Source organism: Adiantum capillus-veneris, chromosome 28, assembly GCF_014529385.1.
Source record: "Adiantum capillus-veneris isolate H3 chromosome 28, ASM1452938v2, whole genome shotgun sequence".
Taxonomy (NCBI): Eukaryota; Viridiplantae; Streptophyta; class Polypodiopsida; order Polypodiales; family Pteridaceae; genus Adiantum; species Adiantum capillus-veneris.
Window position 1 is genome coordinate 86,674,006 of NC_140958.1, and position 72,089 is coordinate 86,746,094.

General features: G+C 40.2%; 2 protein-coding genes and 1 pseudogene across 2 annotated transcripts; 2 read left to right on the top strand and 1 right to left on the bottom strand.

The window, feature by feature from the left end:
- Positions 1-6,808: 6,808 nt before the first annotated feature.
- LOC147420824 (uncharacterized) lies at positions 6,809-8,509 on the top strand. The gene is made up of 3 exons (XM_086504405.1): positions 6,809-7,013; positions 7,124-7,192; positions 8,113-8,509. The coding sequence occupies exons 1-3, from the start codon at positions 6,884-6,886 to the stop codon at positions 8,277-8,279; spliced, it is 366 nt and encodes a 121-aa protein (XP_086360531.1). The 5' UTR covers positions 6,809-6,883; the 3' UTR covers positions 8,280-8,509.
- Positions 8,510-36,171: 27,662 nt separating this feature from the next.
- Positions 36,172-36,648, top strand: LOC147420825 (photosystem I reaction center subunit II-1, chloroplastic-like). The gene has a single exon (XM_086504710.1). It carries the CDS (start codon positions 36,178-36,180, stop codon positions 36,646-36,648), a length of 471 nt encoding a protein of 156 aa, XP_086360836.1. The 5' UTR covers positions 36,172-36,177.
- A 1,492-nt stretch (positions 36,649-38,140) lies between these two features.
- On the bottom strand, positions 38,141-38,755 carry LOC147420826 (small ribosomal subunit protein eS8 pseudogene; annotated as a pseudogene).
- Between the last annotated feature and the right edge of the window lie 33,334 nt (positions 38,756-72,089).

Here is a 72,089-nt window from a genome sequence, read left to right on the forward strand (position 1 = left end):
TTGATCTGTCTGCGATTAATAAAGCCAGCATGAGCCGTTAGAAAAGCTCTTCCACGTGGTTTAACCAGAGGCCACGGATTTGAAATAGGCTCCTACGCTAACGAAGTAAAGAAAGCTCTAAATTATTTTTTCCTAAGGGATGGATTGATACTACCAAAGAATTTCCCAAAAAATAAAATCGAGTTTATCGATTGAAGTAAATCATTAGACATCGGTGATAATTGGTGCCCTAATTTGGGCATTGCCCTTTTGTTTTGAATGTGGGTTTGGCTAATTTCAAAGTTCATTCTCTTGTTGCTTATTAGCTTACCTTATTGATAACATGACAGACCGCCTTGTGGCAGCAATGAGGTAAATCTTGGTTTGAGATCCTCATGGTAGCTGGATGGAGGTTGCTCTGCTTGGATCTTTGTTGGCTTTGATGTGAAGTGTGAATTTTTTCACGTGAATCCTCCTGGTTGTTTCTACATGGTACTGTGATGCAGTTGGGATGTGAGTTTAATTGTGTTAAGGCTATGGTACTGGGTGACTTGGACATAACTGGCTTTGTGTGAGGAGGCTTGGTATGGTGGCTCCTAGTTAGTTTGGGGTGCGATCGTTTCTTTGGGGGGTGTTTGATTTTATTTCTAACACCCTAACCATGTATGGTTAGGGCTTCCCTGTAAAAAGCCCGTATAGACTGATATGTGTGCTAGTATGCTTTTGTGTATCTCATGGTGTGATAGTAGTTCTTTTTGGAATCTCTTGCCCTTCATGGCTCCTTTTGAGCATGGTGTTTTTTTTTTGGGGCATTTGATATGTTTTGAGAGAATTTTTATTTGTTTGAGACTGGGGAGACCTAATCCTTCCTTTTGAGCATGCTGTTATTGTATATTTGGCACATATTTGGTTGTGATTAATATAATCCAACTCTCTCTCTTGAAGAGAGTATTGCTTTTTTAAAAAAAGATGGGACTTAAAAAACACTTAATTTATTTGCTAATTAAACTAGACAAAGAAAAATGGATACACTTGAGGAATAAGTTAAAGCTATCTCGAGTAACTTTATTTATTTTTGTTTATGGTTAATACAATCTATCAACTCGCATTTGTGAGTATTGCAAAAAAAATAAAATTAAAGTTATCTTGAGTAGCATCTCTCATACGTCTTAAAAGTTTGATATTTAGAACACGGAATAGCTATCTTTAATTGTAACTAGTCTTGCTTGGTCGGTGTTTCTATAGAACATAACATGATATAGGATTGACATCAAGCATCTAGCATTGAAGTAAACAAAGTACAAAGTGCATTCGCAAATTTAAAACAAAGAATTGCATATATGATTATTGATTACCTCTATGGCTGTCTGTAAACTGGTCCAATTTCATGGCATGGACGAACTTTAAAAAAATAATTGCATGTGTATTTATTACTTTAAATCAAACATAGTCAAATTTTATTTATTTCTCATAGAACCTGAGAGAGAGAGAGAGAGAGAGAGAGAGAGAGAGAGAGAGAGTTACGTGTTGTCACAGTCAGAGGGAGTAAGGAGTCTTGTAACTCGATTACAAAACCTAGTGCAAAACATATTTGAGGAGGAAAAAGATGTGATAAAGGGTTTCTCTCGTGCTACAAAACAATTTTGCACAGGATAAGGTTGGGTTGCAACATATAAGATGCATTGCCAAGCAAGGAAATGCCTAGATTCACATCAACCACCTAGGAATAAAGTAAACATGTAAGAGTGTATTGAGGACTGTAATAGTGGCTAAACTAAACTTAAGGAAGCATTGACAAACTCAAAAAATATATAAAATATCAACACAGTAAAAATTGAACTGCACTATCGACCTGGTAATCGTGTATTGTGCAAGCTGGAGGACAATGTTTGAATCAAGCTACATAAAAGCAATGTAAATAGTTAAACATTTTGTTTTGCAGTTAGACACACAAAGTGAAAAGCAATGTAAATAGTTAAACATTTTGTTTTGCAGTTAGACACACAAAGTGAAAATGCTAAATATACACTGCACGTCATGCAAAAGTGCCATACAACAGTGTGGTGGAGAGTACTGTGTTCTCTCCAAAAAGTATAAGAAACGAAAGGCCAACCATGTCCCGTAGCATTTATGTGTTGCGCCAAGAAAATGCATAGGCATGGGGAATATGATGCAGATAATGGACCTTGCAATGTTGTCAAACTAGAGTTGTGATTGTGGAATCAAAACATCCACTGTTGTGAATATATGTCCTCTCCGTCAGACACAAAACACGCGTTAAGACAAATACAAAAGATGCAAGATATAGCTTAAACTTAAAGAGAGATGAACAATTTTGCATTCTTTTTGTCTCCTCATCCAGTTTTTTGGGATAAGTGCAACTTGGTCGCTTTCGTGTGAATGCAATTTCTTGATATGTTGGCATTGTGTGTTTTTTTAAAATCCACCTTTTACTGTATGCTTTCTTTACTAAAAGAGATAGCATTTTAGATCCTGACGCTCTATGCTTCCTAGTGTTTGAGATCCAAGGTGATGATGGGATGCTCAATGTGGAAATCGAGCTCTGTTGAGGGAGGGGTGAGTGTTACAGGTCTCTACGCTCGAGGCTATCTTGAGACCCGTTCCGTCCGTCCAAGACCTTTAGTCAAATTTTCTTATCTGGGCCTCAAGAGCTTCGAGCTGGTGAGAGGCCTTTGATATGGACAAGTTCCCTTGTGGAAACATGTATTAAAGAACAATGTCCATAAAAAACCGACCTTTAGTGTAGTTTTAAAGGACATACAGTGAAAATTCATGCCAAGAAGGAGGGTCCTTTTGATGGAAACCCACTAAAGTTGGAGGATTTTAGTGGGAAAACCAATAAAAGCTCTAAAATTTTCACTAAAAACCGGAAGACTCTTGTCTTTTCCATTAGTTTTTCTTTTGTTTTTTGGTGAACGTTGTCGAGGGGGGCGTGAGAGATGTCTCATGGGCATGGTCCCTTTGGAGGATAATTAAGGTGTGCAAGTAAAGAGGCAATTGCTTCGCTTGAAATATTTTGGACACCACACTTGGTCAAATACCACTGGGCTCACCAAGTAAACATGTATTGTGTCACGTGGGCATGGCCCCTTTGGAGGGAGGGGTAGACGTGGGTGAGGTGCAGGCTCAGCAGGTAGCGAGGTGGATGACTGCAGGCAACTGAGCTTCAAGGAGGGTTGGGTGTTGCAACAAAGAAAGCTCTCTCTCTCTCTCTCTCTCTCTCTCACACACACACACACACACACACACACACACACACACACAATGAAGAGACAAAGAACTAAGCGGTAGCGTAACCATGAAAGGAAGGGATGTTTGTATTAGTGTGATACCTGATTCTAGGTTACGTTGACATTTATTTAGATATCAAAATAGACCATGATGCTTCGCAAAGAGCTTGACTGCAAAAGACTCAGGAAGAGCTACTCATTCTTGAGGCACAAAGGGGTTTGCTATATCTGAATTTGTTGTATTACATGCATTAGCATGTGCCTTGTGGTAATATTTTTAAAATCCTTTGCTATGACTTTATATTGCCCAAATCGAGACATAACCCAAGAAGGCATGGCAAAGTCAATGGACTTTTGTGAAGAAACATTTGTATAGCTAGAGCCTACAATAGTTTGAAACTCGTTGCAATTGGAAAACAGTCGGATCATACCCAGGCTTGCAAACTGCTGGTTTGCTTTGTTGACATACTTTATAGCCAAACACTTTGAATTTAAAATTGGAATAGGTTGTCTAGATCGCATTGGTAATTTACGGGCATCTATCTAATACTTTAGTATCATCTGTTGAAGTAGAAGGAAGATGATATACTCATTCTTGTTGGAAGAGCTTTCCCCTTTACATTTTTGTGAGGATTTGAAATCCACCGGTGAGTACACTTGTTATCAAGCAAGCTAGTTGTGACATGAGATTTTATGGTCGATCAAATTTACACACCATCAGCTCCTTCAAGCTACGGACATTGTTGACGGTATCAATCGACAAGGAAAAGTCCAGTAAATCTACTAGCTTATTGTCAGGAATCAACCCCCTCAACGAGATGGAAAGAACAATAATGAGTAATGTCCATGTAAGCATTCATAGTTCCTTGCTCATTCATCTTCTATAATTATTTATGAGACATACAACGGTTCTAATGTAGTTAGCAGCAACAGATAGAGGTTGGTGTAGAGACCATACCAGCTCTTAGACTAAAGATATTGATATGTTTTGTCCTTAAAGGATTAACTTATCAAGCATCATTTCCGCATCAAGAAGTGAATCATCACATGTAGACGCAATCAACTTGATTGTTGTTGCATCCGTTTCCATATTTTCTTTGTGGAAATTGATTGCAATTTTTTGACAATTTTATTTTCCTTGATCTTTGAGAAGAGGAACTTTTGACATTTGGATGCAACTTCATGGGGAATATGCTCCAGAATATTGGTCGATAGAATAAAGACAACATTCTTGGGTGCTTCATCGACAACTTTCAAATATGCATCCTAAGACCGACTTGTTAGAGTATGGCATTCATTGATGACATACATGCTGTAATGAGCAGATGAAGACCAAATGACATCATGCATCAGCCTCTTGACTCCTTGAGTACCATTCTTGATCCCTACATTGTATTCTTCAACTTTAGAATACTTTCCAGAATCACATTCTATGCAAGTACCACACGGTCTCTGCCCCTTTGCTGAAACGCAATTCAATGCTGCTACAAAAATCTGAGCATAGGAGGGATTTTTTATTCCATATGGACCATAGAAAACGTACATAGGTGCAATTTTACCTCTCGATAAGGCATTACAGAGAGCTTGTGTGACAAGATTCTGCCCCACAATGTCATGGCATGCTTTGGGCATGTATTTCTGATTCAAGCTTTGCGATGCCTGCTCGGAATTGCTGTAGGTTTTCCATCCACTCTCATTAGCACCGGGCTATGGGTTCCATATAGCTCACCCCATTTGACTTTTGGTGCTCCTTCCCATGCCGCTCCCAAGGTACACTTTCACTTTGACTCTTACAATAGTCGAATTGGGTTCGAGCAGTGGAAGACTCTCTGAGTTTGTATTGAAAGACGTCTTGGGGACATTTGTCATTGCGGAAAAAGACTCGCTTGTGCTTGAGCTATCTTGCCTTCAAGAATGGACTTCCCTTGCATTTGATTAGATTAGTGAGAACTACCTTGTCACACCCATGTTGGGCTATCTTGCAATCAACACGTTCCAAGAGACGACGTTTGAAAAAGGGTGCAATATTTTCTTGAGACTCTCTCTTTTTACAAATCATAACCCAGTACACCTTATCTCAGAAGTTAACATGTCTTGTTATACCCAAATGGCTCACTTCAGAGACCTACAATGATACCATATGCTTTAGGATTTGAATCATCATTGGGTAGATCCCATGCCAAAAATAGGAGAGCACGTATGCAAACATAACGGAGTGGAAAAATTATGGATTTGGCAAGGGACCCACATATGGCTAGAAGTCAAAGCTATCAATATAGGAGCAACGGGAAACTCTTCCCAATTACAAGATGAAAATTGATCTGGTTAGAGCAATCCATGAGAACCAGGTTTTAGTTGTTGTGATTTAAGAAACTAGTTTAAGGAGAATGAGATAGGCTACATAATATCTAGCAGAAACAAGGTAATGAAAGATTGGTTATACACAACCTCCAAGAGTGGCGAAATGCTCTTGCTATGTCTATATCCAAGAGGGTTGCTGAAGGATTTGGTTGCGGGCTTGGTGAAGAGGTTGGTTTGAGAATTGCATGGGGCATGAGACAGAAATCAAGTATATAAAATATGGAATGCTTTTGTGAGAAGTACTTGTGGAAGTAATTAAAGAGGGTTAGTTCACCTCAGAGATGGGAAGGCAAGCAGCTAATAGCATCAGTCACCTATTTGGACCTCTACGAGCTCCTTTTTGCCTTCTGCATGAGTAGCCACTCTCCATCATTCAAGCCCTTAATAGACTTTACTTGAACATTTTCTACACATGCAAGCTCACTCCCATATATATACATTTAAGTAAGGTAGAAGGTAATTTCCTTACTTTAGTGTTTTACATACACATCATCCAAGACGTGACTAGCATCGCCATCTTGAATGCCACATGCTTGGGCTATTGGCCAAGATGCCTTTGATGCAGTAGAGAGAGAGAGAGAGAGAGAGAGAGAGAGAGAGAGAGAGAGAGAGAGAGATATGTTTATAGGCATTTTGAGAGAGTGCTGCTATCTGGTTGCACAATGACCGCTGCCAAGGAGTTCTCATCACTGCTATCTGGTGTTTTTATCACGTTGGTGCTTTTCAATACGGAATGCAAGCAATCACACAAAAATTGGATCAAATTTATAAGTGACGGTTGGGATTGAGCCAAGTGGCTGAACTCTCTGGCCTCATTTAGCAAAAGCATCTTAGGCTCACCAAGTAACAAGGTGAAGGTTCAAGTTGGCACTCTGAAACAAAAAAGCCTAAAGAAAAATAATCGACATGGAAGCAACTCACTTCAAACAAAGGCTTACAAAAAAAAAGCGACTCACAAAATTCAAACAAGGGCATACCAAAAAATTCTGCATCATAAGACAAAGAAAGAACAAAAAAGTCATAAGATGCCTAAAAACAAAAAAAAAAGATGCCTTTTAAAAAACAATGAAAGGACAATGCATGTTGCACGCAATGCATGACTTGGAGAGGCATTGAAATTCAAGGGATTCAAATGAAAGAAAGGGAATGGAAACCGAGCATGAAGCGTCAAGAAAGGAAGGCTTTTTGAGTGGGAGAACTTTGTCGATAAAAGGCTTCAAAATTTTGAGAGGTTTTTGTTAATTTCCTGCGTGCCTTTGTTGCGTTGTTTGAGACTTTTGGCGTGCTGTTGAATGTGGCGGGTGGCGAGTCCCTCTCTCAACGCACAGCTCACATTAACGATGGTGTTGAGTCGCGAGGCGCGGCCTCTTCTTCTGTGTTTGCAGGCCTTCCTGCTCTTCCTCCTCCTCCTCCCCTTCTCAGGTAAACCCTAATCCACGCTCTCCATTTCCTGCCTTTCCTTACCATTTGGATGTTTTAGCTCCTGCGCGATGTGGAACAATCCTTGACTAGCTCTCCCTTCCTTTCTGCAGATCATTGCTCGTGGTGCAGCTCTGGACCTCTTCCTGTGCATGCGCTTGACAACATCGATGAAGCTCTCGGTATTCTCCTCTCAAACCAATTGCCCTATTCTTCATTTGGGTTAACTGGTTATTTGGAAGCAACTGTTCTTTATTTTCCTTGCAACATGGTTATGATACTAAGGCGCGACCTCGTCGAACCAAAGAGAACAGCTTGTTGAATGTTGCTCACTATTTTGTGAATTGGTCTCAAGAGAGTATTCTTCAAGCAATGCATCATTTGTTAGTCTCATGAATCTATTGAGTTTGCCGTTGTTTTGGGAGGAGAAAAAACCCACTGCAATGCTGACTGCAAATTTAGCAAGCATGTTGTTGTTCTTGTGAGACTATGCGAGAGACATCAATTTGACCTTATATGTACTTTTGTATTCCAATCTCCAAGATCTTCTTGATGGTTGTGACACACCCATTGATCAGTTTATATGGTTCACTCCGTCGCATTTAGCTTGCCCGTGTAAAATGCAGTGCAGGGTGTTTTCCTTTTACTGGAGACTCCATGGAAATGCGGACCTTTTTAAATTGCTTGCTGATAGTACAGTTCTAGAGCGTAGAAAAGGTTGATAACCCGAAGGTTATGATGAGAGTTAACATCCTATCATAGCTAGACTAAAGTCTTAACATGCCTAGGATCTATAGCATAAGAAATCGAATGAAGTGCACGTGTATATGTTGTTTAACATCCCCAACGTTTTCGAGCCTTCTCTTCTTCCGTTTTCATTATATCCATCATTGCGCTGTTTCGGTGTTAGAAGAATTTGTTGCTTAGCATTGGAATTTAGTGATGTATTGCTATGGGATCACTTACCTTGCTTGTGGCATCACCTTTATAAGCAATTTATTGTGTCTTGCACATAACCATGGAGGTAGTAAATCATTTTATTCAAGCTTTGATGAAATCATAAAGGTTGTAGTGAATTGCTCCTTTTCTGCGGTTCTTGTAGATGCTATGGATGCAGAAGCAGAGCTTCATGCTTGGAGATTAGATGCATCTACATGGGAAGTTGATAGGAGGAATGATGAAGAGCGAGAAGATCGCCATCCCGCAGATGAGATGTTGGCACTTCGACATGCTGATGGCAGCAAATCATACATCCTCAGTGGCTACTAATGTAAGCCGTCCATTGTCTTTCCTTTGGGCCTTTTCAAAAGTGAAGCATAGCCCCAAAAGCTTGTGGGTACAGATTTTCCTTCTCGATGATGTGGGGATCTGTCCAAGTGATTCAACCACAAAACTCACTTCTTAGTGTTATTATTTGTATGTATATATATATACCCTCATAAAATGAAGACAGGGCTTGAATGTTATAAAAATTATATAGATTTGTATATTGTATTAGATATGATGAGTTGGATTTAAAATGTTTTGGTCTCGTGAACAACTAGTGTGTTTTTCTTTATCACATCCACCAAAAAAAGCGCTCGTTTTTTGTGGTGTAAGATGCGCTTCGAACAAGAAGAGATTTTGAAATCTGGAAATTAGGGAGCAATATACACGGCAATACTTAAAGCCAGCTTTGCAACCTTTTGTGTCATATATTGGCATTGCCTTTCGAGAGAAAGGGAGTGTTGGTTTTTTGAGCCCATGTAACAAGAGCATGCTTTTCTCAGCCTTGCCATGTGGGTGGAAAGAAATAGTAAGAGACCTCTCTCTCTCTCTCTCTCACATTGAAAGGCAATGCCATAGTCTGTAGAGGTAGTGCCTTCTTTTTTCTTGCTTTTCAAAAGAAATGTCACCTTTGCTTTCACATCGAGTGGTCTTTTGCTATACAAAATGTTTTTTCCAGAGTCTCAAATCTCAAGAACCAGTCGATGGAAGTTGCATTCAAATTTTATCTCAATATAGAGCTTAAATTACAATATGCCTATGAATTTGGAACCTTGAAAAATGCTTAGTTGATGGGAGTTGGCATACAGATACATTATAGATCCTACGTATTGCTCCATAACCTCAACATGTTAATAACCTTTGAAAGACCAAAAATTTCCTTTTTTTAAAAGCGTTTTGACGATTTGGATTTTTTGAGGACAACAAAAATATAGTCTAAGAACTAAGTCACGAAGCTTGAGTTCTTGTTATAATAAGTTTTTTTTTTCCCTACTTGTAAACTTTGAAATTTGTGCAAAATCCTATTTAGATGAGAAGTTATATTCAATTGATGAAAATTTTGTTAAAAATACATTTTAAATTTTTTTTTCATCTTAAAACTTATCACCATAATTCAATATGGTATTAATTTTGGCAAAATTAAAAATTTAGCTATTTTCTTCACCTCATAATTGACCTAAGGCATGAACATGACCTATAAATTTTGTTGCTTGCGGCATCAAATAATTATAACAAGTTGTTGGAAAAACTAGACACCTTCTAGAGGAAAGGAAAAAGATTAAGACGAACATGAAAAATGAATCGAGAACCACTAAATTGCATCTAGTGCTTTTCTTCTATTTCTAGTTTCTCTCTCTAGAAACTCTCTCTCTTCATTCTCTCACTTTTTGTTCCTCTCTCCACATGTACCACCACTTTTTTCTTACTCTCTCCACATGTACCACCATTCTACTATTGTTTGTGGCTTGTATAAAACCCAATTGATTTTTTGCACTTGGAGATCATGATGTAAGCTCAAATAATAGTGCAATGAGTTATAATTTGAAGTCCACTGACCCAGATCCTCATCAAAATTGTGTTCAAAAGAATGTAATTACAAACTGGCTTTAGTTTGAGGCTCTAGATCTTCCCCCTCTTTGCACGAAAAAGAAGTTGCATTTGTCAAAAAATTCCACCTTGGGTTGCTATCTGACAACATTCCTGCCCTCTTGATTTTGATGCACATCCACAAGTGTTATTGTGCACTTCAATGGACTTATAGGCATTGAGATAGTCTAAAGCCTTGTTGTAGTAGACCAGTAAGGCTAATACTCAGCTTAGTTGTTGGCAATGGATTTTAGTTGGTGGACAGCCCAGTGTATATTAGTATTAGACATGGGGAGTTTGCAATCTTTTGGGTAGTGGATTGGAAACCCACACTGTTGGTTAAAAGTATGTAAATGAACTAAGGTGTCCAACCATCTTTTTGCATGACATAATCCTAGCCCTTGATTTTATGCATGGTTTAAGAGATCGAATCCATGGTGGACATGCTCGATTTCATCAACACGTGATCCATGGAGGCCAACCTTTCTAGTCAAGGATAATTTCACCGAGTTCCCAATGCCTTTCTAAGCCTTGGCTAAGGTCTCCTAGGATTTGGATCTCTATACCCTTGATTTTTGCTCGGGAACAATTTTAGACCATCAAATCTACCCTTTGGCCATATTGGGTATTTTTCCAATCTTTGGAGAATTAAATTGGGTTTGCCATGATCTTGAAAACCTTGACTTGCAGTAGTATTTCCTTGTGGATGTCCATCCCTTTCCATTCCCACTCTCGTAGCATGATTCTAATGAAAATTAACCCTTGAATTTTCCCTAGAAAGCTCCGACCAAAACCTTGGATGTTTTGGGTGTGTACATGCTGCATTGAACTTTTGATAATATTTTTGACAACCCTATCACACACATCATGTGTGAGGCTAGCAAGATTTTATGCCTGTTGCCTTGGTTTTTGGGTCAAATCATATGCATATAACCATTTGTGGCAGGTCATTGGGATTGGTTGGCATGATTTCATGGATCCAAATTTGACCATATCATGTGCAACAGGTTCCTTGAAGCTATTGAAAGCATGATGTACACCTCTAGTAGTATGTTGATGGGGGGGATCAAAGGATCACAACCCCTTAGGTCCCATATGTGCAAAAATAGCTGACATGATTATGATTTGTGCAATTATATGCAAACTTTTGTACATCATACCCATGAGAGGGCGTGTGCATCAAAAGTCCATAGAGTGCCCCCCCCCCCCCCCCCCCCCCCCCCCCATCTCTCTCTCTCTCTCACACACACACACACACACATATTACACACACAAGAAAAAGTTACCAAAACTTTCTCTCTTTTGCATATATATATATATCTATATATATATATATATATATATATGTCCTTGAAATGTTCTATGATCTACACTCAACATACATCTACCAATTGCGGCCCCGTTCCAATGGACCTTATTATTGCAATGAACCAAATTTCTTCATTTCTTTACAAGATGATGTCCATTACTCTTTCGCATCTTCTAGCTATCTAATATTAAGTATTGATTAGAAATGAGAAAAGTAAAAAATGGGAAATTTGAGTGAAACACACCCAAAATTTTATTTCAATAAAAAATGAACAAGGAGCATGCGTACACAATGGTCCTACCCTTTCAATACATATGGATCAACTAAGTTGTACGTTTTTTTTTTTGAAAAGAGAACCAAATCGGAGTCCTAGCTCACTTTCCATGTGGTGTGTTGAGGGGGGATTGTCCCCCAAAACTTCCTCCACTATGACTTGAGGTGCACCCACAAGGACTTCGGACATTCCTAGTTTATGCCAACCCACAGTACGTGATGCTTGGTTCAACTTTCTCTCCTACACAAAGCCATGAGCATGGCACAATGTTTTCTTCTGATTTAGGGTGATAGCATGTTTAGGTGGTACCACTTTTTGCACCTTTTGGTGGTACCACCAATAGCACCTAGTTGGAGGGAAATTCAACGTTTTTCAAATTTGAGAAAAGAGGGAGAGGGAAATTCTAAATTTGCATGCAATATAATTTATGTACCTATAATTTAGATGCATGCGAGCCATTATGGGATGGAATGGGTCCCCTTTTTTTGAACTTACAGTCATCATGGCCCTTGTCCTCTTTCTCCTTTCCTCTCACGCAACTAGCTTGTCACTTGGAATCCCGCTTGTACCTGTGTGCTCGCTCTACTCCCATAGCTCGTGCTCCCCCCATTGCATGCTGTAGCCGCCGCACTCTGCCCCCCATTGCACCCATCGCGCTTTGCTATAGCCCTGGTGGAGCTCTGCTCCCATTGCCCCCAGCACGGAAGCATAAAGGCTGCAACAACACCCTCTGCAAAGATGACTCCCAAGAAGAACACTCCTTCCAGGAAGCGCAAAAACCCGACTCAGAGCACGAAGTTGGTACAGCAGGCGCCCCCTGCAACAAACACCACATCACATCAGACTACCGCAACATCCACCACACAACAGACCCTCCCAACACCACATGCGACAGAGCAGACGCCTTCAACAACCACGACACAGCAGTCCCCAGCAACCAACACGACGCTACAGACCCCAACAACAAACACGACTGTCGAAACTTCCCTCTCCAAATACATGTTGCCGGTTGAAAAATATGCTCAGAAAGGTGAGTTCTACATCGTGTTATGGTCGTGTCTATGCGCCTCATGGCAATGCATGGCCAAAAATCCTATTTTTCAGCATTGGTTGCAAATTATTTTTCTCCATGGCTTTGCTTGCAGCATCGGTGGAGTATCCGATACTTTCCAAGTTTTGCTATTTTGCATTGCAGTTGCATGAGGAATATGGACTGAGCATGGAGGGCAAGCTGCCCAAGGATTTAACAGACAAGGACCTGCCACTTGAACAGTGGTCAACATTGTTAAAGGTGCCAGAGAAGAAAAAAACTAAAATCTTCCTTCACCAGGTGCATGACCACCTTTACAATGCATGCAGGCTTATGTATTAGAAGGTCTACCATGCTGCCCCCTCCAACGACGAGCTCATGAAGAGGTTTGCGAGGGGGTTTTCATATGAATACTGCGATGTTGCCAAAGCATATCTCGACAGCTATATGATTGCATAGGCTTTGGTTGGGGATCAAGTATTAGAGAATGTCAAGAGCCAGAAAGGGGGGCTCAGTTGGAAAATACAGAAGTTCATGTCCGATTACGGCGTGAAGGAAGCCCCCACATTTGAAGGAATGATAGAGAATACTGTGGATGGTCCTGCGGCATCCGGCCACCCTCTACAACACATGTGGACAGCCTCTCAGCCCCTCTACACAACATGGGTGGATAATCTTGCCGATGACCTTGAGCAGCAAGCAGTGAAGACAGAAGATAAGGTGAAGTCTACAAAGACAGTACTGGCTGCAAAGCGGGACTTATGGTTGTGCAATGAAGGTACCTCCTCAGCTTGTGCACCCATCACTGCAGAGGTGGAGAGTCTCAGAGAGGAGGTGGAGAAACTGAAAGCCTCTCCAACAGAAAATGCAGCTGCGATTGTCAAAAAGGAGGCTGAAATCGGAGCCCTTACAAGGGTACTCTCCAAGTTCTTTGGATTCAATGATGCTGCAAGGATGAAGGGGGAGGTGTCAGCCATGCAGATACTCTAGTCTTCTCTGTCTTTAAAGTGTATAAAGTGCTATTGGTTGAAAGTGCTCACCTTTTAAGCACTTGCAAGCACTTTAAGCCACCTACAGAATCTTTTAAGCACATGCAAACATCTGGAAATGTAACATTTAATGGTCTAGTAGCGGAAATTAGCATGAACATAGTGGGCATTTCATTAGAATAGATTCCTAATGAGAATTACAAGAGTGCTTGGGTGGAGAGAGCGACAAAAAGCATAACACCTAGTTAGATAGCATCAACAATACTTTCAAAAGAGAGAGAAATTAAGCAATTGACAACAGTTGAGGACCGGATTTGCATGGAGCCGGTCCCCCCTCCAAAAGGCTTTGTATTTTGGTTTCTCCCATCAAGAGAGACATTGTACAATACAATTCTTTGTGTTCCTTCAAGACTAGTTAGTACAATGAAGATGAAAGCTTCATGCACTAAGCAAAACTCTTAGTAAACACAACTTTAATTATCCCCGTTCTCAGACCCAAGACCTCACACACCTTCGAAGATGGTGAGAGCTAGCAGGGTATGAGAGTAGATTGAGAGGAAGAAGGAGTATCTTACGAGAAAGATGTACATCTCCTCACATAATCACTCATATTAGCATAGCTTTAGCTTAGTAATTAGCTTGGTAGAGGAGATGAGCATGCATTGAAGCTTGGATCTTGGTTGGATTTGCATCCACAAGCCAAGAGTGTGTCGATGTAGGCTTCTATCTCACAAGCTTGGAGTAGGTGATGAGCTCTCCATTAAAGCTTGGGAAGAGATAGTCTTCTCTTTTTTTCACACATGAGATTGTGTGAGTGTGTGTGTGATAATGCCTTCCAAAAATCAGCCCCCTCTCTCTCTTGGGCGAGCCCCCTTGCTATTTGCTCTTGCAGGCTCCCTATTGGACAATGCCAAGCTCAGCCAATGGCTATTAAGCAGCATAAGTGATAGCCTTCTGACATGTGTCCCCCTTTCCCATTTTGTGAGAGCTTAATCAATTAAAATTAATTGATTTAAGTGAATTAAATCCCCATTGGACCTTTTCCCATTCTGACCAATAGGAATTAAGTAGCCCATTGGGATGCTCAATTCCTATTGGACCCCTTCTCAGGCTGTCCAATAATCATCCAAGAGACTTAATTTTCATTGGTTCTTTTTATTAAGTGTTTTAAAATTAATTAGGCTAAATTTACTCTAGCCTAATTCTCATTGGTCCACTTCAAGGGTCATCCAATAGGAATTGAGCACATTTTGGGAGCAACTAGCTTAGGCATCTGACATGTGTCCTTCATTCCCTTTGTGTAAAGGGGGCTTGTGTGTGTGTGTGTGTGTGTGTGTGGCTTTCTCTCTCATCCCCTACCTTTAGGGCTCGCCCCCTCATGTGTAGGGATGTGTGTTGACTTTGGAGAGCACACAAACCACCCAATTCATCCTAAGCTTTAACCCTTTGGACACAACCTTTGCATTTTGGAACTTTAGCATTTTGGAAGTCTTAATGGGCTAAACCTTAGGGTCTTTTTAGCCCATTGTTGCACATGGCTCTTTTGCAGATGCCCCCCCCCTTTGGATCCCTATTTTACCTCCTTTGGATCCCTACTGTGGCCGGTCTGCTAGCTTACCCAATATTCTAGCTTTTTCTCCCCTGGCACTTCCCCATAATAAATGATTAGTTTAAGATGAGAAAATCATTTAGGAGAATTAGATATTGATTATTATGACATTACCTCTCTCTTGAAATCATAGTCGTCCTCGACTATGGTGTAGAGAAGATAAAGCATATTCATGAGTCCTTTTCTTAGCGGGTAGAGGATCCCTATGTTACCCTACGACATCATTCCACAATGGATGACTAGTCCATTTGGCGCTTGAGAGCCTGAGGGTGCCGCAAGCATGTCTGCACGTTAGTCCTATCAGTCTTCCATAGTAGAGTGACAAGCTCTACTTGGTGTTTGGGAGACGTCGTCTCCGCAAACTTGATCTAAGCATGCATACTACTTCATTTTTGTGCACAATAAAGAAAAAGAGAGTCTTATAAGACAAAAAAAATTTGTTCATTTTTAACATTTTGTACATTTGCTTACTCTTGGGAAGCATTGTAAGCATTGACAAGGTTTAGGTTATCCTTTAATTGTATGCCTTGCATCCATCTAGCATCTTCAAAAGGATAATTCTTAAACTTAATAAGATATCGTCGGATAGTCTTACCGCCTCTTAATACTTTGTCTTCATGTCGGAGAATGGACTCGGGCTGCAGCACCTCCTCTTGGTCCTCGATCTCCGGTGGGTCTTCAATAGTTGGTTCTTGAGGTGGCTCTCCTTTGTAAGGCTTTAATAGGCTCACATGGAAAGCATTGTGTATGAGCCAATGATTGGGCAACTTGAGTTGATAGGCCATCTCATTGATTGGCCTAAGAATCTGGAAGGGACCATAGTATCTTTTTGCTAGTTTAGCATAGTACTTTTGGTGGCCCGTGGGATTCTTGCCCGTCGTGTGCCTTAATCGAGCCTTGGGAAACTTTAACAAGACCCAATAGTTTTCTTTAAAGGCTTGGGCTCTTTTGTGCTTGTCAACAACAACCTTTTGCCTTTGTTGTGAGATAGAGATAGCATCCTTAATCTTTTGAAAAGATTCTTGTAGGTCCCGTCTATACTCATCTGCAGCGAAGATCTTCCCATGTACCTTAAGTAGCAATGGACTTTTTGATCTTCCCTCAATTACCTCGAAAGGTGCTTTTCCCGTGGAAGTATGTACAGTGTTATTATAAGCATACTCCACTAAGGGTAAGTACTTCTCCCATTGGGATCTTTGATCTACTTCCGTTACATAGGCTTTTAGTAGATCGAGAATGGTTAGGTTAGCTATTTCACTTTGGCCATCCGTTTGTGGATGATAGGCCGAAGAGAAGTTTAGCCTTGTCCCTAAATTCTCAAAGAGACCCTTCCAGAAATTACTGGTCATTCTCGGATCTCTATCCGACACTATGGACATTGGCAAGCCATGGTACTTGAAAATTTGTGAAATGAAGAGGGTTGCCATTTGATGGGCTTTGATAGTCTTTTTGACAGGTATAAAATGAGCTTGTTTACTGAACCTATCTACTATCGTCCATATTCCAGTATTCCCATGGATATACTTAGGCAATTCAAAGATAAAATCCATGGATATGCTCTCCCATGGTGAATTAGGGATTGGCAAGGGTTGAAGAAATCCAAGTTGCTTCCCTCTATCAAATTTTGTCTTTTGGCATACCACACATTTAGAAACATACTCTTGTATGTTCACTTTCATGGTACGCCAATAGAAATATGTTTCAATTCCCTTTAAGGTATACTGAATCCCTCTATGCACCGCATTAGGTGGAGCATGAGATTCATACATTACTTTCTCATGTAGTGAGTTAGTAACGCATAGTCTATTGCCATAGAGAAGATAACCATCTTGTAAAGTAAATGGTTCTTCTTTCTTCCCTAATGCAAGGGCTGAAATCACATCTCTAAAATCGGGATCAATAGCGTACTCATCTATCATTGAAGATAGATCATTATGAGTTGCTATGGGAACCGCATTCACTCTCGGCCGTCTTGACAGTGCATCAGCTACTTGATTATGCTTGCCAACAATGTGAGCAATATGAAAATGAAATTGCGAAAGGAAATTTGCCCACCTCATTTGTTTGTCGGAGAGCTTGGTCTATGTCATGAAGTACTTAAGACTTTGGTGATCCGTTCGCAGAATGAAAGGAGTCCCCAATAAATAGTGCTTCCATGAGTCTAAGGCATGTAGAACTGCAAGGAGTTCCTTTTCATATATGACTAGAGCTTGCTCAACAGGGTCGAGCCTTCGACTCTCATAGCCTATGGCGTGCCCTTCTTGGAGCAAAACAACTCCAAAGCAATCACCACAAGCATCACATTGGACCTCAAATGGTTTTGAGAGATCCAGTAGTGTAAGCACAGGTTGAGAGATAAGCTTTTCTTTAAGCTTTTCGAAAGCATTGTTCTCCTTAGCAGACCATGTATACCTAACGCTTTTCTTTGTTAGGTCATGTAATGGTCCCGCAATTTGTGAGAACTTTTCTATGAAGCGTCTATAGTATGCACACATACCTATAAAGCTTCTTAGTTCATGAAGATTCCTTGGTTTAGGCCATCCTTTTATTACCTCTAAATTTGATGGATCCATTTGGATGCCATCTTGAGAGATAATGTGACCTAAATACTGAATCTCTTGCAAGAAAAATTTACTTTTCTTTCGATTAACATAAAGTTTATTCTCTCTCAAAACTTGAAATATTACCTGGAGGTGTTGCTTGTGTTCGTCTAATGAATTAGAGTAGATGATAATATCATCAAAGAACACTCCAGTGAAGGTTCGATGAGGCCTGAATAGCTTCTCCATCAAGCGGTTGAATGTGAAGGAGTACGAGCCGAAGTGCGATGCGAGAGAGAGTGCGAGAAGAAGAGCACGACGATATGGTGAACTCGCTCTTCTGTAATGTGTAGAGCATAGTGAGTTCTTATTAGGTTTTTACAAAAGAATATGTGTACATACCTGGCGGCCCGCCCACTTACCTGGGCGACCACATTGGGCTTTATACCCCAACAGAATGTGGCTGGTGCATTGGTCAAGCCAAAAGGCATGACAATGTATTCGTAAAGACCAAATGTGGTGTGAAATGCGGTCTTTACAATGTCTTGATCAACTATCCTTATTTGATGATAGCCACTTTTTAGGTCAATCCTACTGAAGTAGGTCGATCCTTGTAGCTTATCAAATAGGTCTTCTACCCGTGGAACGGGAAACCTATTTTTGATAGTGATCCTATTTAGTGCTCTATAGTCGACACAGATACGATATGTGCCGTCTTTCTTTTGCACTAATAGCACGGGTGAGAAAAATGGAGATGAGCTAGGCCTAACCATGCCCTTCTCAACTAACTCATGCACTTGCCGCATAATCTCCTCTTGTTGAGCTTGAGAAACTCTATAAGGAGGTTTGTTAGGCGGTGAACTTCCTGGAAGAAGTTCAATTGCATGGTCATCATTACCTCGTTTAGGAGGTAGCTCACAAGGGATGTCGTCAATAAAAACATCTTGAAACCCCTTGAGAAAATTGGATAACTCTAATTCTTTTTGGTTGCTTTTATTTTCTTTTTCTAAAGCATTAGGTTCATTTTGAGAATCTTTAGCAAAAATCATGTATACGAAAATAGAGCTCTTTATTGACTTGTTGAAAGCTGGTGTATGTACAATGGGGATAGTGTTACCCCTTTCCTTAGCATCTATATACATGTCTTTTTCCCTGAACTTAAAGGAGATTCTCCTTTCAGGAAATTTAACATCGGCAGCCAGGCGATCAAACCATGGTGCCCCTAGGATTACATCCTCATGCTTGAGAGGAGAGATAAAGAAGTCCTCTTTGTCCACATAGCCTTGGACATGAAGCCTCAATTTCCCGATTAAGGGAGTGACTGAAGCTTCTTGCCCCTTGAAGGCACTGTCTGCGGGTAGGACATCTCTCATCTCGTAGGATTGTATGCCTAGCTTGGTGGCCAACTCTATAGATATAAAATTGTGAGTAGAACCAGGGTCAAAGAGAATAAAAGCATCATGTTCTCTTACCTTTCCCCAAGCATGGCATAGAGGAGATCCTTTGTGATGAGTTTGGTGAGTCTCCTCCTCTTGGATTTCAACCAAGGAAGCTCTAGGAGGATCTTGGCGGTTGTTCTTTTGGGGACAAGCGCGATACGCATGCCCTTGTTCGCCGCACTTGAAACACCGGTTATCCTTGCGATAACGCTCAAGCTTCTCAGGAGAGAGTTTGTTCTTACCTCTGTAAACTCCCTTCTCTTTAGCTTTGTTGGAGTTGCCCTTAGGAGACTTTTGGACATTGTCCTTCCCCTTAGGCTCATTGGAACCCTTGTTTTCCGGGGGCTTATTATTTCTTTTAGCCCCTGTTTGGAAATTGATTCAAGAGGCCACCATAGTATGGTGTATTACCACCGATATGGTACGTGGCCTTTGGGAGTTGACATACTCCGCCATTTCTTCGGTTAAGCCCGCAAAAAATTGTTGCTTTTGCTCTCCAAAATCCAACTTTTTGAAGACAGTGGCTTTGAGTTGTAGGTCCCAAAACCTGTCTACATATTTGTGGATGGATTCATTGGGAGAGAGCTTTAAGCTTCGCCATTCGGTGAGTACTTTGTCTTTGGCATCGGTGGCCAAAAACTGCTTCATAATGGAAGCTGTTAAAGCTTTCCATGTTCGTGGAGCTTCACCGTTGGCTCGTAGGCTAGACCACCATTGTCTGGCGGACTTTTGAAAGTGCATAGCTACATGACGTAGCTTAGAGGACTCCGTGAAGCCCTCATCTCCAAACGCCTCATCGAATTGCTGGATAAAGGCCAAGACTTTGTCCGTAGCACCAAAGGTGCCATCACAAGTAAGGAAAGAGATGCTCTTCCCTCCCTCTTTGAATTTCTTCAGCTTGGACGACCTCTTCCATGCGGCATAGGATTTCCTATGGCCTCTTCTTTTTGATGGTTCAAAGGTTGCACCATCACTTTCTTCAGAAGGTGAAGAATTTGAAGAAGGTGGAGAAGAGGGTGACCTCTTTCTCGCCTTTTTCTTGTCTTGATCTTGGTCGTCTTCACCATAGCTTTCATAAGAGGAAGAGGATGAAGAAGATGGAGAAGAGGGTGTCCTCTTTCTTGCCTTTTTCTTCTCTTGCTTTTTATCATCCCTCTTTGAATTATGGCGTGGAGTAGAGTGTGATGGTCTTCTCCGCTTTGGTGGTGATGGAGAGCGTTTAGCTCGCCGTCTTCGTGGAGCCATCTCCACCGAGGTGGCGGGAGACTCACTTCTTTCTCGTTGCTTCGATGGAGGCTCTTGAGTTCTCCTTTGGGAAGGAGATGCATCATCAAGAAGTAAATTCTTGAGCCCTTCGTAGGGATTCTCTTCTTCTTCCCGAATCGGAGAGAGACCTCTTTTGGTAGTCTCACAAGGAGGCTTCCTGGGTGTTCTCTCGTCATGGTGATGAGATTGGAGAATCACGTGAGCACGGAGCTGCCGTTGCACTTCGCTTTGGAGAGATGGATTGCCCATGCCTTGTTGAAGCCTAGAAACAAGATAGTTAACAAGCATTGAAGCATCATTAGTAGCTTGCTCATGAGCAAAATCAAAGTTATCAACATTAATTTCACTCTCTTTACTATTGTCAACCATTCTAACAACTTTTAGGTGTAAACCTTTTAGGTGTATTTTGGCACTTCAAGCCCTAGTTGCTACTCCTCTTTACCCCTTTAGAAAAAGCACTCAAGCTACTGTACCCATGGCTCGAATACCATTAATTGCAAGGAATAGAAGAGAGGGTCTTTCGACACCAAAACAACACCGGCTCTTGTCAAGCTTCTAATAGCTCAATAGTGGTTAAGCCGTAGGCAACCCCCGTAGGACTCCACTATTAAGACCATAGCTCTCGACGGTGATGCCCCGTTAACTGCACAATGGCAGGCGCACTGCAAGGCTGAAAAATCCCTATTCTACTTACTCACAGGCAATTAATAATACCAACCATTTATAGCTAGGTTGAGGACCTCCCTTCTTGAGCAAGAAAAGAGAAACCTTATGCTATGATACCAATGTAACATTTAATGGTCTAAAAACTTATGTGTAGTGGAAATTAGCATGAACATAGTGGGCATTTCATTAGAATAGATTCCTAATGAGAATTACAAGAGTGCTTGGGTGGAGAGAGCAACAAAAAGCATAACACCTAGTTAGATAGCATCAACAATACTTTCAAAAGAGAGAGAAATTAAGCAATTGACAACAATTGAGGACCGGATTTGCATGGAGCCGGTCCCACCTCCAAAAGGCTTTGTATTATGGTTTCTCCCATCAAGAGAGACATTGTACAATACAATTCTGTGTGTTCCTTCAAGACTAGTTAGTGCAATGAAGATGAAAGCTTCATTCACTAAGCAAAACACTTAGTAAACACAACTTTAATTATCCCCGTTCTCAAACCCAAGACCTCACATACCTTCGAAGATGGTGCGAGCTAGCAGGGTATGAGAGTAGATTGAGAGGAAGAAGGAGTATCTTACGAGAAAGATGTACATCTCCTCACATAATCACTCATATTAGCATAGCTTTAGCTTAGTAATTAGCTTGGTAGAGGAGATGAGCATGCATTGAAGCTTGTCTCTTGGTTGGATTTGCATCCACAAGCCAAGAGTGTGTCAATGTAGGCTTCTATCTCACAAGCTTAGAGTAGGTGATGAGCTCTCCATTAAAGCTTGGGAAGAGATAGTCTTCTCTTTTTTTCACACATGAGATTGTGTGAGTGTGTGTGTGATAATGCCTTCCAAAAATCAGCCCCCTCTCTCTCTCTTGGGCGAGCCCCCTTGCTATTTGCTCTTGCAGGCTCCCTATTGGACAATGCCAAGCTCAACCAATGGCTATTAAGCAGCATAAGTGATAGCCTTCTGACATGTGTCCCCCTTTCCCCTTTTGTGAGAGCTTAATCAATTAAACTTAATTGATTTAAGTGAATTAAATCCCCATTGGACCTTTCCCCATTTTGACCAATAGGAATTAAGTAACCAATAGGGCTGCTCAATTCCTATTGGACCCCTTATCAGGCTGTCCAATAATCATCCAGGAGACTTAATTTTCATTGGTTATTTTTATTAAGTGTTTTAACATTAATTAGGCTAAATTTACTCTAGCCTAATTCTCATTGGTCCACTTCAAGGGTCATCCAATAGGAATTGAGCACATTTTGGGAGCAACTAGCTTAGGCATCTGACATGTGTCCTTCATTCCCTTTGTGTAAAGGGGGCTTGTGTGTGTGTGTGTGGCTTTCTCTCTCATCCCCTACCTTTAGGGCTTGCCCCCTCATGTGTAGGGATGTGTGTTGACTTTGGAGAGCACACAAACCACCCAATTCATCCTAAGCTTTAACCCTTTGGACACAACCTTTGAATTTTGGAACTTTAGCATTTTGGAAGTCTTAGTGGGCTAAACCTTAGGGTCTTTTTAACCCATTGTTGCACATGGCTCTTTTGCAGATGCCCCCCCCCTTTGGATCCCTATTTTCCCTCCTTTGGATCCCTACTGTGGCCGGTCTGCTAGCTTACCCAATATTCTAGCTTTTTCTCCCCCGGCACTTCCCCATAATAAATGATTAGTTTAACATGAGAAAATCATTTAGGAGAATTAGATATTGATTATTATGACAGGAAATGCCTGCAAGTGCTTGCAGGTGCATAAAAGTGCTTGCAAGTGCTAAAAAATGCTTGACTATTTAGCACTTGCAAACACCTTAACCACCTGCAAGCACTTCCAAGCACTTTTAAACAACTAAAAATGCCTGCAAGAGCTTAACTTTTATGCACTTTCAAGCACTTTGAACCACCATTTGGCACATTAAAGCACTTTCAACCACTCGCAAACTTTTGCAAGTGCTTGAAGAAGATTCAAAGTGGTTAAAATTGCTTCAAAATGCTTTCAAAGTGATTAAAAGTGATTTTTGCAATCACTTCAGAGCACTTTTAACCACTTCAAAGCAGTTTGAAGCAATTTTAGGACCCTTTAAGCACTTTTAGGAGTTTGCGGGTAGTTGAAAGTGCTTCAAAGTGCTAAAAAGAGCTTCCAAGTGCTAGCAAGTGCTTTTCAAAGTGCTGCAAGTGGACAAACTGAGCACTTGCAAGCACTTCCAAGCACTTTTAAACACCTACAAATGCCAGCAAGTGCTAAAAAGTGCCTTACGCACTTTGAACCACCTGTAGGGGTATTAAAGCATTTGAAGCACTTTCAACCACTTGCAAAGTCCTGCAAGTGCTTGAAGGTGCTTCAAAGTGCTTAAAATTGCATCAAAATTCTTTCAAAGTGCTTAAAGGTTTATTTTGCAATCACTTTAGAGCACTTTGAGGCACTTTTAAGCACTTTTAACCACTTTTAAGACCCTGCAAGTATTTGCAGGTGGGTGAAAGTGCTTCAAAGTGCTAGTAAGTGCCGTTCAAAGTGTTTCAAGTGGACAGATAGAGCACTTGCAGGCACTTGCAAGTGTCTACAAGTACTTGAATGTTCCAGCAAGTGCTTCAAGGTGCTTGCAAGTGTCTGCAGCTAGGGCTTGCATGTCCTCCATTATGGGTGGTTGTGTAATAATCTTCCTTTGTTTGTACAAAAAATAGTTCAGGAAATGGACAGAGAGCTTGGTGAGTTTAGAAGGCAGGCCTCCTTCATGAAGGGGTCCATCAAGTTTATGAGAAGAGAGGACAGGGCTCTTCTAGTGCCCACTCCACCTACCAAGTCTAAATTTAGTATGGATACTGTTTTATTGTCTGGAAATTGTGTGGCCTGTGGTCAAGAACTGTCGGGAAAATATGCGGCCGGTGTCTTTCAGTTGCCAGGTGTCCATAGATACCATCCGTTCTACTTTTCAATGGTCAGTGATGATGATCCCAAGTGTGTTGTACCAGACTGTAAATGGGAGATACCCCATATAGCAAGATGCTGGGCACTTGGGAATTCTTATGAGGAGCTTGAAGGTAGGTTGGTCATTTTATACAACAGAACTTATGCTAATCTGTTGTGGAGACTAATTGTGTGCGTTGGTTCAGCTAAGCCAATGGCTGAGAAGAAGCTTCCACATCGTCTATGCACGATGTGGACAAGGTCTTTGACCTTGACGCCATGCTGCTGAAGTACAAGGACTTTGAAGATGGGAAAACTATTGAGGGTGGTGACCGAGACATTTTGAAGGAGACAACTCCGTCCACCACAAGAAACCAAGGTAATGTCAGTTTTATATATCTGTCTCCTCCCATGTCTGAATCATGGTCACCATCTTCATTGTGGTCACAATATGCTGCCCAGGTACTGATGCCTATAAGGAGGACAATGTAGCTGAGGCAGAGGATCCTGAAATGGAATCAACCCGCAATTTGTAGCGGTGGAGATGCGGAAGAAGAGAAAGAAGCAGATGGAGGACGAGCTGTCCGAGGACCCCAAAAAGAGTACTGGCATACTCCCCCCAAAAACCAGAGCATGAAAGAAGCTTTAGCTTTTTGAAACTTTCAATCATTTTTTTTTTCATGCCATATTTTGTAGATTGCAGCTTTGTATCTTTTTTCCTGGAAATATAAATTTAAGTATTCTCTCTTAGTTTCTCTCCATTTGTGCTCTGTAGTTAAAATTCGTGTGGTTGGCTCAAAACCCCCACTTCCCACTAATGAGGTAGATCACATTGATTGCGAGCTTCCTTGCTACGAACCAATGTCTCACTTCCTAGTCCATAGAGATTTGGTAGTAATTGTAGACTTCAACAATGTGCTTGCTTGTGTGCATGATAAGCGCAAAGGATTGGAACCCCCAGATTTAAACACACTGTACTTTGACAAAGTAAAGGGGGATGATACTGTCACCTACTATGTACGAAACAATGCAGAATTATTCTTTCTTGGACTTAGTCAGATAGTAGAGACTTTTCTGTGGTCGTCGCGCACCTGTCGCAATCTTGAGAAGGGTATAGACAAGTGCCTATCTCAGGCCAAGTGTTGTCTGAGTGGGTGGCTGACACATAACTGTTGCCATGTTAGCAGTTGGGAATATGGAAACTCCCCAAAGAAAATGTTTTTAAAAAAACTAGAAACCTTTTGGCACCTCTTTCCTAAGTTCAATAAGTCTAACACTTTACTGCTGGATGATTCCCTTTATAAGATGTACTTCAATGATCCCAGTAATTTTGTCATTCTGCCTGGGATAGAAAAGAAAAACGAGAGGCAGTGGGAAAATTTCCTCAAAGAAGATGTTGCCTCATTTATAATACAGTGGGCTGAGATTCCTGACAGAGCCAAGAATGTTAGGGAATGTCTATTTGATGCCAAGACGGATGAACTTGCACAATTGGATTGGAATCTGGCACATGGAAAAGTACGGGCAAAACATAAAATTCTTGCACCGAAAATGCCAGGTCCATCAACCAATTATAAGCGGCCACGTCGACAAGAATGGCCAAAGTAGTCTACTAACTAACTGACTCTACTCCTTGAAAAAGCTAACTCCTTGTAAAGAAAATTGTCCTTGTATCTAAACCTGAATATACTATGAAGAATTTTGTAAGTCAAGTGTTACTGCTGCTGTCAACTGGATTGGTGTTAAGTGTTGGTTAAGTGGTCAAGTGGTTAAAAGTGGGTGGTGGTCAAGTGGTCAATAATGCTTGTCAAGTAGTATAAAGTGCTTCAAAGTGTTGGTCAGGTGGTCCTAAGTGGTCCAAAGAGTTGGTCAAGTGGTTCATAGTTCTTTTCAAGTAGTATAAAGTGCTGGTTAGGTTGTCCAAAGAGCTGGTCAAGTGGTTGTTAAGTGGTGGTCATGTAGTACAAAGTGCTGTCCAAGTGGTTTAGGGGGTTGGTCAAGTGGCTCAAAGTGCTGGTCAAGTGGTTCAGAGTGCTTGTAAGTGGTAAAAAGTGTTGGCCAAGTGGTTCAAGGGGGTGATTAAGTGGTTCAAGGGGCTTGTCAAGTGGTATAAAGTGCTGGTCAGGAGGTCCTAAATGGTCAAAAGAGCTAGTCAAGTTTTTCAGGGGGCTGGTATATGGTGGTTAAGTGGAACAAAGTGCTGTCCAAGTGGTTCAGGGGGTTGGTTAAGTGGTTCAAAGTGCTGGTCAGGTGGTTTAGAGTGCTTGTCAAGTGGTACAAAGTGCTGGCCAAGTGGTTTAGTGTGTGGTCAAGTGGTTTATAGTGCTTGTCATGTAGTATAAAGTGCTTAAAAGTTTTGGTCAGGTGGTCCTAAGTGGTCCAAGAGCTAGTCAAGTGGTACAAGGGGTTGGTAAAGTGCTCAAAAGTGTTTCTGGGGGCTAGTAAAGTGGTTCAGGGGGGCTGGTAAAGTGCTTGTCAATTGGCAAAGTGCTTAAAAGTGATTTCATGTGTTTTGAAAGACGTCTTTTATCACTCTACTGTGAAAAGTGCTAGCCTTTTAACATGGGTGATTAGCTGTAATTTTAGAGGGTAGTAGTCAGGTGATCCCCCCTCAGCTTTGATGTTATCCTTCCTAATTCTCTTCAATATAGTTCACTGACTCCTTTTTAAAAAAAAATTAAAATGCTAGATACTGTTAAAAGTGCTGGCCAAGGTCAAATTTACAGAGATAAATCCTACAAGTTCTCCTTTGGGGACATGTTGTTATAGATTTGCTCAAATATGTCATTTGCCATGTCATGTACATTATGCTCACCTTCCCTCAGGGACATGGAAAACCTGATGCATCGCACCAGATGGGAGTAGATTAGTGCAGTGGGCTTGTTGTCCAAAAGGACATAAGTATCATCTTGGCCATTTACCTTGTCATAGAATAGGCCCTCAACTGCATACAAATTTTTCTTAATGATGTTTTGCCATTGATCCTTTTAATCTGTTTTGGCCAGGTGCTTTGTGTTGGTGCATTTCAGGACGTAGAATTCTGCACCTGCCTCCTCTGCAATCACTGAAGTTATGGCCAACCATCAAGGCATTGCTCAAGTCATCGTGGTGGCCAGCATACATGGGGGTGTATTCCTCCTCATCCTCGCTTGATGCTTCTCACTCGCTTTCATCCGTAACTGTGGATTGTTTTTGCAAGTATACCCACTCTGCACATGATCTTTGTTGGCACATCTCCTCCATTGACCTTTGATGCACGCACCACAAAATCAAGAGAGAAATCTGTGCCTTAGTCTGTGCATATCCGTCTGACTATAGCCAATGACACAGTTCCACGATTGAGACCCTGCCATGTGCTTGCAATCCCACTCTATAACTCTATCGACATCACCGAGCTTGACCTCCTAGAAAGCACGATCGACTTTCTTGCCTGTCTGTGGGCATTGATTTTTGAGAGTTGCATTGAGGAATGCAACAACGCTTGAAACATTATGCAGCTCCCACTTGTCAGATTTCAACTGCTCCTGTGCGAGGGCTCTTTTGACCACTGCACCAACCCCGTCGTGTTCACCCTTTCCATGGCATGAAGCAAAGAAATTGTGCATCACTTCGACACCTTTCATATTGAAGAATCATGCAACAAAAAAGAATGGCTGCCTTGCTTTGAATTGTGACACAACACTATCCGACCACACCCAATGTTGCTTGAAACTATAGCCGTGTCTTTGTAGTCATTCATTTTGCAGTGCTGCATAAACAAAGTGTCATGTGTCTTGTCGCCAGATATGTAGAAGTGAGTCGTCTTTTGTATAGCACCAAGCGCATCACGTGAGTAGGAAATGTAAACAAAGATTGTGACCTAAGATGAATACCAATGCATTGACTGGATCTCGTTCTGCACCTTGAAGGAGTAAATCTCTGCAAAATCCACTATAGACACCACCACGTTGTCATGAAAATTGACCAAACACTCCTTGATTTGTTGAGATTGCCACCTGTATAAGTAGTTGTGTTTGATGAACTTCCCTAGTTTCCCTCGGAGCACAAAAATGAAACTCATTAGTCTGAGCTGCTGAACCAGGAGGTCTTTTCGACATTTATCTAGACCTTCTTCATCCTTTTCTTGTGTAGGAACCTTGTCAAAAATCTTGGCAGTCATTCTAGAGATACCATCACTCTCTTCGACAAGACACAACAAGAGACTTTCATTAGGAAGAGGATGGGATGTAGGAGAGCCTCTTTATTTGCCACAATGAGCTTATAGAGGTGATTAACATTTTGATGAATAGGTGTACGCCATGTGTGCAAGAATGGTGGGTATGTCAGAGATGTGTAAGAGTGGTCAAATGATGCACTTTTCCCCCCAAAAAGGAGGTGGAAAATTTTATGATTTTCGGCCTCCCATAACTCCCACATATGATCTACAATTTGAGTAGAGATCATAGATCTGAAATCTACACATTGAGCTCTTTCCATAGATATGCTACATGATGTGGTTTTACCCGCTAGATTTTAAATTCCATTTTGGGGGGAAACTTTGAATTCAAATAAACTAGCCATTTTACCTGTTTGAATTCAAAGGTTGTCCTTTGATTATTTTCTTAATACTAAAGGTTTGACTTCCTTAAGCTGCCAAATAAAGAGGCCCTCCTAGACCCCATTCTCTTCCTAATGCAATCCTACAAACAATGCATGTTCCCAAAAGACATTTGCTGTGGTGAGAAGCACTATCAGTTGTTTTTGGACACAATACAGACTCCCATAGTTCTGTCAAGGATGAAAATGTGGTTTTTGATGATGTGCATTATGCTATTCCACCTCTCGGATTGCACACAAGACAACTGCAAAAGCATGATGTTCCATGTAGCTCGTATCTTCCATGACACATCTGATTTAAGCCTTCCTTCAAGTAAACAAGCTGAGCATGGTATTCACAATAGTAGGTGTTGCGGTCCTTCAACTTGCATACAAAGTATGTCTTTAGAACCTCAAAGCATCTAAGGGACATCCTAATGTTAGGATGAGCCTCATGGAACCGTATGTACAAATCCCTCTGCCACACAAAAGACATTTAAAAATACTATAAAGTACTAAAATCTAGTTGCAACACTTACATACTACCACCTCGGGGTGTATTTTCATACAAGTAGGTATGAATTCACCTTTTGTCCACAAAAAAAGTAGGTATTTCATTTCTCCACCTTTTCAACCAAAGTGAGGTGGGGTTGGTTGAGCAATGAGAGTTGGTGAAGAGTGGCAGTTGGTGTCCACTAGTGAAGTACTTCAGTGCACTTGGAGAACACTCCAAATCACTTTGGGGCACTTTTAAGCACTTTGGGGCACTTGAAAGTACTATGAAACACTTTGTGGAACTTTCAAGCACCACGTGGCACTTTCAAGCAACTTGTCATGCACTTTGGTGCCCTTTGAAGCACTCTGCAACACTGTAAAGCACTTTGGGGCACTTGAAAGCACTCTGAAGCACTTTAGTGCACTTTAAGAGCACTCTCAGGGACTTTGTGGCACTTGATAGCACTCTGAAACACTTTACCAACACTTTTGGTGCACTTTGGAAGCACTCTAAACTACTTGGTGGCTCTTTAAAATCACTTTCAAGCACTTTGTGACACTTCAAAGCACTTTGAAGCACTCTGTGGCACTTTCAAGCACTATGAAGCACTTTGTGTCAGTTTCAAACACTATGAAGCACTTTTAAAGCACTGTGAAGCACTTTGGGGCACTTTAGTGCACTAAATAGAATTGTGTGGCATTTTGAAGTATGCTGAAGCACTGTAAAGCACTTTTTGATGCTTTCAAGCACTCTGAAGAACTCTAAAGTACTGTGAAGTGCTTTGAAACACTTTAAAGCACTCTGCAACACTTCAAAGAACTTTTGGGCACTTGAAAGCACTCTGAAGTGCACTTTAAGGGGCTTTGAAAGCACTTTAATGCTGTTTAAGGGTATTCTGAGGCACTTTATGGCACTCTGCAACACTCCGAAGCACTTTAGAGTTTAGAAAGAACTTCAAAGCACTCTAAGGTACTTTGTGGCACTTTCAAGCACCATGAAGCACTTTAGTGCACTTTGGAAGCACTCTGAAATACTTTCAAGCACTTGTGCTTTCATGCACACATAGATGCACTTTTCTAGCGCTTTCAAGCATTTGCAAGCTGTAAGTGATGCACTTTGAAGCACTCTGAGACACTTATAAAGCATTTCAAAGCTTTGGCAAGCACCCAAAATTACTAACTAAAGCATTGTGACACACTTTAAAGATGTTCCGGCTGATATACCTGAGGTAAATTGAGGAGATGCACCGGATGCACCACATGTGCCCTCTTGCCGATTCTCTTTCAAACAACATCTTTCTTGTTTGGGGAGATGCGAGTTTCCATTGACGAGAATTGAAACACGATTTCTCTGATTTTGATTGTTAAGGTACTGGTCCTATGTTGTTGACGTTGACATGTGTCTTAGGGAAGTGACCCATTGTCCATATCAGTTTACAGCCGAAATCTGGCTCCCGTGACATTTCTTTGATGAAGTCCTAATGCCTTCAAAACATCATTATTGCTCATTACATTATCAACCTCATTGACTCCATTGAGGCATGCCATGAAATTAGCCTGTTTCAAAAATAGCTAATTGTTTGAACGAGGAGACTTCACCTCAGATAATGTATGACAAATGTTAGAGAAAATCAGCCTCCCAATTGTCTCCGATGTGGGTTGCAACACTGAGAAATTTGGATGACTGAGAAGTTGCTGTAGAATGCTCCATTGAAGACCCTCGAAAAGACCGTTTGTTTGATTACACCAACATTTAGCAACTGCCCTACAGATTTTATTTGCCTGCTGCTCATCAATTTCACCATCCTCTCGTGCTCATGCCATCATTTTTTGCATGGTTCTTTGTTCTGTTTCTTTGCAGCCAAATAGTTTCATAGACTCGGTAGAAGATCCCTTGGGATATGGTGTGTATCAGATAATGGAGGAAGGTAAAGGGGGTTTGTAATGCCATTATGAGTATTATGTGATCCCATGTGGAACGTGCGAGGATGCTATTGACACGACAATGAAGACAGTCAAAACAGTGCCATAGTACTCATAGACACACACACACACACACACACACACACACACACACACACACACACACACACACACACACACAGAGAGAGAGAGAGAGAGAGAGAGAGAGAGAGAGAGAGAGAGAGAGAGAGAGAGAGAGAGAGAGAGAGAGAGAGAGAGAGAGAGAGAGAGAGAGAGAGAGAGAGAGAGAGCGAGCACTGAGTCCGCAAGCCTACAAACATTGCACGAGCCCGATAGCGAAGGCTATGGAGAGAGATAGAGAGGGGGAGAGAGAGAGAATGGGCACAAGAGGTGGAAGGACCCATTGAGGAAGCACTGCAGAGAGCCCAGAGGAGTGGTGGCGAGAGGGAGTTTAAATACGCAGGCAATTTGTTACTTTAAGCTTTAGTATTAAAGTGAAATGGAATTTCCAGCCCGCCTAAATTCAAACCTCTTAGCCAAAAAGAATTTATCTTTCCTTTATATAAAATGAAAATGAATAACCCACCACCCATTTCATCTTCTCCCAAAGGAGTGTCAAAGACACTCCTTTTTGGTACCACCTAAACATGCTATCACCCTTTAACATAGTTCATGGGTTTTGAGGTGTGTTGTTCTAGTGTTGGGGGCATGGGTGGTACCTCTCTATCTATGTGAACTCTAGAGGGGCCTCCTCTTCCTTCTCTTCCATGCTCACCTCTTCCAAGTCATCCCTTTTTCATGGTCCTAGTGTCCACCAAATCCAACAATATTGTTGAGTTTGCTTCTACATGATAACATAGTGGGTTAGAATTGTATTAAACCCCAAAAAGTCTTCGGATTAACTCTTCTAACTAGTTTGGGACAAAAGCCTTGAATCTTGTTGTAGTTCTTACACTCAATGATCACCAATTCTCCCCAAGTAAATCCTATGTGTTACACAAAAGTCACTACAGAGGATGATTCTAGATTCTAGCAAAAGGTTTAAAAATAAGGACAACAAGGGGAACATTTCAATGTTGATGTGCAGCCGAGGAAAGGATTTGTTCATCTAGGAATGAATTCCAAAGAAATTGGCCCACTTCTCAGTATGCAATGATCACATAAAATCCCACTTCTAGTATTGCATGAGGGCTGAATAAGTTCCCAATGAGCTCTCTAAGTCCAACTAGGAAATTTTAGCTCATATTGCAAAAGTAGAGTGTACTTACAACAACAGATTAACATGAACCAATTGAACACCTCTCTCTCTCTCTCTCTCTCTCTCTCTCTCTACTTGTCTATATTGGTGGGGTATAGCTTTGATTGAGAAATTTCGATTGGCCAAGAAAGAAACAAAGGACGATATATGAACAATAGTGTCAAATGATTGATAGGATACCCTACTCTTTCCTAGGATGGGTTCCACCAATGCCATATTAGAAAGTTTGAGACTTTAGAGCCACTTTGGGAATCCCCAATGTCTTTAAGATTTGACCATATAGAAATATCTCAATTTTTTTTTAATGACCGAATCCTTCTACAAGGTAGTACTTGAAAATATCCGTTGAGCCATTCTCTCAAAACTTTGTCTAAGATTTGACGATGTGGTCAAATGTTAAACTCTTTTTGAGAGTGTGAGTTGGGAAATTTCCAAATTTACTTATATGGTGTTCACCAAAGCCTGCCCTTCCTAAAAGACATGAAAATTTTCACTTCCCACGACTAGGAGGAAATTTTGATCTTCAATGCTCCTATAAGCATTACCACTTTTGTGTCCTTGAGTGAGACTTCCACCGCCTTCGACGGCATAGGCAACAAGAAAAGAGATCATTCAAAGCTGAATAATATGTAGGCCTTATATGTTGCCACCATTGGAAAAAAACTTTTTTGTAGAAATTTTAGAAACCTTCAAACACAAAATTAAAATTTGTAAATTTGTATACTAAAACCCCTCCATGTTTTTTTTGGGTAGGGTCTTAATTAAAAAAAAAAAGCTTAGTTGAGCTTGAATTGCCTAAAACTCAAAAATTACAAAGAGCCTGGAATATCCTTTGCACAGGGAAAACTAAGAAAGAATACATCAAAGGGCAATCAAATCTTACATTTCACTGCAATGCTTTTGCCACCAGCATGTTTCTAGAATAGCCTTTGAGTCCAGGGGCTCACACTTCCGTTTTCTTGACTGCCAAATGGAAAAAAGAACCCTCTAGGGAAAGACTTTGTCCCCAATCACACACACTAACGATTGCAAAGATGCACACATTACTAATCCTATTATGCAACATACTAATCACAAGTGCACACACATAGATCCATTGAGCATCCATATTCCAATCAAACCTATATGCACACACAAAGAATAGAGAACAAGCACACAAGATGAGTCCTATCAAACCCCGAGAAAAAACGTCCGAGCAAGGTAATTTGTGAAGGCAAGGTAATTTGTATGAACCGTAACTAAGCTCCCATTATTCATGGTTTGTAAGGTGATATTCTTTATCTTCTTTCCAAACTTGACCATAACTTCAAAATGATAGTGATGATCCTCTTATAGTGCTACTTGATTATTTCCACCCTGGTAAGTAGTAGGAAGTAGCATAAACCATTGGCTATTGTTCACAAAATTTAGGGTTTAATATATTTGTAATTGGCTAAAAATTGTGACTTTGTTGAATCTGTGACAAGAGTCTATGACAAACGTTGTTTACATAAGAAACACTTCAAAATCTATGACTTTGCCAAATCTGTGACAAACATTGTTTACATAAGATACACTACAAAATTTTGCATATAGTTGTTGGATAGTTCCTAAATTGCTACTCATTGGACGAAATTGCTAGATCTAGGACTCCATGTTGGCATTCGCCGTTGATTGCTAGAGAGAGAGAGAGAGAGAGAGAGAGAGAGAGAGAGAGAGAGAGAGAGAGAGAGAGAGAGAAACAAAAAGGGAAAATTAGTAAAGGACTTAGAAGAAAAAGAAGAGAATTTTTAACATCGTGGGAAACTAGAGAGAGAGAGAGAGAGAGAGAGAGAGAGAGAGAGAGAGAGAGAGTATTGTCGTCCACGGAGGTCAGATATGACCTATGGGACCAAAGACAAAACATTACAAACATGGGGGGATTTTGGGATACATCTTAGTTAAGGACTGAGGGTCCAAAAAAAAGGTAAGATAAGATAAGATGAGCAAAATCTATGCAGAAGGGGGTGAGGAGGGAGCCGGTTTGGGAGTTTGAAACTTTGAATAATGGCTTTATCTCCTCGGTAGGCTGCCCATTTCCCTGCTGTGCGTGATTCTTGCATCTTTTGTAGTTCTGCCTTCTTTTTCTTGAGTTGAGCGGGTGTAAGATCTTCTGCAATCTACATTTTGGTGTCTTTTAGAATCCTTGATTGCTCAAGAAATTCAATTCAATCCACCTTAGTTTTGAAAGTGTAGATTGCATGATTGGTGCGAAGTTCACGTGCAAGAGAAGTGATTGTTGCTGGATCACATTGTATGATGGGGATTGCGGATTGGATGCGGGCAAATGACTCATGAAACTTGAGATCCCCCTCCCCTTTCCAATCGCTTGGGAGCCCTTGTTGTTGTTGTCAAGCTCATTAAGCATTAAAAACATAAGAAGAAAGATGGGGGTAAAATCTATGGCATACTCATTCGTAGTACTATTGGCCCTACTTGAGCATGACACCTCATCCGGGGTAAGGACCCATTTTGAGGGTTTTCTCTTTAAACTCTCAAACCTTGTTGTCCTCAAGCTTTTCTCCCTTGACTATTTGAGAAAGGAAGGAAAGAGAGAGAGAGAGAGAGAGAGAGAGAGAGAGAGAGAGAGAGAGTATAACAAAAAAACAAACGTTACAATGTAAAATATTTGGCCTACTTGATGGCAAGCTTGCCATTTTTGCTATAATCTCTTGCTCTTCTCTCTCTAGTATCGTACTCCATTTGCCCTGCTAGAGAGAGAGAGAGAAAGCATAACAAAACAAACAGACATTATGTTGTAAAATATTAGGCCTTGTCGACGGCAAGCTCGTCAGGTTGGAATTCCTCTCTCTCTCTCTCTCTCTCTCTCTGTGTGTGTGTGTGTGTGTGTGTGTGTGTGTGTGTGTGTGTCGCTCTTCACAAAAAACAGCCTTTATTGTATTTTTAAAGGACAAAAATTGAAAAGTCTCGGCTACTTTGGAGGGTCACCTAACCTTGCACCAAATTTTTTTCCAATACATATGGCTCAAATTTTATACTCCCTTTATTTATCTTTATCTACCCTTTTCTACTCGGCTAAAGCTGGAGGATTTTAATGGTAAAAACCCTAAAATTTTCATTAAAAACCGAGAGATTTCCAATGCTCTCCTTTTTCCAGTGGTTGCTAGAAAAGTCTTTTGTGAACACTGCTCTCTCTCTCTCTCTCTCTCTCTCTCTCTCTCTCTCTCTCTCTCTCTCTCTCTTGTCAGACAGATCTTTAAGGTCTCTTGGGATACTTTCCTACAACATTAAAACAATCTTCTTCTCTCGTTTTGCGATATTGAAGTATCTCAATTCGTACACATTTTTGTCCTTCTTAGAAGCGATGACTCGGAGCCAATCCTTGACATTGTGCCTTTTCAGCTGGTTAGATATTTAAAGGAAGAATTGCCAAAATACCCCTCTAATTTGTGGAAATTCCCAAAATACCCCTACTATTTTGTCATGAATTCCCAAAATGCCCTTCAAATTTTCCAAAATCCCCAAAATACCCTTGGTTGTGAAATTAAATTTCTTCAAAGATTAAAAAGTTTGTAGCTTTTCATAAGAAGACTCATTGCTTATCAATATAAGATGCTAAATCGAGAATTTGGATTGATAATGTAGGCTTTGGAGATGAATTGCTTCATTATCTCTAGACATAATTGCCTTTTTTTGCAAGGTAATTTGTGACAAATTACCTGCTAAGCACGCAAAAATGGATCTCAATTGTCAAAAAGGAATAAAGATCAAAAATCTTGAACAATCCAACCAAAAATAGATACAAGGGTATTTTAGGAATTTTTTGCCCTTGTAGTTCTTGCGGGCGCACTCACGTTCCTAATGAGAGTCTCTCTCTGTCTCTCGCTCCAGCGTACACTCCTTGAGAGAGAGAGAGAGAGAGAGAGAGAGAGAGAGAGAGAGAGAGAGAGAGAGAGACTTTCTCCTACTCCTGTGTAGTCTGTGAGCCCAAGAAGAGCAATGGTGTCCTTGACCATAGCCTTTGCTCTCACAGCAACCAAGGTTGGCCCCACTTCCCTTTCATGGTTGTTATGTCAATGGCCACTGATGAGGCTCTGACCGGGTTCACACCACCTCAACTGAAGCAGGATACACCATTGCCGATCTTTGGGGGCTATACAGGAGGGCGTCTGAGGAAGGCACAGGTGGAGGAGTTCTATGTGATCACATTGGAGTCGCCGAAGGAACAAATCTTTGAGATGCCGATGGGAGGGGCTCCGATCATGAGGTTGGGGCCAAATCTTTTGAAGCTTGCTAGGAAGGAGCAGTGCCTTGCCCTTGGCACCAAGCTGTGTTCCAAGTTTAAAATTAACTACCAGTTCTACCGAGTGTTTCCTAATGGCGAGGTGCAGTATCTTCATCCCAAGGACGGACTATACCACGAGAAAGTGAACGCCAGTCGCAAGGGTGTTGGCATGAACTTGCGCTCTATTGGAGAGAATATAAACCCCACCACAATCAAGTTCACTAGCAAGAATGCTCACAATTTGTGAGGAGCATGTTGCTCACCCATTTATGCCTCTTTCTGTAAGTGGTCTGTGGCAAGCTCATGTCTTCTATCTTTCATGATTGTAAAGTTTTTCTATAATAGACTGCTTCTTCCTGAAGAGAGATAGATAGATAGATAGAATTTATTATCATCCTTGGAGGTCAAATATGACCTACGCTACTTCTTCCTCAAGAGAGAGAGATAGATAGATAGATGGATAGATTTTATTATCATCCTTGGAGGTCAAATATGACCTACGGGACCAAAGTTACATGTGATGTAGTATGTGTATGGTTGATGAGTCTCTTGATGCTCCAAAATTGTGGTGATGAGAGTCCCAATGTAGAGACCACAATTTGGCTGGGAGAGAAAAGTGTGTAGGTCTAAGTTATGGCTGAAAATGTGAGAGAAGAAAGTTCGGATGTGACCAAAAGCTGAGCACTCTAGTAGTGTGTGGTACTCAGACTCTCGAACTTGCAGTGAGCATAATGTGCCCAATCGATTTGACTCTTCTCCATTGCCCCAACGCCCTATCTCACATCAAAGGAAATGGGAGCTAAGCAGAATGACTATGATAGTGCATATCGTTGACAAGGGGATAGGCTCAAGCATGTAAGTGTGAGTACGATTTTCTCTTTCAGCAAAGAACATGGTTTTGTAGTTGGATGCAATATGGGTGGTGTAATGTATGAAGCGTGACCCATCGGATTTCTCCCAAGCCATAATACATTGGCGTTGTAGAAAAGCTTCATTCGCTTGGGAGTCAATTGAAGCATCATGTAGCAAGTGTAATGCATCCCATCTCCCAAACCACTTCTTTATGTCTTGCATCCATCCCCTGCTCAAGATCTTGCTTTTATGCGTCTTTTGAACTTTTTTGCTTGCTTCCCATGCAATTGTTATTGTAGGAAGTCGATGTGAGGGGTTTTGACACATCTTTATCATGTACTCCACAACCCTTTCCATGCCCATAACCTCAATTGGAAGACATCCAGACTCAAGAAGTAGGAGCATATATGGTGTTTGTGTCTTCACTTGGACAAAGTTTGTAAGAAAATGCTTTTGGACATTCTCAAACTCTTTCCAAGTAGACTTTGAGATGCTCCCACCCCACACTTCAACTCCATAAAGAAGAATCGGTGTCACCAATGCATCAAAAAGATACTTCTTGAGAACCCAACACTTGATGTTTCCCGCATTACACATGTTCTCAAATGCATAATATTCTCTCTTTTCCGCTTCCAAACGATGCATAGCACATTCATGCCACTTGTGATTGGATGGAACCTCAAGGCCAAGGTACTTAAAGCTCTCAACAAATTCAAGTGTCTCATTGTTGTACACAATGCATGGATTCTCCTTATGGTTGGTTTTCACAAGCATAACCTTTGTCTTGGATTAATTCACAATCAACCCACTATGCAAGCAAAAGTTCCCACTATGAGAGAGAGAGAGAGAGAGAGAGAGAGAGAGAGAGAGAGAGAGAGAGAGAGAACTCAGGGGACTTTGCATCCAATTTCTCTTTGACTACCCTTTCCTTTCTTCCTTCAGATCTTCTTCTAATAGAATTCTTTTTCAAAAATGTAACCATCGGCTCGCCCACATTGGCGAGGACAAGATGATATGCAAGCCAAAAAGCGTCCACTTACAATTCGATCCCCTAGATGAGGATCCAATTTGCGATTGTCATTATGACTAGATATCTTCTGCTGGACATGCACTTTGCTTTGATTCTTCTCCCCTTCACCTGGGGTAGCATCTATGCCCTTAGCTTCCTTCTTGAGAGTGGAAGCTATTTTCTTCTTTCCCAAGTCCACACCATATAAGTGCTAGGTACACCACTGGCGGAAAGGTGCAGCATCAAGTTGAACAATGGTAGACTTCATAAATGTCTATGCCATCCTAACAAGCTCATTATTGGATGCATTGTAGACAAAATCTAAGATACAAGTCTTCCTAGTCGTTGCTTTTGATCCAAATGTCTTGTTATTGGACAACTTTTTCATGCTTGGTTGCCGACCCAGCTTGGATTTTCTTTTCTTGCACCATGTCTTCTTCTTGCCTCCAACTGTTGCCCGCCTCTTGTGCGTGGAGTCAAGTGAGATAGCCATCCTGCGGTCGAGCTTGGATGTGACTCTTCTGCACTCTCTCTTTCTCTCTCTCTCTCTCTCTCTCCCCCCCCCCCCCCCTCCCCTTCTCTCCCTCTCTCTTTGATTGCAGTTTCTCTCACACTTTGTGCTACCGTGGAGTGCCTGTGCTTCTCCTCTTCACCTGCATTGCAAAGATTTTTTTCATTCTCAAGGCCACCCTCTGTTCATTTCCATTGCTCTTGGCCTTCACTCACTTTGAACTTCTCCTTCAAAGACATTCCTTTCATAATATGCCTCATTCCCTTCCTAATATGCCTCTCTCTTTGCAAAATGCCCCCTACACCATTGATCGTTCATGCCTCCATTTTTGCAAAACCCACTAGCTTGAAAGCTAATGAACCCAAAGGTGCTCCTCATCGTAGCATATCGGTGATCCTTCTAGCAAGATAATGGGGGTGCCTACTTTTACAGGTGGGTGGTTTCTCTCCTCCATATGCTTGGGTGCTGGAACAAGAGTAATCTACCTTGCAGATGCAAAAAATATGCCTTGGAAGGACGTATGTAAAAATTGTCATGGGCATGGAAAATGGTTTGTCCTATTTGTTTTGGCACTGAGCTAGCAAACAACAAGGGTCTTCTGCAAAGGCTAGAGTAGAATCCGAATTACTTTGTCATCAAAGAATATCAAGAACCTTGAAAAAAGTGAGTGCCAAACTTGCTCAAGGCTCAACAGACAAGAAGGTGAAAGTTAAAGGATTTGTGAGAATGCCCACCAAAGTGCTGCACATCACCACCCATAGGTCTCGCACCAACACATGGGACCGATTTGAAATGCGAGTGCAAAAGAGGGTATCGATCTTCATAGCTCCTTTCAGGTGGTGAAGCAGATTACATCTATTACCATCATTGAGCCAAGAGTCAAAGTAGAGGTTACCATAGCAAGGGGGGGGGGGGGGGGGGAAGGGGGGGGGGGGGGAGAGAGAGAGAGAGAGAGAGAGAGAGAGAGAGAGAGAGAGAGAGAGAGAGAGAGAGAGAGAAGGTAGCATTTTGAACAATGCAAAACACACCTCCAATAACACTCTCAAATAGAGCTAGCAACAATCACTATTTTTTAACATTATTACCATGAATTTGGTAAGTTCATTTTTAAAGGATATTTTTCTCTCCACATGGTGGGCGCTTTAAAGGTAGGGAAGCCATATTGAACACGATAAAAGTTTAGATATAATGCATAAATTGTAGCAAAGCTTCATACACACTGTAATGACACCATTGAATTATAACGTGATATTACGATGTTTGAACTGTATAGATACACATACTTTCACCCTCTCATTATAGGGTGCACAAGTATTAAAAAATACCCTCAATGCTTTGTAATTTCCTAAGTTTTAACTTCCGCTATTTTGCTTGGTTTTTGGGATCGCTTGCAAGAACTTGCTCGAGGTTTGGGATTCCTCTATGTACGTAGGGTAAAAATATGCATTGTTTGGGCACCCAAGGCATTTATGGCTCCATAACTTACTGACTCTACAACCTCGGAACACTAACTGACCTATTCTTTACAGCTTCGAACTCCCATTGAGCTCATAACACATTAAAAATATTACAATGACTTGAATTAAATTGGGAATTTACAATATATGGCCATTTTGGAAAATTGTAAAAATTGTGTAACTCCAATCTTCACTGCTTCTTTGCATTTGTCTTTGATATGGCTTTGTACGTCTTGGCCTTTAGTAGCTTTTGTTAATTGACGTTGGCTCAGTTAACATTCCCCCCTTCCGATTTTAGTGCCCATCCTCGAGCACTGTTGAGAAGTGTCCGTGGAAGCTCTAGAAGGTAGTTGATTGGTTGTGGATGGGCTATGTCTTCATTGGTTGTTGAATTTGTTGACGATATTTATTTCACTATAGCACCTTCATTGGTCCAAATTTGTTTCCGATGTGAGAGATGATGTTGCATTTGCCCATTGTAGCAGCATAATGGTGAGGATTTGTTTATTTATTAAGAGAATGTACTTGTAAGAGAAGTAGAATGGTGAAGTTCTAAATTAGGGTCTAAACCTGGATGACAAATGGGAAAAAATCTAGTGAAAAAAGTTCCTTTGGGATATGCGCATTATTGAAGTACTTATTAGCATGGAAAATATTAACAAAGTATTGAATGGATTATTTGGTGATGGATATGGAAATAAGAGGGTAGCAAATATAAGAGGGTAGCATGATGGAACATTGTTTTGCCTAATGTAGTCCACTCAAGATGCAAAGGTGGAAGCAAAAAAGAATGTCTAATACATATGTCCAATGATGGGACATCCTATCTGCATATACAGAAATGTATTTAAAAAAATATGATGCACAAGAAAGATTTTGAGGGGTTCTTCTGATAGGAAGTGTAGCTATAAAAGCATATGTCGTGGCTTTACAACTAGGAAGGGTTTTCATTGTCGAGGATATGTTCCCTCATCTTACTGTGCATTGGGCATGAGTGTTGAACTCTACGTCACTCCACCATGATTAAGTTAATAGACTTAGACTCTTATGATCATCTCATCCATCATGAGCAACACGACTTAGATATGCTCAACTCTTCCAACTTGAGCGTAAGCCTAATAACAACGACTCTTAGCACAGAGTTTAATATGATTTGAAGCTTTGGGACTAACGCTTTTCTCATTTAGTGGCTCAATATCCCAACCCTAACTATGCCAAAAGAGTGCTTTTTGCACCCTGGTGACTTGACTTTTTACATTCTTGAGCTTACTATAAACATTTCATCTGGTAAAAGAAAGCTTAAATTCTCAAAAAGAGGATTATTGAAGGACCAAATTGGCATTAAGGGTTTCTTTTGCCATAACCTCTGTTGTTGATTGAGTTTCCTTCTTTGACTGTGAAGACTCCATTGTCTATTTGATTCTCCAGCTAGGCCTATTGTAAGGAGCCTTTGATGTTGTTGTACCTTTGTTGACTGTCAGCATCGAGCTTTTGACTCGAAGCATTGAAAGACTTAGGAATCCAAATCTCTTTATTATCTTTGTAGACGCTTTGATGACTTTTCTTGGCACTTTATGATTTTCTATAATTTTTTTGAGAATATTTTGATTTTTAAAGGATTTTTTTTGTGATTTTTGTAAATTTTATGAATTTTAAGAAAAAGGTTTAGGAGTATTTTTTTAATGAATTTTTAATGACTATTTTTGGGTAAATTCTAAAACCTTTATTTTGAATTCTTAGGCCTTTTTATTGTCTTTTGTGTTTCTTACTATCTTTTCCTATTATTTGTAAATTTTAAAGATATTTTATGGAGAAAATTTTATTGTGATTTTTCCTATTTTTTCTTTATGTTTAGGTTTTTGCATATATATATACATATATACATATATATGTCAGTCAGTGATGGTGGCTTGCAGTGCGTGTAGGAGACAGCGTAGTGGAGCAAGGGAAGAAGGCACGCATTGAGCAGGGATACCCAGGGAAACTGAGAGAGAGAGAGAGAGAGAGAGAGAGAGAGAGAGAGAGAGAGAGAGAGAGAGAGAGAGAGAGAGAGAGAGAGAGAGAGTATCTTTGGCGTGGGCTAAAGGGAAAGAGAGAGAAAATGGAAGACTATTTTAAGCGCTTTTTGCAGACCAAGGGAAGAGAGAGAAAGAGTGGGGTGGGGATAAGATATAATATCTTGTGCGCTCCTAAGATAGCTGGGAGGGGATTTTTTTTGTGACTTTTTAAAGCTTAAGAGGTGTAAGAGGCGATTCTCACCTAACCAATCCGTCGAAGTCAATTTTTTGTCGAGGTCAAAATTTTACCGGTTCTTGCCACAAATGCCAATGCCTTGCTGCATGGCATACCCATAAAAATTCTTTGGTGCTCATGTTGAAGCAAATTTTTCAATTTTTAATTTTGAAATGCTGGAAAATGCCAAAATTAGTCCGTAAATTAGCTGAAAACGATAAAAATAATCAAAAAATCTAAAAATTACCAAAACAACTCCCAAAAATTTCTATGAAAATCATCGGCAGTCAAATCAGACTCTTTCAAGATACACAAACACACCAAAAATAGCAATTTTTGATGAAAATACTAATTAGGATAAAATCAACAGCCTGGTCCCCAAAATAACAAAAGACTCAAAGCTCAACAAATGAGGGCACCAAAGCGCTAAAAGTCATGCTGTAAATTCACACACAAAAAAGCTCATCAAGCTCGCAAGATATCAAGTTTTAATGGAATTAATCTGAGATTAATGCAAAATTTAGCAAAAAATTACCCAAAAAATTCCCTTAAAAAAAAAACTCCACACATAGGGGATTGGTGCAGCCAAATTAAAAATCAATAATCACATCCATTTAATTGCCAAGTAATTTTGTGAATAAAATCCAAAACTATGCAATTAAATCGTCAAAATTAGGTCAAAATTTGACGCATTTATAGTGTGTAAATCCATGTTTTGAGCTTAAAAAAACAGCATTTAATCATTAGACACATCAAATTTTCAATCAAAAATTGAATTAATCATGCACATTAAGCACTTTTTAGACGCACGCGCGTGCACAAACACACAAATAATTGGCAATTTTCACCATTTTTTAGGCGCATACACACAAGGGTTAATCATGTGGAAATTGCAATTTGAATTCACAAATGTATAATTGGACATTACCATAACACAAAAAAATCATCAAATTATCAAAATCATTATGCACACATTGATTTTTAAGGGCACACACAAGGGCAAAATAGTGCACACACACCTAAAATTAGGCATACGCTTTATTTTAGTACACACAGTTGCAATTGACCATTCAAGCAAGTAGTTAAGAAAATTAACATTGCACATTAGCCATGAAACCATCAATTTGCACATTCAATTCCAAGAAAATTTTGGCATTACGACGGCATACAAAGTACAAAATCAAAAGCTCAAAATAAAAAATTGATAACAGCGAAGCATACCACACAAGATTTGGGTCCAATAGCACCATCCAACCGCCAATTACACAACGTGTAGGCCGCTTCCGTCGATGCTCCAAAGCCCTAATATCGCATTCCAAAATCAACAAATCGTTAAGCAATTAGCACAAATTGGCAATGTGAGAATGCAATTCAAGCCTCTAATTAGGCAAATATCAAAGCTTAAGCACAAAATGTTCGTTTGATTAATAAAAAATTAGTGTGTAATTTAAACAGAAATTAGTGAAATAAGCAAAGGGTTAGTGTGAAATTAGAGTGTGTAGGCACACAATAAACAAGATATGGTAACAAATTAGGGGAAATTGAACACATTGCTTCATGCACACACATCCAAAATCCACAAAACCATAAACACACAAGTGAAACTAGTGAGGAAACTAATCCAATTATGCAAAAATCACACTAGCGTAGGCCATTGCTCCCCGATAGCGATGCCAAATGTTGGCAGTACTATCGTAGCATAGCTCCAATGACCAACAATAATTGTCAATCCGGAGGAATGAGCTACTCGGCTAGGGCATGGAAACACCCAGTGATTAGTAAGCTAATCATGGCAATAGAATTGGTAACTCTATGAAGTGGGCTTCTTGGCCTATGGAGGAGCTAAGCCATGATGTCTGGCAATCTCCACATCCACTTTTGTCACCTCAAATGAACCCAATCACACACACTAATGATTGCAAAGACGCACACATCACTAATCCTATCATGCAACACACTAATCACAAGTGCACACACATAGATCCATTGAGCATACACACTCCAATCAAATCTACATGCACATACAAAGAATAGAGGGCAATCACACAATTTTAGAGTGAGATTTACTACTAATGAGTTATGACTTAGCTAATCAAAGCATCATTATCAATCATAAGAAGTATGCAAGAGGCATAGTGAAAGAGAATTAAGCCTTGATTAGTGTTAATCAAGTCACATGAGCAAGGAGAAGCTCAAAGACTCCATAGCCACACACCTCATGAGATCTACTAAAGAGTGGTCTCAACGAATGAGGCTGAGAACTCTAATTTCATTTACACACTGCCTTATATACCTAGGGTAAAAATATGCATTTTTTGGGTGCCAAAGGCCTTTAGGGCTCCATAACTTACTAAATCTGCAACCTACGCACACTAATCATCCTATTTTTTATAGCTTGGAACTCTCATTGAGCCCGTAACATATACAAAATATTACAATGGTTTGAATTTAATTGGGCAAATGTGTAACTCCAATCTTCACTGCTTCTTTGCATCTATCTTTAATATGCCTTCGTACATCTTGGCCTTTAGCAAATTTTGTTAGCTGACATTGGCTTAGTTAACAATATGCCCTTCCACACATAACTCTCCTCCCTTCCTTTGTCTCTTTTCTTCACTATATTTTTATTCACACGATTCGTAACGTCCTTGTTATCTCCCCCTTTGACCCTGTTTTGACTCTCACCCATCAGTCACAGTGCCATGATTGATGTGGCATGTGACACCATGTGATGATGTTGTAGCTTACTGTGTCAAGTAGCATCAAATTTGGCAAGAATGGTACCAAACGGCGTGCCAAGGGCTGATGGAGATTTTTTGATTCTGATGCGAGCTCGTTCGAGACCCATACTGCCTAGCACGAGCCTCAAGTTTGTCCCCCTATGCCTCTGCTTGCTACTTGTGTCATGCTTCTCTTTTAAATTTCCCTAATTCACACACTTATGCCCTCTTTAACTTAATGGGCAGCCACCTCTTTGGCCCTTGGGAAGCCTCCCTATAATACACCACATTTGGCTTACATGTCAACCAAGGCATTGCCTAGCACAAATTCCATTTGCAATTTTCTTGTGGATTTGTATGCCCTTTTTAAGGGCTCTTAAATTTTAACAAACTATTAAGACACATATGAACGTGACTAAATGTGGAGAGATGTCTCATGTTGGACTTGCTCAAAACACTTGAGTGCCTACTCACTTTAGCCTTGTTTTGCATAGCCTCCGATCAGTGTATTGCAAGAAAGTGCATCTTGAATCAAGAGCTGATTGAACACCTTGTGTGCTCTGTCAAGTAAACTAAATTTGATGTCCATATCACCCAAGGCATTGTCGAGATTTACATGCTTCTCAAGCAACCCTTTATTTGTAATTTCCCCATGAATTTCCTTGCCATTCTCTATGACATTGACGCTTCCACATGATTTTAATATGCATATGTATGCAATAACATCTGGAAAGATGCCCTCCGCTTACATTCGTGCAAAGCACTCAAGAGCCTTATGCCCTTTCTCATGTCAAAGTGTAGCTTAAAATAAATGCATTCCACGAGGTAGTATCTGGGTTTGAAATCTCTTCAAAGACCTCTTCTACTTTGGAAAGCACGCCACATTTGGCATACATATTGGGAAAAATATTCTAAAGACCACCATATTTGGCATGAAATCGACCAAACTAGTGCCAACCTTAATTATTGCCAGCTGAGCATTGCCAAATCACCACATCAGGCATATATCTCAACCATCGTAGTGCCAACCACAACTCTACCAACATGCCAATTCAACAACAATTGCCAACAATCTATCTAAAGCTGATAGCACCCAAGAAGTGGTATCTACTTTGAGTTTCCCCCTTTGGACCTACATCATCACGACATCCACCCCCTCTAACCTGAATATACTTTGATAAGTGCCAATCATTATCCATAACAGCAAGCATACAGATAGCTTCACACAATCATTGCCTCAGTTTAGCTTGTTACTAGCACACATTAAAGAGCATTGACTCCCTTTTACTAGCATCCAAAACATCACTAACATAAGCATCATTAGAAAGAGCATCCAAACCCAACCATAGCTGGTACACTATCCAAGAAAAGGAAGAAAATTGTGCACCCTTTGCATTACCCTTTGTGATCTAGAATCATCACCCCCTCTGTCTTCGTAGCCATCATGAAGAACCTTGGAACAATCTAGACCTGTAGCATTGGACACATTTTTACTTGAGTTTCTAGCTTGGTCATGAAAAACCACTTCAACTTGTAAATCTTCATCCACAACAACCTCTTTTGAACTCGTAGAGCCCTAAAGTCTTCATCATTTATCAGAGCTAGGAATTGCCTCATCTTGCAGCTCATGAGAAAGCATACAAAGAAGAACCACCTGGATATATTGCACTTCAATTGTTCGAAAAATTTTAGACACATTAAACTTCATACTTCAGTTAATCTTCATATGTTTCTTTGTCATCTTCTATTTTATATGTATCTATGTGACTCAAAATTTCCTTGACACCCTATAAAGCTTCTTCTTGCACCCCCTTTGAATAGGTACATACATTAGAAATCCCTTCCAAATTGTTAAGTTCATCTTTATTAGCCCCTGCAAGGAACTCATCAATAATGGCATCCTCTTTTTGCTCTGTGACATCAAGAGCTATAAAGATGCCGTCCGCAACAAACATAGATTCATTTACATTCTCATGCATGTTATCTCCACAACTTTTTGCATTTCATCAATTTTTATCGTATACAAAACTTTATCTATGCAATTGCCTTCAACAATCCTGTTGTTCAGTTTGGCCTCGCATGCTTCCATGATGCTGAAAAATCCATCAATACCCTGCAAAGGTTTGTCTTGAACTCATCAAGAACAACCCGTGTCAAGTCACTTGCTTGCAGAACACTTGTTTCACAATCTATATCTCTATAAGATCCACTAATGGATGTAATTCCCATGCAAGAAATCTTTGAAGAATTGCCGTTAATTTAGTTTTAGCATCAAATTTACTATTCTCTTGTGTTACATTGCCCAAAGCATGATACTTTGAGACTAAATCTACTACTTCCAAGGCCGCATCTACTTTAGCTTTACTTCTTGCACAAATTTGTTCCCAAAATTCATCATAGCTAAGTACCTACAGCTGATCTCCAACACCTTTATTGAAAGTAGTCTGACTCTTCTCAATAATTTTCTTCATTCCCATAATCCTTGATCTTGGATGAATGAAACCATCTGCAAAATAGTCCCCCTGTGTGGGATTTGAAACCTACAAGTTCATCAAAATCTTCAACCATAAATTATTGTGGACCTCCTTGACTTGTCATCTCTGCTTCATAGCATGCAAGGGAACCTTCTGAATTGTGCCCTTGAAAAACTCCACGATGTTTCCATACTCCATCAAGTGTCATCTCCACCACATATCAATCTGCTCTTTCATCTTCATGGCTTCCACATCAAGCAATGGACCAATTCGATCATCTTTGAAAAATCTTGAGCTATCAGACTTCCACCCTCAAGGGACTCTATTAGCTTGGTACTGACCTCATGAGGCCTTAGGCTTAAAAATGCTATATCTTGAGCTATAGACGTCAGATTTCAGCGTTTTAAAGAGCTATCCTAAGGTTTTTGGACGTTCCTGATGCATCCGTGGGCTTAAAAAATGCTATATCTTAATCCCAGGGCCTCATGAGGTCAAAAGAAAGCGAATAGAGGTCCCAGATACCCCTCAAGGGCCTCTATTTGCTTGGTTCTAACTCCTTCATAGTCTTAAATAGTACCTATCAATCACTATCAAGTACTGTTTGAATTTAAATTGTGAGTACTTCATAAAAAGGTGATTGATGCTTGTGCAAGATGCACAAGTACAACTAAACTTCATAGGATAGCAACAACGGATCATAAAAAGGTGTTCGGCGCTTGTGCAAGATGTCATTATCAAGCGCGTACTTTTCTGATGTTAGTGACAATTTTACTAAAGTGGTTTTCATGGATATTTTTTCAAATTGAGAAAAAAGGTTTTTTCTACGTAATGTTAGCCTTCTTCTTATTGGCTAAGAAGCATTCTCTCACTAGAGCTAAAAGGCCGAAAAATGAGTCCATTTCTTTCCTAATGCTTCTGGCCAATAAGAATCAGGCAAGCCATTGGGCTGTTGGATGCTCATTGGACCCCTTGGTGGACTGTCCAATAGTGTTCTAGGGAGCTTAATTTCGCTTGGTTCTTTTATCAAGCATTTTTAAACTACTTAGACTAAATTTACTCTAGCCTATTTCTCATTGGTTTGAGGGGAGATTGGGAGCAACTGGGCTAGGAGGCTGACACGTGTCCAATAGGGGGAGATTTGGTGTGTGTGTGTGTGTGTGTGTGTTTCTCTCTCATCCCCTACAATAAGGGCTTGCCCCCTCCTTCCTAGGGATGTGGGAAGACTTTTTAGTCTTCCCATGACCATCCAATATTTCCCCTACTTTGGCCTTTGGACAATACAATTAAAATTAAGAACTCTAGCCTATGGAAGTCTTAATGGGGTTGAACCTTAGGTCTTTTAAGCCCCATTGAAGCACATTGCTCTTTTATAGACTGTCCCCCTTTGAATCCCTAGTTTTCTTCCTTTAGATCCCTGACAGAGACCGGTCTGGCAGCCTTGCCAATATTGTAGCTTTTACGCCCCTGGTACTTCCCCATATTAACCGATCAGTTTAACATGAGAAAATTATTTGGGAGTATTAGATATTAGTTTTTATGACATTTCCTTACCAATATTCTAGATTTTACTCCCCTGACACTTCCCCAATTTTAAATGATTAGTTTAACATGAGAAATTCATATGGGAGTATTAGATATTAGTTTTTATGACACCAAGGCACATTAGGCACTGTTGTTTCAGACGTATGAGACGTCAATGGAGATGTATGCGAGATGAAAATGAGGTTTTGACACATGCTACAGTGATGGATTCATATGCAAGTGATGGTGATGGAATGTTTCCCTTTAGTGTTCCTCCTTCTTACATGTCTTCTAGAGGTGACACACATTCCTGTTGGTTGCTAGATGAGGATGTAGGTTTCCATGTCACACCACATCATGAGTGGTTTTGCAGTATCTCTAGTGGGATCTTTGGCTATGTGCACTTGGGTGATGGTTTGCATTTGACATTGCACGTGTTGGAGATATTCTCATGTCATTGCCTAGTGGTGCATCATATATGCAACAACATGTGTGCTATGTTTCTCAACTGAGACAGAGATTGATCTCAATGAGATGCTTAGCAGATTGTGGGTGTCAGACATTGATTATAGATAAGTCTTTCCAAATGCATTGTGGATCCTTAGTGATTTTCATGGGAGCCCCAAATGGCTTGGTTTACCCTATGCATGCATCTGATGTACAAGATGGCATGGTCCCAATTTTGTTGTTGGCATGCATTGAGCAAGAGACAAGACGTGTTCTTCATTGATGAGCTCCATCTTGCTTATGAGACAGAGCATTTAGATGTGTAGGATGTGCTAGTAGATTCAATAGAGACAGAGGTAGAGTGATAGTGCTTAGTGAGACACAACATGTGTTGTTAGAGTCTGTGCAGGCAGAGGTAGAGTAGGTCTACTCCCTAGAGACACATACAGAGATGATAGACATGGAGCTCTTTGATATGCTCATGCTAGAGGCTGATGAGTTGATTCTAGGTTACATGGTTCTACCTATGGGAGAAAGATATGTACCATCCCAGTGTCGCTGATGACACATCCATACGTGATGAGTAGTCTTGGTGATGGAGTGTATGTAGATAACATTGAGGAGGTGAGTACAACACATATTTTGTTTGTGTTCGAGCGTCTCATGTACAACCTACTAGTGTCAAGGCCCAACCTAGCAGCTACATTGGGAGCATTTTTAGTACGGATTGTTAGTTAGATGATGATTGACACTAGCATGATGCATAGTGGAGTTTTGCATACCCTATAGAGTTGTCTATGGAATTTACATGTAGGCTCTAGCGTGGATACACATGCTTGCCTATTCCTATCGCTGCATGTAGATCGACAAATCAATCCAGTGAGCATAGGTTTAAAGAGTGTGCCAACCATTTTCATGTACATACTGGTAGTTTAGCTAATAGGACCCACTTATTGACACATTTGTCTTTAAGTGGGAGTCTTTTGGGATAAAGGCATTGTGCCTTTGCCCAAGTTGGATGCCTAGTGTTCGACCACCCATGGATCTTATTCTTGTATATATACAAAGAATAAAGGGCATCTCACTTTGAGATTTTCTTCACCCACATAACACCTTGCACTCTCTCCTGCTCCTCTTTTTGCATGCACACACCACACCGCACGCATGTGTTTTGCACACTGCACTCTTCATCATTATCTCATGGAGAGAGCATCTATTGGAGATGTTAGCTTGGCTTATATGCCTATGGATGAGAACCTTGCTTGTCTTTTAAGAAGGATTTGCCTTATGAACATTTTGAATCTTTTTGCAAAACCTTGAGCTTACTCCTCTTTTGTGAACTGGTCAACCTTCATAGGGTTTGGCACTTCCTTAGACACAAGTGTGACCTCCTGTTCACAACATCACTCTCATGAGGAATTTGTATTATATTATGGTAGTGATGTGTGTGAGCACACTTAGGACCACCCAGCCACTCTTTTCCCTTGATACTTTCTTCCCCTCGATGTTTTTTCCCCTCACTTGTATATATGTCCATCATTCTAGGGCTACCCTTATTGGGCTTCTCTTCTAGATGAGCACATGATACTCAAAGTTGAGAAGTGGGAACATAATTATAAGGCTTCTTCTAGGTTATTTGTCAATTGTGATGGGTGGAATGAGCTTTGAATGTGGTTTCAAGCACATGCTTGAAAGTTTCAATGAAAAAAACCATCGCAAAAGTAATTGCACACCCACCCAATTGTTATCTATCTACCAAAGTTTAGGTAGTGTTTGGATGTGATTGTGGCATTCTAAAAATAAAATAGAGCCATACATTCCACCTAATGCACAATAAATGTCCAAGGAAAACCTAAGTCCCTTTGGTAGGCATACGGGAATCTACTCTCTCCTCATCATTTTATAACATGAAAGCCGATGTTAGGTTCTAAAGAATTTTCCTATGGCCCAAAAGCACTTTTATAAAATTGCATAAAGCCCATAGCTGATGCCTAAAGGCCTTGTAGTAAGGTTGTGGCTTGACGGCCTCTCTCGGGGGTTCACCTATTATACATGTAAGTTACCACATGAGTTTAGATTTTTAATTGCCAACATTTTAAAATTTTAATAGGACTATATTAACAAAAGGAAATTTTTAATTGATTGTAGAGAAAAACCCATACTTTTTTGATGAAAAAGGGGTCATTTATTACCTTAAGCATGTTCGTAGTAAAGGGTTTTTTTAATACCCTTTAAACGCACGTTATATGAATCGTCTCTTAAAGGTGCACCCGTCGAGTGGCCTCTAAGTAAATGCTTTTGTATGGCACTACATTGCACAAATGAGAATGCCAAAAAAAGGTGAAATGACACACATATTGGGGTTTGTTTGTTGTCGATTGATCATCCAAGCACCTAACCTAGAAACTAAGAATAAAAATAAAGCAACCATGAGTTCATTAGCACAATTAATTAAGCATATCACACACCAAATGATCTATGTATGCAATTTAATATTTGTATCAGCAAAATAAGCAAGTTGGTGAACGTGAACTTAGCAAAGAAATAGTTAATTATATTAGTTATAATTTGTATCAAATTAGTGAATGAAAATAAAAATTAGTGAAATCTGGGAGCATGCTCAACCCTAAGGGAGCCAAAATCAACCACTCTTCATGCAACTAAGCATTTCTAGCATTCCTAACTCTTTTTTTGGACTAAAATTAGAGGGAAACCAGTGATTTAGGCTCTTCCCTAAACACCAATAAGCTCCTCTAACTTAGACAATTGATTCTTGCACAGGATAGCCAAATTTTTTGGTGGTCTTTGTAGTGTGGATGGATCCACACACAAGATCAGGACATCCTGAATTGTCACTTTGTGGAATCTATGCACCATGTAGCTAGGGCACATAGCCACCTCATTTATATAAGAGAGTGGCAAAGGAAAAAGAAGGGGACTTTTAGTGTATGGAGCTTGGACTACAGGCTATACTCCCTATTCACCTCAGTCTAACACTCTAGGAATAGGGATATAATAACATGTAGTTTATATGCATCAATACTTGTTCGAAGAATATGTGCACCTACAAATGTACATGAAGCCATCAAAGTCCAAAGTCACATATCCACTATCAGATATTGAAGTAAAGCCATGGGGGAAGAAGTGAAGATCAAGGGTACTTGAGGATATAAGGATCCATGAAGTGTCACTAATTTTGCCAAAACCACATTTTTCCTAGGAGAAGAACCTAGAAGACTTGGATGATTTTTGTACAATTTTCCTAAGCTCACATACTCAAGTTCTTGGAGACTAGAGCAATTCTAACTAGTTTTAGGTGATCACAAGTAGAACCTAGTTAATATGCTCAATGTTATGAAAGGAGCTTAATTTGACATTTTAAGAGTTCCAATGATTTTGATCCTAGTGCATAGGATCTTGAGCTTTGTTAGCCTCACAAGGGTTTTCACATTGTAGATTGTTGATGGGCATGGCTTGAATTTTGATGCATTTTAGCCACTTCAAAGGCACGGTGCCTTTAAGTGGGAGATTGTTGTGATAATGGTTAGTGTGTCTGCACACTAAAAGCATTAGTGTTAAGGCAGGTGTGTATTAGTACCATTCATGAGCGATTAGTATAATAGGAATGAATTAAAAGGTCAATAACAAGTGAGCTCAATTTGAGTGCAAATGAAAAAGCAAAGCATTAGATACATAATTAATAATGTCCATAGTGCTTTTATAGCCCAAAGCAAGGCTTCTAAAAGCATAGAAATCATGAACCTTATTTAATGATGTCTTTGGAATTCATTTAATGCAATGTTCAGGATGTATGCATGTATGTCTCATGGAAGTGTATGGCCATCATGTCATAGAGAGAGAGGGTATTCCATGGCATTCGATGGCTAGAGCAATCCAAAAAAACTCCCCCTTGAACTAGTCATGGATACTCCAAGGTGATTCATGTAGGGTTTGCGATGGAATATTGGTACATCATTGGTGGTTCAATTTGATTCATCACTCTATGGTTCACTAAGGTGGCCATTTGATCATGCCTAGGTTCAATTCTAGAGTACAATGTAATCATAATTATAAAAGTGGTGAGAATTATGTTGCTCCATGTGTTAGGTTGGTCTTCTTCCTCCTTGACTCCCATTCGTGTTCTTAATCTTCGTTAGCCTTTCTAATCTTCATCTTCATCATCTCCTTGGCTCATGTATTCATATAAGTTATAGATCATGTAGAGCATACCATCTCCATATAATATAGTGATGTTCATTGTATTATAGCATAGGATGCAAACATATAGGAATTGTAAAATACAATAGGGGTCTTACCAAATAGAGATTCTATCCCTATGGTAGTGTCTAACCAATTACAATGGTAGAGCACGAGTGCGAGCACAAATGCAATTGTTTAAAAAAATATTCCCCCTTGAGTGATGCTTGGTTAAGAGTCTAAAGGATAGTGAATCTTTGAAACCCCTTGTAGTGAAAAATTTTGGTTCACTCAAACCCCTTTAATAAGAATAAAAAAGATGAAGAACACAAATGGGAGTCAAGCAAAGCGACCGAAACTGTGTAATTATGAAGTGGCAGTGCGAGGTGATAAGTTGAAGGTGCAGAGCACATGCCAAAGTCAACAATGAATGTTGGTGTGGATAGGAGTGTTGAGCCTCAAAAGCTTCACCACATGACTTAATCTAGGCCTAATGTACTGCAAATTGATTCAATGAAGATGGTGGCTTATATAAGAAAAATTGCAGAGAACGTAAGGTAGAGCTAATGGTGCTACTTGAGGTATGCACGTATTGTAGGGTCTGGAGGCAAATTGCAAGGTGAGGATTGGGAGCGTTTGGCAGTAGTGCTGCTGATGTAGCAATAATTGAGGGTATCCCAAGCAGGTTAATGCGAACTAATGGTAAGAGCACCTTTTCATAGACTTGCTAGAGCTGATGTTAAAGGGCCATTCAAATCTATAAAGCCATCTCGTACACCACTGAGAGCACCATTGCTACTATGAAACCGCAAGTAGTTTTTCTTCTAGTATGGGGAGTGGTCCAATCACCCTCCAAACTTCTAAATTTCCTCCAAAATCGGGTAGAGCATGTTATTGGCTGCGTGCAGTTGCTTGCTGAACGGGACAGTCACACAATGACCAACAAAAACCAGTATGGTGGTGGTTGTTTTGTCAAGTATGATATTTGAACTATCTTGCTAACGGGTCCTCCAAATGTAGAGGGTCTTCTCTGCAGCGGTGCCTTTTAGCTATCTATGAGAAGGTGCTCTAAATTTGGCTTAAGCTTGATTAGATTTTCTCGACAACAATTAGGGACGAGTAGAGAGATCCAACCCTTGGAGGTATAGATAAGGCTTTGTCGTGCAGTGCAAGTAGGTCTGAGGGTGCCAGGTCACGTGAGGGACCGTCACTTGCTTCCTAGCTAAAATAGTCATGTTTGACTATTCCTTTTCAAGATAATTCCTTTAAGTTTTAATGCCCCTCACATGATCATATTTGACCCATTCTATCTCTCCCTCTCTCCCCTTGTACGCAAAAAAGGCTATAATATATCTGAAAGATTACTTCTAAATGAAAATGCAATAGATGGTTGTGAATCAATTAAGTCACTTAGGAGAAGGGAGAAAAAACCAACTTAAGCTAGATTTAGGGTAAAATGATTCCTAATGGTGGATCTAGGTGGGTCTAAAGACAAGAATAGCCCTAATGGCTCGGATGCCACATGAAAAGATTAGTATTAAGACGGGTGTGTGCTAGTACCATTCATGAGCGATTAGTATAATGGAATTAATTACAAGGTAAATAACAAGCAAGATTGATTTGAGTGCAATTGAAAAAGCAAAGCATTAGATACATAATGAATAATTTACATAGTGCTTTAATAGCCCAAATAAACGCTTTTAAAACCATAGAAATCATGGACCTTCTTTAATGCATTCTTTGGACTTCATTTAATGCAATCTTCATGGGGCATGGATGTATGCATGTATGCCTCATGAAAGTGTATGGCCATAATGTCATAGAGAGAGAGGGTTTTCCTATAGCATTCCATGGCTAGGGCAATCCCAACACCCATCTATGTGTACACCCATTTTTTAATCCATATGAATAACTATACTCACACACTAGTACATTGACTTTGTGTGAGTACCACCCCTTGATTTGTGTGTCTTTTATTTCATCATGCTCTTCGTGTCTGCCTACTCACTTGCCATTGCTTCCACTTCCTCCTTTCAATTGGTATCAGAGCTTGAGTTGTGATTCTCTAGTGGTGCGTTCTCATCCGCCTCTATGTATGCACATTTTTGGGGCTGATTTTTGTTCCGATTGTTGTTGCAGCATACTTTCCATTCTAGGAGCATTCCCACCAAATGTACTTTGGTTTCATCCCCCTTTCAAAGGAGTTTTCACCCTCAAAATCTTTGTTTGAGGATTGATCGAATGGGCACCCACCTGGACGGACATGTAGCTAGACACTGCATTTGTATTCTATTAGTTTTTTGAGCTAGTGTAGTGATACTCTGTGTAAATCTTGATTCTAGAGTAGCAGATCAATTCCCTGAGTTGCAATGCTATCATGATATTTGTAAAGGTCCATGTGAACCGGCCACTGGTCATTTAGAAATTCCTAGGTATAAAGGTCAATAACCTTAATGTGAAATTAGGCTTATCTTTAGAGAAGAAGAAAGATGTCTGTTGTACGTACACTCAAGCTACAAAGCTGCCCCAAATTGTAATCTACTTTTCTATGTTTGGGTAATTAGTTTTCAATTTTGAAACTTGCATTGTGTTCCTCTCTCTTTGCTCTTTCATTTAAGTGTAAGCATTGTTAGTTTTGTTGTGGTTTGTGACTGCATCTATGAGTCTTAATTGCAAATTTATGTGCGTAAATCACTGTTTTTAGTCGTTTTGACCATAGGAGAGTGTTCTTAGACCATAGGGAAACATTTTCGGTATGTTTTATTGCACCTTTTGGGACCTTTTTTTATGATGGATTGTGATTTTGGTACCTTGTTGGATTGTGACCAGACTTGGTAGGGTAGTGCCCCTAGGTGTCCTAGATCTCCTCCTAAAGTTTCATTGCATTTTGAGTCCGTTCAAGTGCCAAAATGGCGTGATGGCCTAGAGTTGTGAGAAAGGACATAGATAGATTTCCCTGATCATTGAGTATTGGTTTGCTTGTTGAGTAAGTGTGTTCACTTTTTAAGGTTCACTTCTTGAGATTCACGATCTCAAAGAGTCTCCGTGCCCCATCTGAGTCACTTCCTTGAGTATTGACATTATGTTAGTGCCCGATAGCTATGCTATAAATGTACATTGTGGCGACCCGCTAACATTGGTGCCGTTGCCGGGGGTATGATCCTTAGGTGGTGAGTGACCTAGTGCGTACTTAGTGCATCTTTTTATGAAGATTTGTCTCTCTATTCTATTTACACTTTAGCAGTGAAGCAGCTAGACACGGGATTTAGTGTTTGATAGAGTTTAGAAGTCGAGGACTTGCTAGATCTATTCTTGAGAAATAAAGAGGGTTGTGAGTGAGATAGCTAAAAGCATTTCATTCTTTGATTTTCTCTATGCTTTCAGAGTGCTGTCTCATTTTTCGTTTCGACTTTATTTTGTACCATTTTGTTTGTTTTTATTTCATGTTTCATTTTAGTACTTAGGAGTAGGGTACGTAGAAACTACCACCATCAAATTTGGGATAAAAGATTGAGGAAAAAAAGGGTGAAAACCATATTTTGGCCGAAATGACCATAACTATAAAATTATGAAAATTTGATGGTAGAGACCTCAAAAGTGATCCAAATTCAAAAATTTGTGGATCTAGGGTATCAACAAACTCTGTAGAAGCAATTTGGAAAGTCCGGCAAGATCTCTAAAGGAACATGGATCACGATTCATGTACCCCAGAGACCATTTTTGGTGAAAAGTGATCAATGACATTGAGGATATTGCTTTGATCAAGTTTTCTTGAAGAAGAAAATCAAAAATCACATCAGAATTGGTTGTTAGAGAAAAAACAGTAAGATGGGCATTGCAAACGCAAAATTTGAGATTTTTCAACTTTTTGGGATCCAAATCCAAAAAGGGGTGAGATTTGGCTTCTACAGGTAATAGAGAACCAGTAGAACAAAATTCAGGAAAAAATGATGTCAAGCATGGATCACAATCTATGTACCTTTTGACATTTGGGGCTGATATTTGACAAGTATATCCCTGATAACTAGTGGAATAACTTTGCCAAAAGGGACAATAGCCAAAAATTGAAAAAAGTTGATCAAAACACCAAAATTTTTCTAGATAGCCAAAAACCGCAGGGCAGACATAAAAACTCACTTTTGACTAGGAAAAAGTGATTTAAATTCAAAAAGATTTGGGGAGCAATATCACCATAACATGAATTAATAGATGACCAAGTTTCATGTCAAAATGAGGTCAAACATGGATCGTGATCCACGTACCTCATCAAAAAAAATTTGGTTGAGATTTGAGCAGTATATAGCTGGTACCATTTTGAACAACTTTTCCAAAAGGAACCATATGCAAAAAAGTTGCAAAAAGTAGTCAAAAGAGCAAAAAACTGAACATTGTCAAAACTGTCACAATAGACTGTAGAAGTCATTTTTGGTTTGGCATAATTGATCCAATGTAGAAATTCTTTGTGGAGCAAGCTATAAACGTCACAAGCTATCAATACACCAAAGATCAACTCCAAAAGTGGTGGAACATGGATCATGATCCATGTACCCCTGAGGAATTTTTGCATAGAAACTTTACCACCATGTAGCAGAGACCATTGTGAACAAAAGTCCCCAAAGAATTTTTGTCAAAAAAGTTTAAAAAGTGGGTGAAAAGATCCAAAAGCAATGTAAAGAGGAAAACCCTAAAACATACCTAGGGATTGACTTTTGCCTGACCTAAACAAGTCCAAATCACACAAAAATCATATAGCAAGGATCAGTGGACCAAGTGCAAACTTTAAGTCAAGTTTCATTACCATCTGACACAAAGGTACATGCATTGTGATCCATGTTCCTTTGTCACAGACTGATACTAAACTTGCACCATAGCTAGATCACATCATAGGGAGTCTAGTGGTCTGTTCAAAACTTAATTTGGATACAAAAACTAGATCAAAATCCCAAAAATACCAAGTACGCTGGCAAAGTGCCAGAACTGACCTAACTTTTGAACCAAAGTTCCATTTTCAAAAACTTTGATACCATAGGACCTACTTATCATGCTGAATCTAATGGTACCAAGAAAAGTAAATTTGGGCTCCAAACATAGATCGGTACCCATAGAGACAGCTTGACCTAGAACTTTCCTGATCAATAGAGCATACACAAGGGAGCATATCCCCAAGTCCAGTTTTGGAAAAATTTGAGCAAATTTGGGCCAAAAGGGTGCAAAACAAAAATCACACTGTAAACCTAGTGTTGGCTATTTGACCTATCAGATCAAGTCCAAGTCTAAAAATATTTGAGATTTAGCTTGTGGACATAGAGTGCAACAAGTTGCGAAGAGATCAAGTCTAGATGTGGTTGAACATGGATCCCGATGTACCTCAACCTCAGAATTTCATGAAAATTGGCACAGAGCCTGCACATGACCTTGTCTACACACACTCAAAATTTGGAGAAAAAAATTTGACAGAGGAACATGGATTGCAATCCGTGTAGTTCAGCATAATGGGGGTATCTGACTTGATGATCTTGTAGAGATATTTGACTACATCCCAAATCTCAAGTTTGAGCTAAAAATACCTTTTGGAGACCAATATACAAGCCAAAGTTCTGTGTTCTGGACTTGAAATTGTTTTGAGTGTTGATTCAAGTGCAGTTCACTAAAATTGCTCTAACTTTTGATACACAACTCCAAACTGAGTCAGGTGAAGCCAGGAAAAAAGCTTGCGGGTTTTGGAATTGAATTTTTCCAGGTTTCCTAAATCCAAACTTTTAGGGTACCACAAGACTAGTTTCCAGAGACCAAAAGAGTCACAAATTCCTGACTTCTGAGAGACTTGATTAGGGGCAAAAAGGGATAAGTTTCACTAAGCCAAAGTGGGCTTGTAAGAGACTATCTTGAGAATCTTGGGTGATCCTTAATCATGACAAATCATCGACCACCAGGGTTTTCTAATCCACTCAGAGACATGAAGAACACTGCAATGGCGACAACAGGGGGATTGGGAGAATACCTAGAGGAGAGACATCCTCTGATCAACAAACTCAATGTGAGATTCATCAGAACCAATGAAGCCATAAGAGTTCTAATAGATTACACTCATGAGGGATTATATAGGTTCACAAATGGGGATCAATATATCTTCTACAAGTGTGTAGAACCCTATGCTAGAGAGTTGACATTCCATAAGAACATCTATGCATTCACATATACAGATTCTCATGGAGTGCAAGTTTTGATGGTAGATAAGTATGGAAGAGAGTACAAACTTGTTGATCCAATTAACCTAGAGAGATATACATACAAGGGTACTCCGATCTCTACTTACTTTCAACAAAAAATGATATCAAAGCACATATCAGAAAGGAATCCACCGGGATTTTATCCACCATGAAAAGAGAGCACGAGAGAAATCTTTTCAAGAGACCACAAATTGGTTAGATTGGTGACTTGATCACAACAATTAAGACCATATCAAGTGGCTCAATGTGTTAAAACATAATATGATGGGTCAAGGGATCCATATGCTCATGTCTCACTCTTCAAGAGAGAAGTTTTGAGAGCTGAACAAATTGCAAATTTCCATACTCAATATGAGGGATCTGGGTTGACATTGGAAGGAAAAACCTTGAGTTGGTTCCAATGACTAAATAGAGATGGATTTCCCAACATAGCACAACTCTTACAAGAGTTTGTAGAGGAGCTCTCAAAAAGGGGGATCAAACACAACACAGTGTCCCAAATCTACGCATTCAAACAGAAAATGGATGAAAAAGTGAAGGAAGCTCTGCTTCGCTTCAAACAATACATAGAGAGATTTTCTGTGAGAGAGTTTCCACAAGATGAGAGACTATCAGTTCTCTTTATTGAGGGCTTAAAAAATGAGATTCTAAAAAAGTACCTATATTTGAAAGGATGCACGACGTTTGAGCAAGTCACTAGAGAAGCTCTATATCTAGTTGACATCTGTAAGGCCTACGGAGAGGTGACTAAAGATACAGACAACACGACTAGTAGTGCCTCATCTCCAAAGAGGGAATCAACAACAAAGAGAGATGTTCAAACTCCTTGGGAACCAATCATTGATCAAGTGGTCGAGGGGGTGATTAGAAGAATAAACCAAGGCTACAAACAAAACCTGAATGTACAACAACCTCAATTGAGGAGATGCAATACTTGTGGAGGGGATCATCAACTCTATGGTGTAGCACTCAGTCAAAGCCACAACGTGTGCTAGGACAACAATCACCTCTTCAAAATGATGGTAGAGTAGTAGTCAAATACACTCAACCAACACATGTGCCACAACCCGTGAAAAACCAATACTCCATGGATGCAAATGTGCTCATGTTCATAGCCAATCAAGAGTATGGTTCAAAGAACATCCTCACAAGAAAAGAACAACCATCAACTGGATCACCATCTATAAAACAAGAAGATCAATGCTATGAGTGTGGAGGTGATCATTGGGCATGAAGTTGTCCAAACAAGGGTCCACATATAGAACTATATATATTCTGTGAACGTTGTGAAAGAGAACATCTATGCCAATACTGTGCTAAGATTCCAAACTACAAACATGAAGCAAAAATAAATGTTGTTGGTGTAATGCCGTCTTCTAGTAGATATGAGGTAGAACCCACAATTCCTGTAAAGGCGAGGATGCAAGATCAAGAAATTGCTAAAAACAAACCAGTTGAGGAAACCACATTGTCTGTTCAAATAGAAATAAAAAACTTATCGGCGGTGAGAATAGGAAGCAAATCATGGAAAGCCAAAAGGAACAAAATGAAAGAAAAAAGAAAGCTGCTTTGGAAACTGAACTGAATCAAACAAAAGAGCAGCTTAGACAAGAGCAAGAAAGAAACAAAAATGCAAAGGGACCTAAAGAGTCAAAGACTAACTCGGGAGGTTCAGTCTTGGTCGACAAAGTCTTTGAACCTTTAGATGCAATTTTGAAGGCCTATGAAGCTAAGCTAAAACCCAATCAAACCCAAGAGGATAGATGGATAATATATCCTCATCCACGGTATGAAGAAGAGAGGTTGCAAATGTGGAAGGAGCTCATCCGGACGGCCCAAGCTCTTATGGAACCACATGTTCCAGAAACAGAGGTGTTAATGCCCAAAAAAGTCCAGAATTTGGAAAGCCATGGTATTGTAAATAGAGACCATGAAGATCCGGGAGTTGAGGCACGTTTAGATATAAGGGAAGTAGCCAATACCACAGATGGGATGGGCTCACAAGCAGTAATGCGAGTTCTGGAGGTAGAAGAACCATGGCCATAATCCTTATGGGAATCGATCAAAAACCAAAAAGATGGTAGTGATACTTTATAGTTAGCACCTATCCCAGAGATAAACATGGATCAAAAATTTATCCCAGGGGATATAAGATCTTTATATGGGGATGTTGGGTCTGTCGCATTTGAAGAGAGTAAATCACGCTCTCTAAAGACTTTGCCATCTTTCATGGGAGAACTCAAAACAAAATCGAAGGTTAAACTGGTACCTTCTTAGTGAAAAGCCACACCAAAAGTGATGTATATGAAGAGCTTGCATGAATTGATGTCTTCTCCTATACAATGCACATTTTATCTCTCAGAGCTACTAAACATTAGACCGCATCTATGGGGTCAAATGGGCAAAAACCTGGAAAACATGGGGTTGAAAATCCCTTCACATGACCAAATTGCGGACAAAAACATGGATGACACCTTGCCTAAGAAACCACAGACAAAGCCAATACCAATAAAGAAGGTGGGTTGAAAATCCCTTCACATGACCAAATTGCGGACAAAAACATGGATGACACCTTCCTTAAGAAACCACAGACAAAGCCAATACCAGTAAAGAAGGTGGATGACTACTCTGAAGGAGAAGAACAAATCAACACCTTACCACTTGTGTACAAAGGAGTAAATACAGTTGCTATATTAGATAGTGGGGTAGGGATTGCCATTACAACTGAAGAAATATGGAAAAAATGGGGAAAGCCTGCTCTTACAAAAACTCGACTGAAACTGCAATTAGTGGATGAATACGTGGAGAAACTCATAGGATTATTAGAGTATCCTCATGTGGCATAGAGTATGAGCATACCTTTACCATAATGAAATTTGACCAGTTTAGAAACTTTGATATCAGATTGGGAAGACCATTCATGCGTCAGCTTAAAATGGTACAAGACTGGGGCTATGCCTATATCTACTTGAGACACAAAGAGATCACAACAAAAATCAGTATCAGAGATCATAATTATTGGGATGTAGAGAGAACCCTAGGGGAAAAATTACACTCCACAAATGAAGAGGAAAACAAGGTACCTACTTGGTTGCAAAGCAAAGTGCATATTTGGATGTGTGGGGCATTAGGATGCGGGAGTCTTAGAAAGGAAGAATTCATCCTAGAGTGTTCACTAGAAGATGAAGCTTATATTAAGGAGCCATTCCTAGAGGAGTTATTAGAACCTTTGGATGGGATCAAATACGGGCGACTCTTGATGTCTGCGTAAATGAGGTGACTAGCACCAAATTTTGCGATGAAGATGGGTATGATAAAACTCCCTTATTTACGATAAAGGTGTTGAAGGAAGCTAACAAGGTTTTTAAGTGTGAAAGTAGAAGCGGTGAGATAGATGGCTACAACTTGGAGCATGAGGCAAAAGTGAAAAAGAAGGACGAGAGCAACCACAAGAATAATATATTGACATACCTGAAGAATCAACAAAAGCTATTTCAAAGAAGCCGACTCCAGAAAAAGTGTAAATGAAAGCAGATGAAGCAAAAAAGTTTCAAGGAAGCAGATTGACTGTCTTCAACAATGATCAAATTCAGCATATGCCGTGAAACATCACTCAAAATCACACGTTCAGCTATGATAGATCTAGAAGCGACAAAGAATCTAATGACTTATGGGATTTGGATCATGATGGGAGAGCCACCAATCAAAGAGCTAGAGGAGATAGTGTAGACAAGTTCAAAAATGCCAATTCCTAGCTTTGGCATGGCAGAAGCAGTACTCAAGTTGAGTACTGGGGAGTACAAGGATACTTTCCACATAATTTAATCCCATCACATCAAGGAGAGTCTAGTCCTAATAGAAAGCTGGAGGAACATCTTCTTTTGACAACAATCAAAAGCCTTAACAATGACACAGTAACACTCCATGAAGCTTCTCAAATCCATGCGGAGAAGAAACTGCCAACCATTGTGGAAAAATGTAAAGCAAAGGTAAACATTGAAGTATATCAACCTTGCAAGACGACTTTACCCTCAAAGAGCTTCCATCAAACTTCTCGTGAAGAATCTACATCAAGAGCCAAACCATCAACAATGCAATGGAAACCAAAACAAAAAGTCTATCAACTAAAGTTTCCATCACAAAAAATAATCAAGAAGAAGACAAAGAGAATCAACCAAGTGCTAGTATCCAAAGAGCACATCCAAGACACCTCACGCAAGAGAAGGAACAACAACAAAAGGCAGACAAAAAGACCTTCCAAGTAGGAAACACAAAAAGTATGGGTGCCAAAGTCAACCAAGCTACCCAACAAATACAGGTGAAGCAGTGGCTAATTCTAGTCAAGCTACTTGAAGCACAAGGATTCTATGAAGGAAACACTCACATATGGTTACCAAAAGTTGTAGCTCAATTTGGAACAACCAAGACAAATTATGCAGCACAAGCTTCTATCCAAAGGCAAGCAATGACAACCAAAAGACAACAAAAGCCAATTGCAACCAAGTCTGCTACAATCTCTAGATGGATACCTTGTCATCAACTCCAAAATCAAGGCTTCTACAAAGGAAATCATGAAATATGGATATTGAAGCCTAGTGTCCATCAAATTATACAAGAAGATAAAATGCCAAAGACGGTCACACAACGACAAAAAACAAGATGGGTTCCAAAATTGCTAGTGAAAACTCAATAAAAAAGAACCCACACATAGATTTAATTGCTTCTCATGGAAGATAAAGCAAAAGCTCCATGAATCTCTACATGAGCTGAAGAACTTGTTTCACAAAGTAGTGACAACATACGACAAGCAAGTCAAAAGGAGCTAAACTTTAGTAGCCTACTTGACAAAATGGTGGCATCCAAAGACCAAAACAATGGAAGAGGCCTAAATTTTTAGAATTTATGGAATTGGTTTCTGGCCTTGAACAGGTAAGTCCAAGTCGCCATTAAACATACACGGTATAAAAGTCAGACTTGGGCAGCTAAGCCACTAAATGAGCGAGGTGTTAGTCCCAAACCTTCATATAATATTCTCTGTGGTCTAAAAATCTTAGTTATTCTAGGTACTGCTCAAGCTGGAAGATTTGAGCATAATTATGTTGTGTCACTTATGCTGGTATAGGTGAGCATAAGAGTCGAAGTCATTGTAGTATAGTGGTAAGTGAAGGAGGAAATCCAAAAGACGCTCACGCACTCAACACAGTGAGGAATGACTGGAAAAGCTTCTACATCAAAAACCCTTCTTGGAAACGTGGAAGATATTGAAACGTCCTTTGATGTCACATGTGCTACATTTGTTCCTTGAAGCACCCATCAAATCCATCTCTTACACTGCATGCTTTTGTTTGACAAATTTCTTGTATGCTTATAGAGTGTCCCATAATTGGCACTTGCATTAGGCACTCTTCCTTTGTTTCTCCCAAGCACTCACCTTGCATGGCAGGTACTTCAAGTCCAAATTCTCAACTCCAATAAGAGCGTATACCAAAGTCACTTTTTTCCCATCGGGTTTTTCCCTTTGGTCATTTAGGTTTTAGACCCTAATCTAGAATCACAACATCTTCTTATATATATTCCTTCTACATCAACAATAAGGAAATGGATACCCAAATCAATCGAAAACAACTTGGAGAAAAAACTGCAGGTCTCCATATGCTTATCAAGAGAATCTTTTATGTCAAAGATTGACAACAATGGTCCATCAAGCAATGGCAAGTTAAAGAATGGCCTAATGCCAAGCAATGACAAATTCCGCAAGATAATCATCCACAAAGATCAAAAGTAGCTCACACAATGCTTCAATGTTGGTGACCTATTGCAGACAACTCAAATTGCAGGGACATGGAAAGAAAACCCATCATAAAGTTCATGTCACAAAGAGGCTCAGTTCTATAAACTCAAAAACATGAAAATCCCTCTACGCGGTGGCTGAGACTGGCACCAAAGAGAAGACTGCACAATGAGAAGAAAAGTTGCCTTGAAAATCAAAGATCAAATCACATATCAACAACATGGTAGATGCAAATCACTCTAGGAAGGGGGAGCGTCATCAACGACAAATTACTTCCCAAGCTGAAGACCAACCTTGAAGACAAAGCTGAAGACAACCCTATGACAAGACTGCACAAGGTCGTGTCAAGGGACGACATGAGTTAGGAAGGGGGGAATGTTTGAGGATTGATCAAAATGCTACCCACCTAGACAGACATGTAGCCAGACACCGCATTTGTATTTTATTAGTTTTTCGAGCTAGTGTAGTGATACTCCCTGTAAATCCTGATTCAAGAGTAGTAGGTCAATTCCCTGAGTTGTAATGTTGTCATGATGTTTATAAAGGTCCATGTGAATCGGCCACTGGCCATTTATAAATCCCTAGGTATAAAGGTTAATAACCTTAATGTGAAAGGAGGCTTATCTTTAGAGAAGAAGAAAGAGCTCTGCTGTATGTACGCTCAAGCTACGAAGCTTCCCCAACGTGTAATCAACATTTTTAACGATTGGGCAATTAGTTTTCAATTTCGAAACTTGCATTGTGTTTCTCTCTCTTTGATCTTTCATTGAAGTGCAAGCATTGTCAGTTTTGTTGTGGTTTACGACTATACATTTGTGAGCCTTAATTGCAAATTTGAGTGCTTAAATCACTATTTTTAGTCATTTTTACCATAGGAGAGTGTTCTTAGACCATAGGGCAACATTTATGGTATGTTTTGTTGCAGTTTTTAGGACCTTTTTCATGATGGATTGTGATTTTTGTACCTTGTTGGATTGCGACCAAACTTGGTAGGATAGTGCCCCTAGGCATCCTAGATCTCCTCCTAAAGTTTCGTTGCATTTTGAGTCCGTTCAAGTGCCAAAATGGCATGATGACCTAGAGCTGTGAGAAAGGACATAGGTAAATTTTCGTGATCATTGAGTGTTGGTTTGGTTGTTGAGTTAGTGTGATCGCTTGTTAAGGTTTACTTCTTGAGATTGACGATCTCAAGGAGTCTCCCTTCCCATCCGAGACACTTCCCTGAGTATTGACATTATGTTAGTGCCCAATAGCTATGCTACAGACATCCGTCATGCCGACCTACTACCAATATCCATCTGAGAAGCACATAAAAATTTAGCTTTTGGTTGCACAAATAGTCTTATTTTGTGGAAGTTTTACTGTTGCAACTCCGGGGGATTCTATCTCCGTAGAAAAAGGAATGCCACTTACAAGCTGCGGACACTCTGAGAAAATTCCCTATTTATGATTAAGATAAATATGACTCCCCCTTTTATGCTTGTATAGTTTTCAATTTAAATGTTTTTAAATATCCAACCGTGACTAATTATCAGGGCATCTTGCGTAGAAGTTTCCAAAGTTTGGATTATGCAACTAGCATACGGACTTCAAGAAACTTGGCACATTGTCTATCTGATTTTGTCTTGGAGGTCGGTATGACGTAGGCCACGATGGCGTGTGGGGTAGCTCTCCATTTCTCAGCATATATGGATACAATCCAGCTTCAAGTGACGACAACCACTCTCTAAGAGCCAACAAGGTTAGTACATTAACCTTTTATTTGAAAAGATTTCTTTATTGTGCAACACAAAGTACTTTTCCAGACTTCTTGTGAAGCAAGACTTCTCTTATGTGGCAAGGTATTATCATTTGACTTCAGATCAAGGATAATGGCACAAAAATTTGGCACTTTGTGGATATAAGTTCACAGTTGGAGTTTGATAACAACGCACTGTGATGTATCCATGCCAGTGTAATCATGCAAGGCATGTATAGCAGTAGCTCACAAGGCTGAGACTGTTATCGAAACCAAGGGCTTACCAATCTATTTTTTGATATGTATGCATGGCATGTGAATATGATGGTAGTATAGCCACTCCATCCTTGTATATGCTTTCATAATATCATCAATTACTCTATCTACAAAGATTTGAGACTGGTGGATGGACTTCCAATTGTTGTATATGTAGCATGAGGTTTTAGTTGGCTATAGCCTCTTGCTTGCATATTGTTTTCATGGTCACCAAAGAGGACACAATTTCAACATAGAAAAGTTGGGCGATACTAGCTTCGTGTATTGGATGGACCAAAGTTGGGATGTCTTGGTGCAAAATAGATAGATTTGGCCTATCAAAGTCATGGGTGTGCAACACAACGGCATAGATCACAATGATCGGGAAGAGTTATATGAGCTATGCAAATATACTATCAAACTCTCCTTGTCAAATTTTGCTACTTATATTGTGAAGAATGTAGACGGTGGAGCTTATGCTTTATGTTAGCAAAGTTGTGACATGTATAAAAAACATTTAGCTACCTCACATGCTTATTGGCATAAGAGAGTTATTAATTTAAGGATGGAGGAAGGTGCCTCTATGAACTTTGTTAGCTGCTTAGCTAGTTGGAATATCACCTTTGATCAGTTTAGGTAATGTATCTCAAACATTGAATGAAAATCCCACAAAAGTTTAATATTTGATGTATTAAATTATTCATTTGGCTATGTAAAATAGGTAAATGGGGCCAAGGGCTTCCATTTTGTGAGTACATTCAATTGGATGTAGTTATCATCCCCACTTCACCTAGTTTTTGAGTAAAAAATCCTTACTTTCAAACCTTGACTAAGATATAAAAGCCAATTTTGTAAAAATGGACCAACTTATGGATGTTCTATCTATAGATTCTTCCCTCTTGCTTCTCTTGCTTGTATCTCCCTCATATAGTGTGGCATTTCAATTTTGAGACTTGCTACATGTTCCTATGTGAACGCTCTTTTGTTTGATGTAAGTTTCTTGTGATAACTTTGGGGTTTTAAGTGGGTCTTTCTACATTCTTTTTAGGTTTATATTGCATAAAACGCATACACAAAAGAGTATATAAGCACAATTGTGGATAGAGCATGCTCATAGGAGGCTACCAAGTGCTTCTTCTATCCAAATCAACCTGCTAAAAATAGGTTGCTACTATTAGGCACAATTTTTCCCAAGTGTCAAAATGGAAATTCGAGGTTGTAAGGACATCTAGTATGGGATAGTATGTCATAATAATCAATATCTAATTCTCCTAAATGATTTTCTCATGTTAAACTGATCATTTAATGTGGGGAAGTACCAGGGGAGAAAAAGCTAGAATATTGGTTAAGCTAGCAGACCGGCCACGGTAGGGATCCAAAGGAGGGAAAATAGGGATCCAAAGGGGGGTCCATCTGCAAAAGAGCCATGTGCAACAATGGGCTAAAAAGACCCTAAGGTTCAGCCCATTAAGACTTCCAAAATGCTAAGGTTCCAAAATTCAAAGGTTGTGTCCAAAGGTCAACCTTAAGGGAATTGGATGCTTTGTGTGTGTACCAAAAAAGTCTTTGCAATCCCTACTTGGGAGGGGGCGAGCCTTGCATGTAGGGGATGAGAGAGAAAGCCATACACACACACACAAGCTCCCTTTAAACAAAGGGAATGAGGGACACATGTCAGCTCCCTAGACCATATGCCCACAAGGTGTACCCAATTCCTATTGGATGGCCTTGGAGGTGGACCAATGAGAATTAGGCTAGGGTAAATCTAGTTTAATTAATTTAAAAACACTTAATAAAAGAACCAATGAGAATTAGGTCTCCTAGATGACTATTGGACAGTCTCCCAAGGGGTCCAATGAGCATTCAACAGCCCAATGGCTTTCTTGATTCCTATTGGCCAGGAGGAAAAGGGGTCCAATGAGAGTTTAGTTAAATTATTAAATTACCTAAAGATCTCACAAAAGGGGAAAGGGGGACACATGTCAGAAGTTTATCACTTATGCTGCTTAATTGTCATTGGCTTGACTTGGGGAGGTCCAATGAGGGTAGAGCAAGAGCAAATAGCAAGAGGGCTCACCCAAGAGAGAGAGGGGGCTGGTTTTTGCAAGGCATTATCACACACACTCACTCACACACAGTCTATGTGTGAAGTAAAGAAGACTATCTCTTCCCAAGCTTTAATGGAGAGCTCATCACCTACTCCAAGCTTGTGAGATAGAAGCCTACATTGACACACTCTTGGCATGTGGATGCAAATCCAACCAAGAGCCAAGCTTCAATGCATGCTCATCTCCTCTACCAAGATAATTACTAAGCTAAGCTATGCTAATATGAGTGATTATGTGAGGAGATCTACATCTTTCTCGTAAGATACTACTTCTTCCTCTCAATCTACTCTCATACCCTGCTAGCTCTCACCATCTTCGAAGGTGTGTGAGGTCTTGGGTCTGAGACCGGGGACAATTGATTTTGTGTTTGCTAAGTGTTTTGCTTAGTGCATGAAGCTTTCATCTTCATTGCACTAGCTAGTCTTGAAGTAACACAAAGAATTGTATTGTACAATGTCTCTCTTGATGGGAGAAACCATAATACAAAGCCTTTTGGAGGGGGGACCGGCTCCATGCAAATCCGGTCCTTAACTGTTGTCAATAGCTTAATTTCTCTCTCTTTTGAAAGTATTTTTCATGCTATCTAATTAGGTGTTATGCTTTTTGTTGGTCTCTCCACCCAAGCACTCTTGTAATTCTCATTAGGAATCTATTCTAATGAAATTACCACTATGTTCATGCTAATTTCCGCTACATACAAGATATTAGGCCATTAAATGTTACATAGTCTATTTATGTAATGAGTTTGAGTACATTTGGAGTTCTATTGCTACCCCAAATTATCACTCGAGGCTTGTGATATAGTAGACTAGCTTTTCGTACCTCACATGCGCTTGAGATTAGCAACTGAAACTGGCAAGGTAGAGTGGGTTCTCAAAGAGGATGGAAACCTCTTTTATCCTCCATGCACTAATCGGGTCAGCAACATCCCACATATTGACATATTAGTGCATGTGGTGACGGGAGCAAAGCGAACCCCGAACCCTGACGGCCTCTAAAACACCGGGGACCGAATGGTGCGCCTCGAGCCTGTCATGGTAAAGTAAAGAGGGGGGGCACCACCTAGCTTCAGCGGCTAGGACGCAAGCAACACACCACCATAACAAAATTTTCATCCAAGAGAGATGGATGCTTGGGAGTAATGATGAAGAGGAAAGGGAATGAGATCAAGTGAGAGAGAGAGAGAGAGAGAGAGAGAGAGAGAGAGAGAGAGAGAGAGAGAGAGAGAGAGAGTGAGGGAGGGGGTATAGCGGCTTAGTACTTAGGCACCACAAAAGGATGGCGAATCCGCACACCCTTCACACATACACAAGCTCACTCCAAAACACAAGACTAGGTGGCGATTCCGCACACCTCACATGGGCAAAACATTGCAAGAAAACATACTCACAAAACCTCAAGCTTTATTTAGAGAATTAGGCGATGAAATGGGGAGCATAGGGTAGGGGAATGAGAAGGGAGAGAGTGGTAGAGCACATGGCGGATAGGTGGGAGTTGATGGGGAAGACTCGCACGAGGATTATGGCCATCATCCTTCATTTAGTTGCCCTTCATCTTCCATAGCCAAGGGTGTAGAGGTCATGCTCAAGACAAGCATGGTGATTGCGGTGATGGTGATGGTGATGGTGTGGGTGTGTGTGTGTGCACTAGGCACACACAGTGCATAGTGTGTTCTTTGGTGATGTTGTGTGTTTTTGTGTGATGGTGACCCCTCTTTATATAGGGGAGGAGGGGGAGAAAATCTAGAATTTAGAAATGAAGAAATCATTATCTACATAGGCCATGTGACTGTGGGCCCCACTTGTCTGGCTGTGTGTATATGTGCCAGAACAGCAGTCTCATGAGAGAGAGACTAAGAGAGAGAGATGGGTTGATGAAAAAAAGTGAGAGGTGACATGGAGAATAAAGTAATTACAAGAGGGGAGAGAGGGGAGTGTGTTCAGAGGTGAATCTGTGTGCAGATGTGTGTGAACACAAGAAAAATCAGGTAACCACCGGGTGGGGATGGGTCTGTGGGCACCTTTTTCAGTGAAACTGAGTGTGTGTGAGTGTGGGGGAGGTTATTTAGCTACAAGAAAAGAGACATGGCGCCCTTTAGAGAGAGAGAGGGGGTATTTGGGTCATGGGATATGATAGGAGAGAGAAA

Coding starts and splice junctions, on each gene's coding strand:
- LOC147420824 (XM_086504405.1), top strand. CDS start 6,884: ATGTGGCGGGTGGCGAGTCCCTCTCTCAACGCACAGCTCACATTAACG. Junction 7,014..7,123: donor CCTCCTCCTCCCCTTCTCAG/GTAAACCCTAAT, acceptor TCCTTTCTGCAG/ATCATTGCTCGTGGTGCAGC. Junction 7,193..8,112: donor CAACATCGATGAAGCTCTCG/GTATTCTCCTCT, acceptor CGGTTCTTGTAG/ATGCTATGGATGCAGAAGCA.
- LOC147420825 (XM_086504710.1), top strand. CDS start 36,178: ATGGTTGTTATGTCAATGGCCACTGATGAGGCTCTGACCGGGTTCACA.